General features: G+C 45.4%; 3 protein-coding genes and 1 pseudogene across 3 annotated transcripts; 3 read left to right on the top strand and 1 right to left on the bottom strand.

Moving 5' to 3' along the window:
- The first annotated feature begins 43,163 nt into the window (after positions 1-43,163).
- On the top strand, positions 43,164-44,293 carry LOC109765320 (uncharacterized; annotated as a pseudogene).
- A 4,207-nt stretch (positions 44,294-48,500) lies between these two features.
- On the top strand, positions 48,501-50,285 carry LOC109765324 (probable esterase PIR7A). Its single transcript, XM_020324122.4, has 3 exons — positions 48,501-49,009; positions 49,123-49,260; positions 49,360-50,285. The coding sequence occupies exons 1-3, from the start codon at positions 48,638-48,640 to the stop codon at positions 49,645-49,647; spliced, it is 798 nt and encodes a 265-aa protein (XP_020179711.1). The 5' UTR covers positions 48,501-48,637; the 3' UTR covers positions 49,648-50,285.
- Positions 49,650-52,291, top strand: LOC120976033 (chaperone protein ClpB1-like). Its single transcript, XM_073495617.1, has 3 exons — positions 49,650-49,701; positions 51,491-51,758; positions 51,851-52,291. Exons 1-3 carry the CDS (start codon positions 49,650-49,652, stop codon positions 52,134-52,136), a joined length of 606 nt encoding a protein of 201 aa, XP_073351718.1. The 3' UTR covers positions 52,137-52,291.
- An 11,619-nt stretch (positions 52,292-63,910) lies between these two features.
- LOC141020688 (F-box/LRR-repeat protein At2g42730-like) lies at positions 63,911-65,629 on the bottom strand. Its single transcript, XM_073495616.1, has one exon. It carries the CDS (start codon positions 65,627-65,629, stop codon positions 63,911-63,913), a length of 1,719 nt encoding a protein of 572 aa, XP_073351717.1.
- Positions 65,630-72,089: the final 6,460 nt, after the last annotated feature.

Raw genomic sequence — 72,089 nt, 5'->3', positions numbered from 1 at the left:
ATATTTCCATGTTGTTAAGCATGCTTGGTTTGGTTAACTGTCTGATCTTCTATTAGGTGTATGTTATATTGTGTAATGTGGTGCTCAGTTAACGTTTGGTTCATTTGTTGTGGTGTTTAGTTAACTGTTTTGTTTGGTTCAATTCTGCAATGCGATGTTCAATAGTTGTGGGTGCATTCTGTTATTGTATACCATGTGAGGAATAAATTGAATTTGGCTGTAGTAAATACATGACAAAAAATACAATTGCTATATTTCCAAGTTGTTAAGCATGCTTGGTTTGGTTAACTGTCTGATCTTCTATTAGGAGTATGTTATATTGTGCAATGTGGTGCTCAGTTAATGTTTGGTTCATTTGTTGTGGTGTTTAGCTAACTGCTTGGTTCAATTGTACACTGCGATGTCCAATTGTCGTAGGTAGAATTTTGTATTGTTGTGCATGTGAGGAATAAATCGAATTTGGCTGCACTTAATACATGAGAGACATATACAAGTGCTACATTTCCTAATTCTTAATCATGCTTGGTTTGGAAAAATGGGGTTTCCATGTGGCTTGAATTAATCTGATGAATCTGCAATGTGCTTATTTTTCATCAACATATTTTACTGATAGCATGCGAACCCTTACTTAACCTGATGACTAACTACCTTATATGTGTTGCAGGGAAACAATGGGAAGCACCGAGGTTTACAATCAAGGTTAGCACGTGCATGGTCCGTTGTCTAATAGCACATTATTGTGCAATTGCAGGAACCATTCTAATATTTAGGTTTTTAACAATTTGGTCTTGCACATGTAGGTCCTGCTGTCAGAGGTTTTGACCCACTGTTTGACCCTTTTTGCATATGGGGAAATGAGTTGTCCATGAATATCAATCAAGTCAAGAAACTCAGAAAGTTTGTTAGGATAAAGAAATTAGCGACAAAAAACAACAAGATCTTTGTCTGCACAATGAAGAAGACATCAGTTCACTACAGGATGGTACTAACTATTATACCTTGCCTTTTTTATTCCTTTGCCCCATTTCCAATGTAGAGAAGATATTTATGCACATCCTTGTTTTCAGGCCTTTCCAAAGCAGTTCACTGATGATTACCTCTCAAACCACCTGTATGGTCAGGAGGCGAGGAAGGTATTCATACAACACCCACGGTTCAATATTGAAGTGTTCCTGAAGAGGACGAAGGATGGATGGTCAATCATCCACAGGCACTGGCCTAAAGTTACAAAGACCTTCAACATCAATGAAGGCTCAATATTCGCCTTCTGCTTCAGCAGTTTTCCAGATGAGATACATCTGTCTATGTACCGTCTATGAATCTAATTTTGAAAGGTTATAGATGTTGCATGTGAAACTTGGTCCTGGTGTAGTTGTGTAATGGGTAGCTGAGTGCTGAAGCTATATGATGTTGTACTCTGATGTATTTCAATTATGAAAATGAAATATATTGTGTGCTTAATATGAAATGTCAATTAGATTAATAAATGGATTACGAATAATCGGATAATTAACCTGCTAATTGGGTTTTTTCTATTGCAAACAGTTATTGAGAAAACACCGTGTGCGATGCATTCAATAATGCACACAGTTCCTAGGAATAAACCGTGTTAGATTAGTGAACAATCACACACGACATCCTCTTGAAAACTGTTTGCGTTAGGCCACCTGGCGCAAAAGTTTACCACATAAAAACTGTGTGTGATGGACAGTCATTGACACATAGTTTCTTCTAGGCACCGTGTGTGATGAATTCAATAACGCAAACGATAAAATTGTTAATACCGTGTGAAATGTAAACGCTATCACAAACGATTTAACCGGGAAAATTGTGTGTGATGTACTTGCGAACAGAAATGTTTTCCTTGGAGCGACTGTGTGGGATGTATATACGAACGGAAACGTTTAGCGGTGGCTGGCTGTGTGTGATGTACTTACGACCGGAAATGATTTTTCCTATATAATTGTATTTTTATTTTAGCACTACTGTACGTATTTCTGTATTTGAGTGCTCGCCGGTCGCACACTGATAACCCACAAGTATAGGGGATCGCAACAATTTTCGAGGGTAGAGTATTCAACCCAAATTTATTGATTCGACACAAGGGGAGCCAAATAATATTCTCAAGTATTAGCAGTTGAATTGTCAATTCAACCACACCTGGATAACTTAATATCTGCAGCAAACTATTTAGTAGCAAAGTAGTATGAAAGTAATGGTAACAATGGCAAAAGTAACAATAGCAGTTTTGTAGTAATTGTAACAGTGGCAACGGAAAAGTAACTAAGCAAAGATCAATATGTGAAAAGCTCGTAGGCATTGGATCAGTGATGGATAATTATGTCGGATGCGATTCTTCATGCAACAGTTATAACATAGGGCGACACGGAACTAGCTCCAATTCATCAATGTAATGTAGGCATGTATTCCGAATATAGTCATACATGCTTATGGAAAATAACTTGCATGACATCTTTTGTCCTATCCTCCCGTGGCAGCGGGGTCCTATTGGAAACTAAGGGATATTAAGGCCTCCTTTTAATAGAGTACCGGACCAAAGCATTAACACTTAGTGAATACATGAACTCCTCAAACTACAGTCATCACCGGGAGTGGTCCCGATTATTGTCACTTCGGGGTTACCGGATCATAACACATAGAAGGTGACTATAGACTTGCAAGATAGGATCAAGAACTCACATATATTCATGAAAACATAATAGGTTCAGATCTGAAATCATGGCACTCGGGCCCTAGTGACAAGCATTAAGCATAGCAAAGTCATAGCAACATCAATCTCAGAACATAATGGATACTAGGGATCAAACCCTAACAAAACTAACTCGATTACATGATAAATCTCATCCAACCCATCACCGTCCAGCAAGCCTACGATGAAACTCACGCACGGCGGTGAGCATCATGGATTTGGTGATGGAGGAAGGTTGATGATGACGACGGCGACGGATTCCCCTCTCGGGAGCCCTCTCTGGAGCCCCGAACGGACTCCAGATCAGCCCTCCCGAGAGAGATTAGGGCTTGACGGTGGCTCCGTATCGTAAAACGCAATGACTCCTTCTCTCTGTTTTTTTCTCCCCGAACGTGAATATATAGAGTTGGAGTTGAGGTCGGTTGTGCCTCAGGGGGCCCATGAGATAGGGGGCGCGCCCAGGGGGGTAGGCGCGCCCCCACCCTCGTGGACAGGGTGTGGCCCCCTGGTCTTGATTCTTTCACCAGTATTTTTTATAAATTCCAAAAATATTCTCCGTGAAGTTTCTGGTCATTCCTAGAACTTTTATTTCTGCACAAAAATAACACCATCGCAATTCTGATGAAAACAACGTCAGTCCGGGTTAGTTCCATTCAAATCATGCATTAGAGTCCAAAACAAGGGCAAAAGTGTTTGGAAAGTAGATACGATGGAGACGTATCAACTCCCCCAAGGTTAAACCTTTGCTTGTCCTCAAGCAATTCAGTTGACAAACTAAAAGTGATAAAGAAAAACTTTTAGAAACTCGGTTTGCTCTTGTTGTTGTAAATATGTAAAGCCAGCATTCAAGTTTTCAGCAAAGATTATAAACCAACCATATTCACAATAACACTTAGGTCTCATGTTTACTCATATCAATGGCATAATCAACTAGCGAGCAATAATAATAAATCTCGGATGACAACACTTTCTCAAAACAATGATAATATGATATAACAAGATGGTATCTAGCTAGCCCTTTCTGAGACCGCAAAACATAAATGCAGAGCATCTCTGAAGATCAAGGACTGACTAAACATTGTAATTCGTGGTAAAAGAGATCCAGTCATAGTCATAATCAATATAAATTAATAGTAATGGATGCAAATGACAATGGTGCTCTCCAACTGGTGCTTTTTAATAAGAGGATGATGACTCAACATAAAAGTAAATAGATAGGCCCTTTGTAGAGGGAAGCAGGGATTTGTAGAGGTGCCAGAGCTCGGTTTTTGAAATAGAGATAAATAATATTTTGAGTGGCATACTTTCATTGTCAACAAAACAACCAAGAGATCTCGATATCTTCCATGCTACACACATTATAGGCGGTTCCCAAGCAGAATGGTAAAGTTTATACCCCCCCACCACCAACAAGCATCAATCCATGGCTTGCCCGAAACAACGGGTGCCTCCAACTAACAATAGTCCTGGGGGAGTTTTGTTTGCAATTATTTTGATTTGCTTTGAGCATGGGACTGGGCATCCTGGTGACCAGCCATTTTCTCGTGAGTGAGGAGCGGAGTCCACTCCTCTTGAGAATAACCCGCCTAGCATGGAAGATACAAACTGCCCTAGTTGATACATGAGCTATTCGAGCATACAAAACGGAATTTCATTTGAAGGTTTAGAGTTTGGCACATACAAATTTACTTGGAACGGCAGGTAGATACCGCATATAGGAAGGTATGGTGGACTCATATGGAATAACTTTGGGGTTTATGGAAGTGGATGCACAAGCAGTATTCCCGCTTAGTACAAGTGAAGGCTAGAAAGAGACTGGGAAGCGACCAACTAGAGAGCGACAACAGTCATGAACATGCATTAAAATTAATAAACATTGAGTGCAAGCATGAGTAGGATATAATCCACCATGAACATAAATGTCGTGGAGGCTATGTTGATTTTGTTTCAACTACATGCGTGAACATGTGCCAAGTCAAGCCACTCGAATCGTTCAAAGGAGGATACCACCCTATCATACCACATCACGACCATTTTAATAGCATGTTGGCACGCAAGGTAAACCATTATAAACTCCTAGCTAATTAAGCATGGCATAAGCAACTATAATCTCTAATTGTCATTGCAAACATGTTTCATTCATAATAGGCTGAATCAGGAATGATGAACTAATCATATTTACAAAAACTGGAGAGGTCGAGTTCATACCATATTCTCTCATCTCAATCAGTCCATCATATATCGTCATTATTGCCTTTCACTTGCACGACCGAACGGTGTGGATAATAATAATAATGCACGTGCATTTCACTAAGCTGGAATCTGCAAGCGTTTTAATCAAGCTTCAAAATATCGGATATCGAGTTTGTATCAGTTTGGCTTCGACATATCGGATGTCGGATATCGGGTGATATATCAGGCGATATGTAGATATATCGGAGAAAACATGTCTAGTTTTTTTTCATTATTCTTGTTCAAAACATTTATTTTTAGTAACATAAAATGTATGCTTTTAATGCTTTAACATAACACTTTTAGATTCCTAGTTTATTAATTTGTCAATTAAGAAGCTATTAAGGAAAGATTCGCAAAATCCTTACTCTATGATTAAAAACAATACGATATATATGCATTTGTATGAAACATTGTGCATGACTTTGATAATATATAATGAAGTTCTAAATCCATAATCTTATTTCACTACTTTCTAATACAGAATTGTTGTCATATACGTATCGTTATATATCAGTGGACATATCAGGCTAAATATCGGCCATAACGATCGATATTTCGGTCCATATCGGATGATATGTTTGAAAATGATATTTTCAAAATGATATGTTATGTTTATATCGGTAGAGCCTCAAAAGTGATATATCGGCCTATATATCCGTCATATCGGCCTAGATTTAAAAGCTTAATTTTAATACAAGGGAGAAGACAAGGTAATATGAGCTCTTGGTTAAATCAACAATAATGCATATAAGAGCCACTTCAACATTTTCATCATGGTTTTCTCCTCTCGACCCCCAAAGATAAGAAATAAAACTATTTACACGGGAAAGCTCCCAACAAGCAAAAGAAGAACGAGAAATCTTTTTGGGTTTTCTTTTAATTATTACTACTACCAGCATGGAAAGTAAACTAGCTAAAAGCTACAACTATTTTTTTTGTTTTTCTTAAGGTTTTTCAAACACACAAGAAGAAAGCAAGAAAAGAAAATAAACTAGCATGGATAGTACAATGAAAAAGTATGAGCACCGACAACTAGAATGAGTGTGTGAACATGAATGTAATGTCGGTGAGAAATACGTACTCCCCCAAGCTTAGGCTTTTGGCCTAAGTTGGTCTATGCCCACGGATCAAAGTGGTCCTCTCCAGTTTACTGAGGAGGATCCTCGGGGTGCCACTGGTTGGTGAGCTCCTCCGGATCCCACTGATAAACCGACTGCCGATAAGGGTCAGTAGATGACTCAGGTTCAGGCTCTGGGGATCGTGTTCGCTCCCAATATGCATAAATGTCATCGGGCAGGATGATGTACATGCCTGAATAAATATTAAACAAAGAAGGTGCAGGCAGGGTAATAATCTGACAAGTCTTTTCACTGAATACCAGGTTATAAATGAGTCTCTTCTCCTTATCATCGCAAATAAAATCATGTGCTACCATACTTTTATAGTCTAAGAAAATAGGGGGCAACAACTTTTCTTCTTTCTCATAGTGTCTAATAGGTATCTCAAAATATTTAGCAAGACGCGAAGCAAAGATACCTCCAAAAATGGGGCCCTTTGTACGGTTTAGACTCAACCGTTTAGCAACCATAGCACCTAAACTGAAAGTTATATCACAGAGTAAAGCATGGCGCAAAATGGCGAGGTCAGGAGCACTGAGGCCCCCACTGTTCCCGCGACCAATTAAACATCTACTAGCAAATATTGCATAGTAACGTAGAACAGGAAAATGTATGCTAGTAGTTCTTGCATCTGACACTTTTCTCGTTTCCCCTACAGAAATCATATCAATAAAACTTGCCACATCCCTTGTGGTTCCTCGACGCTGCCCTCAAAAGGCAACTTGCAAACTGCACAAAAATCATAAAGGGACATCTCCCTAAACTCATCATATAAATAAAAATCCACCGAAGGTGGTGATCTCCTAGCATGGAAATGAAAATTTTGCACAAAAATATTAGTGAGTAGGAGATACTGTTCGAGCTGGTCGTGGAGGAAGTTGGTGAGGCCTGCATTCTCAGCCAAGTAATAAAAATCATCATGAATCCCGGCTACTCTCAAGAACTCATCACAAGGACATTCACACGGCCGAACCTCCGCAGTGCGAGGGAGATTATATTTGGGCTTCTTATTCTTCTCACTTTGCTTATCCTTCGAGCTTCGGCTCGAAAAGCCCCTCAATAATCTCTTCATCATTTTCTGAAAATTTCTAAATTTTTTAGTAACTCAAAATAAAAGTGAACCAAACTCAACAAAATTTATAGCAACTACTCCCACAAGTGCCTAGAGACTATATCATGCATTAGAACTACTTGGGACCAAATAAATTTGACATGCAAGCTCAAGAACAGGGTCACCTAAGCAGCAAAAATTTGCAATGAATAAAGCACTAGAACAAAAACTAATTGGACCATTGGAGGAGTCACATACCGAAGAACAATCCCCCAAAGCAGTTTTGTGAGTGGAGCTTTGAGCAAGGAGATCGAAAATCACAGCAAAACGATCTAGAACACGGGTTTGAGCCGTGTGGTGATTTTTTCTGGAGGAAGACGAAGTGTGGGTGCAGGAATAAGTGGAGGGGGCCACGTGTGGCCCACGAGGTAGGGGGGCGCGCCCCAGGGTGGTGGGCGCGCCCTGGACCCTCGTGCTCAGGTGGTGGCTCCCCCTGGTGTGTTCTCAGTGCCAGATATTCTTAAATATTCTACAAAAAACCATATTTCATTTTCGGGACGTTTGGAGAACTTTTATTTTTGGGGTATTTTTTATTGCAAGGATAATTCAGAAAACAGACAAAAAAAACTATTTTTGCTTTATTTAATCTAAATAACAGAAAGTAAAAGGAGGGTACAGAGAGTTGTACTTTCTAACTTCATCCATCTCATGCTCATCAAAAGGAATCCACTAACAAGGTTGATCAAGTCTTGTTAACAAACTCATTCCGAATCGCATGAAACCGGAGAATTTTCGAATAGCACTAGGTTACCTCAACGGGGATATGCACGTCCAATAATAAGAATATCATATTTCTTCTTGACAGTAGGAAGAGGGAATTCAAAACCTCCAATAGTAATCGTTGGAAATTTTCCAATAGAATTGATACTGTGGACTTGAGGTTGTTTCCTCGGAAAGTGTACCGTATGCTCATTACCATTAACATGAAAAGTGACATTGCCTTTGTTGCAATCAATAACAGCCCCTGCAGTATTCAAAAAGGGTCTACCAAGGATAATCGACATACAATCGTCCTCGGGAATATCAAGAATAACAAAGTCCGTTAAAATAGTAACGTTTGCAACCACAACAGGCACATCCTCGCAAATACCGACATGTATAGAAGTTGATTTATCGGCCATTTGCAAAGATATTTCAGTAGGTGTCAACTTATTCAAATCAAGTCTACGATATAAAGAGAGAGGCATAACACTAACACCGGCTCCAAGATCACATAAAGCAGTTTTAACCTAGTTTCTTTTGATGGAGCATGGTATAGTTGGTACTCCTGGATCTCCAAGTTTCTTTGGTATTCCATCCTTAAAAGTATAATTAGCAAGCATGGTGGAAATTTCAGCTTCCGGTATCTTTCTTTTATTTGTAACAATGTCCTTCATGTACTTAGCATAAGGATTCACTTTAAGCATATCAGTCAAACTCATACGCAAAAAGATAGGTCTAATCATTTCAACAACGCGCTCAAAATCCTCATCATCCTTTTTCTTGGATGGTTTAGGAGGAAAAGGCATGGGTTTCTGAACCCATGGTTCTCTTTCTTTACCATGCTTCCTAGCAACGAAGTCTCTCTTATCATAACGTTGATTCTTTGATTGTGGGTTATCAAGATCAACAGCAGGTTCAATCTCTACATCATTGTTATTGCTAGGTTGAGCATCAACATGAACATCATCATTAATGTTATCACTAGGTTCATGTTCATCACCAGATTGTGTTTCAGCATCAGAAATAGAAATATCATTGGGATTCTCAGGTGTGTCAAAAACAGGTTCACTAGAAGCATCCAAAGTCCTATCATTTTCTTTTTCTTCCTCTTAGAAGGACTAGGTGCATCAACATTAGTTCTCTGAGAATCCTGCTCAATTCTCTTAGGGTGGCCCTCAGGATAGAAAGGTTCCTGAGTCATTTTACCTCCTCTAGTCATAACTCTAACATCATTATCATTTTTCTTATTATTTAATTCATTGAGCAAATCATTCTGAGCTTTAAGCACTTGTTCTACTTGAGTGGTAACCATAGAAGCATGTTTACTAATGAGTTTAAGTTCACCTATAACTGTAGACATATAATCACTCAAGCGTTCAATCATATAAGCATTACGTTTCAATTGTCTACCAACATAAGCGTTGAAGTTTTCTTGTTTAACCATAAAGTCATCGAACTCATCCAAGCATTGGCTAGCAAACTTAGTAGACGGGATTTCAGCTTTATCATATCTATAGAGAGAATTTACCTTTACTACCTGTGTTGGGTTACCAATACCATGTATTTCCTTAATAGGTGGTAAATTCTTAACATCTTCAGCTTTAATACCCTTTTCTTTCATAGATTTCTTTGCCTCTTGCATATCTTCAGGACTGAGAAATAGAATACCCCTTTTCTTCGGGGTTGGCTTAGGAGTTGGTTCAAGAAGTGTCCAATTATTTTCATTAGTCAACATATTATTCAATAGCAATTCAGCTTGATCAACAGTTCTTTCCCTGAAAACACAACCATCACAACTATCCATGTGGTCTCTGGAAGCATCGGTTAGTCCATTATAAAAGATATCAAGTATTTCATTTTTCTTGAGAGGATGATCAGGCAAAGCATTAAGTAATTGGAGAAGCCTCCCCTAAGCTTGTGGGAGACTCTCTTCTTCAATTTGCACAAAATTATATATTTCCCTTAAAGCAGCTTGTTTCTTATGAGCGGGGAAATATTTAGCAGAGAAGTAATAAATCATATCCTGGGGACTACGCACACAACCAGGATCAAGAGAATTAAACCATGTTTTAGCATCACCCTTTAATGAGAACGGAAATAACTTAAGGATATAGTAGTAATGAATTTTTTCCTCATGAGTGAATAGGGTGGCTATATCATTCAATTTAGTAAGATGTGCCACAACAGTTTCAGATTCATAGCCTTGAAAAGGACCAGATTCAACCAAAGTAATTATCTGAGGATCAACAGAGAAATCATAATCCTTATCAGTAACACAAATAGGTGAAGTAGCAAAAGCAGGGTCATATTTCATTCTAGCACTCAAAGACTTTTCTTTCAGCTTAGCTAATAATTTCTTAAGATCATATCTATCATTGCAAGCTGCTACCTCTTGAGCACTACGTTGGTTTTCCCTTGAAGAGGAAAGGGTGATGCAGCAAAGTAGTGTAAGTATTTCCCTCAGTTTTTGAGAACCAAGGTATCAATCCAGTAGGAGGCTACACACAAGTCCCTCGCACCTACACAAACAAATAAATCCTCGCAACCAACGCGATAAGGGGTTGTCAATCCCTACACGGTCACTTACGAGAGTGAGATCTGATAGATATGATAAGATAATATTTTTGGTATTTCTGTGATAAAGATGCAAAGTAAAATATAAGGCAACGGAAATAGCTAAGTGTTGGAAGATTAATATGATGGAAAATAGACCCGGGGGCCATAGGTTTCACTAGTGGCTTCTCTCGAGAGCATAAGTATTTACGGTGGGTGAACAAATTACTGTTGAGCAATTGACAGAATTGAGCATAGTTATGAGAATATCTAGGCATGATCATGTATATAGGCATCACGTCCGAGACAAGTAGACCGACTCCTGCCTGCATCTACTACTATTACTCCACACATCGACCGCTATCCAGCATGCATGTAGAGTATTAAGTTCATAAGAACAGAGTAACGCTTTAAGCAAGATGACATGATGTAGAGGGATAAACTCATGCAATATGATATAAACCCCATCTTGTTATCCTCGATGGCAACAATACAATACGTGCCTTGCTGCCCCTACTGTCACTGGGAAAGGACACCGCAAGATTGAACCCAAAGCTAAGCACTTCTCCCATTGCATGAAAGATCAATTTAGTAGGCCAAACCAAACTGATAATTCAAAGAGACTTGCAAAGATAACCAATCATACATAAAAGAATTAAGAAGATTCAAATATTGTTCATAGATAAACTTGATCATAAACCCACAATTCATCGGTCTCAACAAACACACCGCAAAAGAAGATTACATCGAATAGATCTCCACAAGAGAGGGGGAGAACATTGTATTGAGATCCAAAAAGAGAGAGGAAGCCATCTAGCTAATAACTATGGACCCGAAGGTCTGAGGTAAACTACTCACACTTCATCGGAGAGGCTATGGTGTTGATGTAGAAGCCCTCCGTGATCGATGCCCCCTCTGGCGGAGCTCCGGAACAGGCCCCAAGATGGGATCTCACGGGTACAGAAGGTTGCGGCGGTGGAATTAGGTTTTTGGCCCCGTATCTGGTAGTTTTGGGGTACGTAGGTATATATAGGAGGAAGGAGTACGTCGGTGGAGCAACATGGGGCCCACGAGAGTGGAGGGCGTGCCCAGGGGGTAGGCGCGCCCCCTACCTCGTGGCTTCCTGGTAGTTTTCTTGACGTAGGGTCCAAGTCCTCTGGACCACGTTCGTTTTAAAAATCACGTTCCTGAAGGTTTCATTCCGTTTGTACTCCGTTTGATATTCTTTTTCTGCGTAACTCTGAAATAGGCAAAAAATAACAATTCTGGGCTGGGCCTCCGGTTAATAGGTTAGTCCCAAAAATAATATAAAAGTGTATAATAAAGCCCAATAATGTCCAAAAAAGAAGATAATATAGCATGGAGCAATAAAAAAATTATAGATACGTTGGAGACGTATCAAGCATCCCCAAGCTTAATTCCTGCTCGTCCTCGAGTAGGTAAATCATAAAAACAAATTTTTTGATGTGGAATGCTACTTGGCATAATTTCAATGTAATTCTTCTTAATTGTGGTATGAATATTCAGATCCGAAAGATTCTAAGATAAAAGTTCAATATTGACATAAAAATAATAATACTTCAAGCATACTAACTAAGCAATTATGTCCTCTCAAAATAACATGGCCAAAGAAAGTTCATCCCTACAAAATCATATAGTTTAGTCATGCTCCATTTTCATCACACAAGAATGCTCTCATCATGCACAATCCCGATGACAAGCCAAGCAATTGTTTCATACTTTAGTAATCTCAAACTTTTTCAACCTTCATGCAATACATGAGCGTGAGCCATGGATATAGCACTATGGGTGGAATAGAATATGATGATGGGGGTTATGTGGAGAAGACAAAAAAGGAGAAAGTCTCACATCAATGAGGCTAATCAATGAGCTATGGAGATGCCCATCGATTGATGTTAATGCAAGGAGTAGGGATTGCCATGCAACGGATGCACTAGAGATATAAATATATGAAAGCTCAACAAAAGAAACTAAGTGGGTGTGTCGGTGTCAAAACCGGCGGATCTCGGGTAGGGGGTCCCGAACTGTGCGTCTAAGGCGGATGGTAACAAGAGGCGTGGGACACAATGTTTACCCAGGTTCGGGCCCTCTCGATGGAGGTAATACCCTACTTCCTGCTTGATTGATCTTGATGATATGAGTATTACAAGAGTTGATCTACCACGAGATCGTAGAGGCTAAACCCTAGAAGCTAGCCTATGGTATGATTGTTGTTGTCCTACGGACTAAACCCTCCGGTTTATATAGACACCGGAGGGGGCTAGGGTTACATAGAGTCGGTTACATGGGAGGAGATCTACATATCCGTATTGCCAAGCTTGCCTTCCACGCCAAGGAGAGTCCCATCCTGACATGGGACGAAGTCTTCATAGTCCAACAGTCCGGCCAAGGGATATAGTCCGGCTGTCTGAGGACCCCCTAATCCAGGACTCCCTCAGTAGCCCCTGAACCAGGCTTCAATGGCGATGAGTCCGGCGCGAAGATTGTCTTCGGCATTGCAAGGCGGGTTCTTCTCCAAATTCTGAATACCTGTTTGAATAGTGTCCGGCTTCCCATAAATGTTGCACTCCTTGGCTTCCGCGCCTAATAATGGATATCCTCCACGCATTGAGCGAATGCGAGAAGTCGGGGCAATTTTACATTTGCCACCCTAGCCATGTGGGAAAATCACCTATTAAAGAGACGGGGATTCTCAGATCGAGATCACACCATCCTCCCACAGCGAGTATCCATAGGAGCGCGCCCAGAAAAAAATCCATTCCAACATGGCCGACCATCGCAGCCCTCCTCTCGCTCCCGTAGCCCTAAGCCCGACAATTGGAAGAAGTGTTCCGTCCCGCACAATCAATTAGTAGAGTTACAGACCCAGGGATTTCTCCCTCCAGCGTATATGGTCCCCGTTCGAGCCGGGCTTGCCACCTACAATGGCGGGGAGCAAGCAGAGAGCTTTCCCGACCCATCCAAAAGGGAGCGGGTATGCCTTGTCCCTTACTTATTAAGAGGGCTTGGATTTCCAATTCATCCATTCCTCCGCGGGCTCCTGGAGTTCTACGGCCTCCAGCTGCACAATTTTACTCCCGCCTCCATATTACACATCGCTGGCTATGTCGCCTTTTGCGAGCTGTTTCTGGGTTGCGAAGCTCATTTCGAGCTATGGAAGAGGCTGTTCTGCCTCGTACCCCGTACATAAGAGGGGTCAATATACCAAGTGGGCGGAGCCGAAATATGGCGCATCGCCGGGATCGGATACCTGTCCGGTACTCCGAAGAAGACATCCGAGGACTGGCCTTCGGAGTGGTTTTATATGGAGGACGTTCCCCTTCCGGACCCTATCCGGATGGGCCTTCCTGAGTTCGACAATGCTCCCTTGAAGAAACGCCGCAGCTGGCGCCCTCGGAGCCCTCAGGAGGAAGATAACGGGGAAGTCCTTTACCTGATGAGTCGGATACGAACGCTGGCCCAGTCAGGATTGACAGTAATTGAAGTTATGTCAATATGTATAATGCGGGGGGTGCAGCCACTTCAATATCGCGGACACCCTATGTGGCACTTCAATGGAGAAGATGATGCCACCCGCTGCGGTCGTAAAGGTCCGGACTTCGTCGCTGCTCTAGCGAATATACTGTCCGGTTTATACAAAGGAGAGGAAGAGGAGTTCATCCGTATCAAGCCACGGGATGGGTTCTCCATGTACAACCCCCCAAGCTGGGTGAGCTGCTACTTTTTACTCCAGACCTTCCCACATTCTTTGTCATGAATATTTACCTTGCTATTTCATAGCAGGAGCTGCGAAAAGCCGTGAGGGAGGTCCACAGCCCGCCTCCACAACCAGAGGACCCTGACCGGGCCCTCGACCCTGGACTCAAAGAGGATCCAGACATATTTGTGGAGCTGATTGACAGGACGTTCTATCAATTGAGCTGCGATGATGCCATGGTGGCCATCATAGCCGATTATCCTGGACTACTCCCTGCGTCGCATGTAAGTAAAACTGGAGTCCCAACTTCCAAGAAGGATCCCCTTTTCTGCACTTCACCTATTGCACACATATGGTGTCTTACAGGGAAGGCCCTCGGGACGCCATGCCGAACCCGCAGTGACTCACCAACAAAGGGCACCGAAGCCGAGTAGGCTTAAAAGGAAGGCGGTCAGGACTGAGACGCCGTTGCAGAGGTATGAAACAAAACCCCGCTCCGTGGTTGTCGTCTTTTAAAATATAATAACGTCCATGTTTCCTAGTAGGAAAAACACTCACCGGACTATATCCGGAAGGGCTGCTGGTCACGCCTCCACCAGTCAGGCTCCAGAGCCGGACATAGAGGCGGACGCTAACATGAAGAGAACGCCGGATGTTCCTCCTACAGAGGATGCGGATAGGCTATCCACTACAAATTCCGAAGTGGAGAGCGCTATGAATCACAGGCGTCGCCGGGCCGTACTCCGTGACGCTTGTTTCTCCCAAGAGGCGTTCGATGCCTTCAACTCAGGAGACGCGTACATCCGAGCTACTCAAAATGGTCTTGCCAGAGCCACGGACCAGTATGTAAAGGATATACGGGTAAGAAAATCTGATAATTATATATATCAGTAGCCCCTGAGACTTGAAACAGTTGACACAACTGATTTAAGGATCATTATTTGTGCAGGTTCTTACAGAGAAGAATACCCAATTGTCTCAAGAGCTGGAAGAGTGCAAAGCCCAGCTACGGGCCGCAGTTGCCGCGCTGAAGGAGTCCGAGAAGGCCCCCTCTGGTAACACTTGTCTCTATTGCAAAGAATGACAGGTACCAGATAGTATGCGGCATGCATGCAAATCTAACAATAGGTTCTGCAGGTGACTCCGGAGTGAATCCGGAGGTCATGATAGGGAATGAGCCGCACTGCCCAACGACAGCTAAAGGCTGTGAGTGCGTGCTTAAAAAGGTTAGGCAGGAGAAAAACAATCTCCAAGATGCCAATATCCAGCTGGGCATGGAACTGAAAGATGTTCGGGCCCAGCTTGCTGACTCCGTAAAGGAGAATAAGAGGCTTCGACGCGGCATTTTCAGTAAGTGCTTGAATGAACTTTTAAAGAGTTTGGCGAAGAAACCGGCTAACAGAGTTATATCTGCAGGTATGCTGACGGGTCGTCCCGAGGAGGAGATGCCCGGGTCTGCGGGTGATCTTGTGCCGGAGCTCTCACAACTGCACGAACAAGTTCGGCAGGTGATGCAGGGCATTGCCCAAGCCTTGTGGCCATCCGTCTCCCTGCCAGGAGGCATGGGGGAGCTTGTAGAGAAGCTCAAGGGAGCGCGGCGGCGCTTCCGATTATGGAAGATATCAGCCTGCCGACAGGGTGCGAGGGAAGCCTGGGCCATGGTGAAGACGCGGTATACCAAGGCTGGCCCTAACCACATGGCCGAGGTCGGACCTGTGGGGCCTGATGGGAAAGAGATCCCCGTCAGTTTGGTGTATGACCAAGTTGAATTAGCCGCAAAGTATTCCCAATAGGATTGTAGGCTAGACAACCTGTTGGATGGTATAGAAGAAGAATTTAGTCAGTCTAAGTGACTGTGTACTTCAAGTGACATATATTGTCCCTAGCAGGATTGTAAATCATTTGTCATGGCGGACCTTTTCGCTTCGACCTCTGGACCCGATAGTCCGGAGTGTATCCGAATACCCGCTCAGTTATGTAAAAACCAGGGTACGCGTGGAAACCAGGCGTAGGGGTCATAAGTGCTTGAACAGACAAGTACCCAACTAGCTATGTTATATTACATGGATAGTAAGAAACATCTTCCAGGGAGAATAGTTCCGTTAAGGGTTCCTTTCCCTGGGTACGCATGCCCTAATGTGCATGTCCGAACTGCAAAAAGAGACGCAGGCTATAAACATCTGGGGGCATGTATGAAAATAAATAAAAGTCATCTTTTGTTCACCGACCGAGTATTCCCTTAAGAACGCTAACTTTCGGCTTCACCCAGTCTGAGGTACACATCCGGCTGACCCGGCAGTAACAATCGCAGAGGTGCTCCCCTTATGCCCTAGCCGAATTAACGGGAACGTAGGGCATAAACACAAGAGCCAGGCAACCCAGCTTGGCCAAAACTTAAGTCATATCGATGCATATAATGGCGAAAAAAGGTACATGTGGAAGAGTAACACATGTGTGGGGCATAGAGCCCGGAAAATAGTTATATTAGGCTTCTATATAAGAAGCCCCCAGGTATAATGAGCGCGGTTAGCGCGTCAAGATTGTGTAGTCAAGACACAATTTAGCCTTTTAAGGCCTTGAAGAAAAAGGAAAAAAGAAAGAGATAAAAGACAGATAACGGATATGTAAAAAATTGATGGAGGTAAGGAGACGAACATGGAGTCCGGCACTAGGCGTAGAACCTTCGGAGTCTAGCTGCGTTCCATGGGTTTGGCTTGAGTCGATTGTCCGATGCATCCCGCAGACGGGACGCTCCACCGGTCAGAACTTGTTCAATAATGAAGGGACCTTCCCATTTGGGCTTGAGCTTGTTCTTTTTCTTCTCCGGCAGGCGTAGAACGAGTTCGCCAACGTTATAGGTTTTGGCCCGTACTTCTCTGCTTTGATACCTTCGAGCCTGTTGCTGATAGAATGCGGAACGGGCTTTTGCCACGTCACGCTCCTCCTCTAGGGCGTCCAAACTGTCCTGCCGATCAAGCTCGGCTTCTTTCTCTTCATACATGCGCACTCGAGGTGAGTCATGAATTATGTCGCAGGGCAGTACCGCCTCTGCGCCATACACCATAAAAAAGGTGTGTATCCGGTAGTACGATTCGGCGTGGTCCGCGGCCCCCATAGTACTGAGTCGAGCTCCTCTACCCAGTGCGTGTTTGATTCCTTTAAGCACCGCACTAATCTGGGTTTAATGCCGCTCATGATAAGACCATTTGCTCGCTCGACTTGACCGTTAGTTTGCGGGTGATAGACAGAAGCATAATCGAGCTTGATGCCCATGTTGCTGCACCAAAGTTTTACCTCGTCGGCTGTAAAGTTTGAGCCGTTATCGGTGATGATGCTGTGGGGGACGCCATAACGGTGTACAACCCCAGATATGAAGTCTACCACTGGTCCGGATTCGTCCGTTTTAACTGGTTTGGCTTCTATCCATTTGGTGAATTTATCCACCATGACCAATAAGTATTTTTTCTTATGGCTTCCCCCTTTGAGGGGTCCGACCATATCAAGCCCCCAGACCGCAAAGGGCCAAGTAATGGGGATTCTTTGGAGAGCGGTAGGCGGCATATGGCTTTGGTTTGCAAAAAGCTGGCAACCGACGCAACGTTGGACAAGGTCCTGTGTGTCTGCTCGTGCCGTCGGCCAGTAGAAACCTGTACGGAAGGCCTTGCTTACAAGGGCCCGAGCTGCGGCGTGGTGGCCGCCAAGTCCAGCATGAATTTCTGCTAAAAGTTTCCGCCCTTCCTCTTCGGAGATGCACCTTTGAAGGACTCCGGTAGCGCTTTTCTTGTAAAGCTCTCCCTCGCGGACCTTGTAGGCTTTAGACCGCCGCACAATGCAACGTGCCTCGTTTGGGTCCTCAGGTAGTTCCTGCCTAGTTTGGTAGGCCAGGAAGGGTTCTGTCCACGGGGCGATGACAGCCATAATCACGTGGGTGGAAGGTGTTATTTCGGTGGCGGAGCCTCCGATTATGTCAGAGTGTTCGGTATCTGGTGTTGTGGCCAAGTCCGGACTGTTGTTGCCGGTCTCTCCTTCCCATACGACGGATGGCTTAAACAGTCTTTCTAAGAAGATATTGGGTGGGACAGGGTCGCGCTTAGCGCCGATGCGGGCAAGGATGTCCACCGCTTGATTGTTTTCTCGGACCACATGGTGGAATTCGAGCCCCTCGAACCGAGCTGACATTTTGAGGACGGCGTTGCGATAAGCCGCCATTTATGGATCTTTGGCGTTGAAATCTCCATTTATTTGAGATATCGCGAGGTTCGAGTCCCCACGCACCTCCAGGCGTTGAATGCCCATGGAGACTGCCATCCGGAGACCATGTAACAGGGCCTCATATTCTGCTGCGTTGTTGGAGTCTGTGTATAGTATTTGGACTACGTATTGGACTGTATCTCCGATGGGGGATGTTAGGACGACGCCAGCCCCCAGACCATCCAACATTTTAGAGCCGTCAAAGTGCATAATCCAATTGGAGTATGCACCGTACTCTTTAGGGAGTTCGGCTTCTATCCATTCGGCGACAAAGTCAGCCAGTACTTGTAACTTAATGGCTCGCCGTGGTTTGTATATTATGTCGAACGGGAGGAGCTCAATAGCCCATTTGGCAATCCGGCCGGTGGCATCGCGGTTGTTTATTATGTCGTTGAGTGGTACTTCAGAGGCCACCGTGATTGAACACTCTTGAAAGTAGTGTCGTAGTTTCTGGGATGCCGTGAAGACCGCGTATGCTATCTTTTGATAATGTGGGTACCATGATTTGCATGGAGTGAGGACAGTGGATACGCAGTATACCGGCTTTTGAAGTGGTAACTTATGTCCGTCCATCTCTCGTTCGACGACGAGCACTGCGCTTACAACTTGGTGAGTTGCCGCTATATATAACAGCATTGGTTCGCCGACATTTGGCGCGGCCAAGATTGGGTTGGTGGCCAGGATGGCTTTTATTTCTTCCAATCTGGCCGTGGCAGCATCCGTCCACTCGAAGTGTTCGGTGCGCTGAAGAAGGCGATAAAGGGGTAGTGCCATTTCTCCTAATCGGGAGATAAAGCGGCTTAAGGCAGCCACACATCCAGTTAGTTTCTGGATTTTCTGGAGGTCTGTTGGGATAGCCAATTGTGAAAAAGCTCGAATTTTAGCCGGGTTTGCTTCGATTCCTCTACTAGAGACGATGAAGCCTAGGAGTTTTCCGGCGGGCACGCCGAAGACGCATTTTTCCGGATTGAGCTTGATGTCGTATGTTCGGAGATTGTCGAACGTGAGCCTCAAGTCGTCTATTAAGGATTCGACGTGTTTGGTTTTAATGACCACATCGTCTACGTATGCCTCCACTGTTTTGCCGATCTGTGTCTCCAAGCATGTCTGAATCATGCATTGATAGGTTGCGCCGGCGTTTTTGAGCCCGAAAGGCATGGTGTTGAAACAGAAGGGGCCGTATGGAGTGATAAATGCCGTTGCGGCTTGATCGGACTCCGCCATCTTGATTTGATGGTATCCGGAGTATGCGTCGAGGAAACACAATGAGTCGTGTCCTGCAGTGGCGTCGATAATTTGATCGATGCGGGGGAGGGGGAAGGGATCCTTGGGGCAAGCCTTGTTAAGGTCCTTGAAATCGACACATAGGCGCCAGGATTTATCCTTCTTTGGTACCATCACCAGGTTTGCTAGCCAGTCTGGATGTTTTATTTCTCTAATGAATCCGGCCTCCAGTAACTTGGCTAGCTCCTCTCCCATGGCTTGTCGCTTAGGTTCAGAGAAACACCGAAGAGTCTGCTTGACCGGCTTGAACCCCTTTAGAATGTTAAGGCTATGCTCGGCCAGCCTGCGTGGGACTCCTGGCATGTCAGAAGGATGCCAGGCGAATATGGCCCAATTCTCGCGCAAGAACCCCCGTAGTGCGGCGTCTACTGTGGGGTTTAACTGTGCCCCGATGGATGCTGTTTTTGTAAGGTCCGTTGGGTGGACTTGGAATTTGACTATCTCATCCGCTGGTTTAAAAGAGGTGGACTTGGATCTTTTGTCGAGTATCACGTCGTCCCTGTCCACTGTGGAGCGCAGCGCAGTTAATTCCTCAGCCGCGAGGGCTTTTCGGCGCGGAGTGCTATGTCCGGATCACTAGCTAGAGTGATGATTCCATTGGGCCCGGGCATTTTGAGCTTCATGTACCCATAATGGGGTATGGCTTGGAAGATCGTGAATGCCTCCCGCCCTAGAAGGGCGTGGTATCCGCTGTTGAACGGGGCCACTTGGAATGTGATTTCTTCGGACCTATAATTCTCCGGCGTGCCGAATACCACATCTAGTGTGATTTTCCCAGCACATCGTGCCTCCCGACTAGGGATGATTCCTCTGAAGGTTGTGCTGCTTTGCTCAATGCGGTTTCTATCTATTTCCATTTTTTGAAGAGTCTCCTCATAGATGAGGTTTAATCCACTGCCGCCGTCCATGAGCACTTTAGTAAGCCAGAAGCCGTCCACAATTGGACTAAGAACCAAGGCGGCTGGTGCTCAGGCTGTTCGGAATTTAGGTTCGTCACTGGCATTGAAGGTGATAGCTGTATCGCTCCATGGATTTATTGCTGCCATGTGGCAGACTTCGGCAAGGCTGCGGAGTACTCGCTTACGCCTATTATTTGAGGCGAAGGTCTCGAAGACTGTCAATACTGTATTGTTGTTCTCCACGGGATGGTGCGCTGCGGTATTGTTAATGAGGAGATCCTCACCGCTCTTGGCCACCTGCCGGAGTACCCAACATGCTCTAAGGGTGTGTGTTGGTATGGTATCTGCTATACTGTGAATTTTGCATGGCCCATTAAGACATCCCTCCAATACGGTTCCACGCCCTGTAGTGGGTTTTTGCTTCTTTGTAATTGGGTCGGGCGACTTACGAGAGTGCACCCTTTTAGTTCGGACTGGGGGTTTTGTCAGAGCCGAAGGATCCCAAAATTTTGTTTGGGTTTTCCAGGCGCTTTCCATCGCACAGTACTTCCGTACTATGGCCACCAAGTCAGCGAAGTGTGCTATGTCACGGTGACTTATGGCGTTGAGGATTCCCTTGTCCATGCAATTATTGCAAAAGAATGAAATCGCGTCTTCCTCGAGACAGTCCTTAGCCTTGTTCATTACAAGGAGGAATCTGGCCCAATAGTGGTGTACTGTCTCCTGGGGCTCTTGTCTAATGTGGGAAATATCACTTATATCTGGGTGGGTGGGTAGATTTAGATCCGAACCCTGACCTGATCTGAGACCCAGGGGCGGAAGAGTTTTCGAGCTTGGAAGTTCGGGCTCCAGGATGTTGCCCAATAGGTTTGGCCCACTGCCTGATTCTAGGTTCAAGGTTTGGGCCATGTCCTCCCGTAGACGGGTAGCTGGCTCGGAGAGCTCGGGAATCCGGACATAGTTTGTCCTCAAGATAGAGGAAGAATCGCCGCATTGCTCCTCCACCACCGCTATCTGATGGGTGACTGGCGGAGAGTTAATCTCCCGTTGGCCGGGTTTAAGCCCAATCCGATCATAGTCCGTAGCGACTCCCAAAGCGGCGATGCGATCCAAGAGCTCGTTCAAAGAGGAGAGCTCCATCGGATCCATCTGCTCGGTGAATTCTGAGTCGACGTGGAGGCTGTTTTCGATAACCCGAGAAGTCATCGTCGGCGCAACGGCCGAATGGGCGGTCATGACGAAACCGCCTAGTCGGAGAGTTTGGCCTACAGCCAGGGCTCCCTCAGAGGTGATGTTGTCCTTGACAACGAGGCGAGCCATCCAGCCTTATGATGATGGCACGGTGGAACTCTCAATGAAAGCACTAATGTCGGTGTCAAAACCGGCGGATCTCGGGTAGGGGGTCCCGAACTGTGCGTCTAAGGCGGATGGTAACAGGAGGCGGGGGACACAATGTTTACCCAGGTTCGGGCCCTCTTGATGGAGGTAATACCCTACTTCCTGCTTGATTGATCTTGATGATATGAGTATTACAAGAGTTGATCTACCACGAGATCGTAGAGGCTAAACCCTAGAAGCTAGCCTATGGTATGATTGTTGTTGTCCTACGTACTAAACCCTCCGGTTTATATAGACACCGGAGGGGGCTAGGGTTACACAGAGTCAGTTACATGGGAGGAGATCTACATATCCGTATTGCCAAGCTTGCCTTCCACGCCAAGGAGAGTCCCATTCGGACACGGGACGAAGTCTTCAATCTTGTATCTTCATAGTCCAACAGTCCGGCCAAAGGATATAGTCCGGCTGTCCGAGGACCCCCTAATCCAGGACTCCCTCAGGGTGTGCATCCAACTTGGTTGCTCACGAAGACCTAGGGCATTTGAGGAGGCCCATTGTTGGAATATACAAGCCAAGTTCTATAATGAAAAATTCCCACTAGTATATGAAAGTGACAAAACAAGAGACTCTCTATTATGAAGATCATGGTGCTACTTTGAAGCATAAGTGTGGTAAAAGGATAGTAACATTGTCCCTTCTCTCTTTTTCTCTCATTTTTTTGGGCCTTCTCTTTTTTATGGCCTTTCTCTTTTTTATTCCTCACTTGGGACAATGCTCTAGAAAATGATGATCATCACACTTCTATTTATTTACAACTCAATGATTACAACTCGATACTAGAACAAAGTATGACTCTATATGAATGCCTCCGGCGGTGTACCGGGATATGCAATGAACCAAGAGTGACATGTATGAAAGAATTATGAACGGTGGCTTTGCCACAAATACTATGTCAACTACATGATCATGCAAAGCAATATGACAATGATGAATGTGTCATGATAAACGGAATGGTGGAAAGTTGCATGGCAATATATCTCGGAATGGCTATGGAAATGCCATAATAGGTAGGTATGGTGGCTGTTTTGAGGAAGATATAAGGAGGTTTATGTGTGAAAGAGCGTATCATATCACGGGGTTTGGATGCACCGGCGAAGTTTGCACCAACTCTCAATGTGAGAAAGGGCAATGCACGGTACCGAAGAGGCTAGCAATGGTGGAAAGGTGAGAGTGCGTATAATCCATGGACTCAACATTAGTCATAAAGAAATCACATACTTATTGCAAAAATCTACAAGTCATCAAAAACCAAGCACTACGCGCATGCTCCTAGGGGGATAGATTGGTAGGAAAAGACCATCGCTCGTCCCCGACCGCCACTCATAAGGAGGACAATCAAAGAACACCTCATGTTTCAAATTTGTTACATAACGTTTACCATACGTGCATCTACGAGACTTGCAAACTCCAACACAAGTATTTCTCAAATTCACAACTACTCAACTAGCACAACTTTAATATCACTACCTCCATGTCTCAAAACAATCATCAAGCATCAAACTTCTCTTAGTATTCAACACACTCATAAGAAAGTTTTTACTATTCTTGAATACCTAGCATATTAGGATTATTTAAGCAAATTACCATGCTATTTAAGACTCTCAAAATAATCTAAGTGAAGCATGAGATCAATAGTTTCTATAAAACAAATCCACCACCGTGCTCTAAAAGATATAAGTGAAGTACTAGAGCAAAAACTATATAACTCAAAAGATATAAGTGAAGCACATAGAGTATTCTAATAATTTCCGAATCATGTATGTATCTCTCAAAAGGTGTGTACAGAAAATATGATTGTGTTAAACTAAAAAGCGAAGACTCAAATAATATAAGACGCTCCAAGCAAAACACATATCATGTGGTGAATAAAAATATAGCTCCAAGTAAAGTTACCGATGGAAGTAGACGAAAGAGGGGATGCCTTCCGGGGCATCCCCAAGCTTTGGCTTTTAGGTGTCCTTAGATTATCTTGGGGGTGCCATGGGAATCCCCAATCTTAGGCTCTTGCCACTCCTTATTCCATAATCCATCAAATCTTTCACCCAAAACTTGAAAACTTCACAGCACAAAACTCAGCAGAAAATCTCATGAGCTCCGTTAGCGAAAGAAAACAAAAGACCACTTCAAGGTACTGTAATGAACTCATTCTTTATTTATATTGGTGTTAAACCTACTGTATTCCAACTTCTCTATGTTTTATAAACTATTTTACTAGCCATAGATTCATCAAAATAAGCAAACAACACACGAAAAACAGAATCTGTCAAAAACAGAACAGTCTGAAGTAATCTGTAACTAACGCAAACTTCTGGAACTCCAAAAAATCAGCCAAAATAGGACGACCTAGACAATTTGTTTATTTATCAGCAGCAATTGGAATCAATATTTTATCACGTTCTGGTGATTTTTAACAATTTTTTTCATGAACAGAAAGTTTCTGGAATTTTCTGCAAGATCAAATAACTATCATCCAAGAAGATCCTATAGGTTTAACTTGGCACAAACACTAATTAAAACATAAAACACATCTAACCAGAGGCTAGAACAAATATATATTCCTAAACAGAAGCAAAAAGCAAAAAACCTAAAAATAAAATTGGGTTGCCTCCCAACAAGCGCTATCGTTTAACGCCCCTAGCTAGGCATAGTAGCAAGGATAGATCTAGGTAGTGCCATAGTAATAGGATAGATCATTAAAACTCATTTCATATTCTCTACGTTCAGCAGCAAGTTTCCTTTGAGGCAAGGAAAAGTAATCAAAAGGGCTAAATTTAATGGGACAAAAGAACCCAAGATCAATTTTAGGAGGTATAGGTTCCTCCTTCGGCCCTTCATATTGCACAACCAATTCATCATTATAAGCATTCTTTTGACAGAACTTTGTGAGCCTATACTCGAGAGAATATCTTAGCTCATTATTTCGAATAGCCAAATCATCATTAAGTTCAGAAATTCTATCAACTAGAACATTGGTAGGAACCTTTTTTCTAAGGTTTTCATTGAAAGCAACATAGTCTAGAGATTGAAAACGCATTATTTCTTCTTGATCAAAGAGGATAGCCTCTATGGGAGGACGGCCAGCGTCCACCCTATAATGCACAAAGATTTCCTTGGCCTCTTTTATTATAAATCTGAACTCATGAGCCAAAAAGATAGTAGCGGCACGCTTAACAGAAGAATGCTCTATATTAGAAAATTCTAGGAAAATCCTTTGTATGCAAGGGTGCAAGTGCATAAATTGCCTTTCAAGTTCAACTATAAGCGTGGCAATAGCGTCAGCAAGACTACTAGTTCTATGAAGAATGGAACTGCCCATAGAAGGCAAAGCACCGGCACAAGTAAAGAAATCTTGAATAACCCCTTTCCCAATAATATTACCACTACCAATTCAAATTTTTTTTTCTATGCAAGGTAGGGGGTTCTTCAGCAGGAGCATCAGAATTTTCCATGATATTATTGTTGTCCATATTGACAATAATTTCTCCAATTTCAGACATAACGACAGAAAGAGCGAGGGGCAAAAGGGAAAGAAGAAGACGAACGGAAAAGAGAGGGCGAATAAAACGGCAAGAGTGAAGTGGGGGAGAGGAAAACGAGAGGCAAATGGCAAATAATGTAATGCGGGAGATAAGGGTTTGTGATGGGTACTTGGTATGTTGACTTTTGCGTAGACTCCCCGGCAACGGCGCCAGAAATGGCTCGTTGACGGGAAATCAAATCTTGACTTGACTTGGTGTGAGCCTCCCCGGCAACGGCGCCAGAAATCCTTCTTGCTACCTCTTGAGCACTGCGTTGGTTTTCCCTTGAAGAGGAAAGGGTGATGCAACAAAGTAGCGTAAGTATTTCCCTCAGTTTTTGAGAACCAAGGTATCAATCCAGTAGGAGTCTACACACGAGTCCCTCGCACCTACACAAACAAATAAATCCTCGCAACCAACGCGATAAGGGGTTGTCAATCCCTACACGGTCACTTATGAGAGTGAGATCTGATAGATATGATAAGAAAAATATTTTTGGTATTTTTATGATAAAGATGCAAAGTAAAATAAAAGGCAATAAAAATAACTAAGTGTTGGAAGATTAATATGATGGAGAATAGACCCGGGGGCCATAGGTTTCACTAGTGGCTTCTCTCAAGAGCATAAGTATTATGGTGGGTGAAATTACTGTTGAGCAATTGATAGAATTGAGCATAGTTATGAGAATATCTAGGTATGATCATGTATATATGCATCACGTCCGAGACAAGTAAACCGACTCCTGCCTGCATCTACTACTATTACTCCACACATCGACCGCTATCCAGCATGCATCTAGAGTATTAAGTTCATAAGAACAGAGTAACGCTTTAAGCAAGATGCCATGATGTAGAGGGATAAACTCATGCAATATGATATAAACCCCATCTTGTTATCCTCGATGGCAACAATACAATACGTGCCTTGCTGCCCCTACTGTCACTGGTCTAGTAGGCCAAACCAAACTGATAATTCGAAGAGACTTGCAAAGATAACCAATCATACATAAAAGAATTCAGAATATTCAAATATTGTTCATAGATAAACTTGATCATAAACCCACAATTCATCGGTCTCAACAAACACACCGCAAAAGAAGATTACATCGGATAGATCTCCACAAGAGAGGGGGAGAACATTGTATTGAGATCCAAAAAGAGAGAGGAGGCCATCTAGCTAACAACTATGGACCCGAAGGTCTGAGGTAAACTACTCACACTTCATCGGAGAGGCTATGGTGTTGATGTAGAAGCCCTCCGTGATCGATGCCCCCTCAGGCGGAGCTCCGGAACAGGCCCCAAGATGGGATCTCATGGGTACAGAAGGTTGCGGCGGTGGAATTAGGTTTTTGGCTCCGTATCTGGTAGTTTGGGGGTACGTTGGTATATATAGGAGGAATGAGTACGTCGGTGGAGCAACATGGGGCCCATGAGGGTGGAGGGCGCGCCCAGGGGGGTAGGCGCGCCCCCTACCTCGTGGCTTCCTGGTAGCTTTCTTGACGTAGGGTCCAAGTCCTCTGGATCACGTTCGTTCCGAAAATCACGTTCCCGAAGGTTTCATTCCGTTTGGACTCCGTTTGATATTCTTTTTCTGCGAAACTCTGGCATAAAACAGCAATTCTGGGCTGGGCCTCCAGTTAATAGGTTATTCCCAAAAATAATATAAAAGTGTATAATAAAGCCCAATTATGTCCAAAACAGAAGATAATATAGCATGGAGCAATCAAAAATTATAGATACGTTGGAGACGTATCACAAGCAAGAAAATCTCTAGCAGTTTCTTCATCCATAACATAACCCTCAGGCACAATAGGCAATTCATATCTAGGGGGAGAATCTTCATCATCACTTTCATCAATATTATCAGTTTCAATAATTGCATTCTCTCTAGCCCTAGCAAGTTGTTCATCAAGAAATTCACCTAGTGACACAGTATTATCAAGCATAGAAGTAGTTTCATCATAAGTATCATGCATAGCAGAAGTGGCATCATCAATAACATGCGACATATCAGAATTAATAGCAGAAGCAGGTTTAGGTGTCGCAAGTTCACTCAAAACAGAAGGAGAATCAAGTGTAGAGCTAGATGGCAGTTCCTTACCTCCCCTCGTAGTTGAGGGATAAATCTTGGTTTTTTCATCTTTCAAGTTCCTCATAGTGATCAGCAGATATAAATCCCAAGTGACTCAAAGAATAGAGCTATGCTCCCCGGCAACGACGCCAGGAAATATTCTTGATAACCCACAAGTATAGGGGACCGCAACAGTTTTCGAGGGTAGAGTATTCAACCCAAATTTATTGATTCGACACAAGGGGAGCCAAAGATATTCTCAAGTATTAGCAGTTGAGTTGTCAATTCAACCACACCTGAATAACTTAATATCTGCAGCAAAGTATTTAGTAGCAAAGTAGTATGGAAGTAACGGTAACGATGGCAAAAGTAACAGTAGCAGTTTTGTAGTAATTGTAACAGTGACAACGGAAAAGTAACTAAGCAAAGATCAATATGTGAAAAGCTCGTAGGCATTGGATCAGTGATGGATAATTATGTCGGATGCGATTCTTCATGCAACCGTTATAACATAGGGTGACACAGAACTAGCTCCAATTCAGCAATGTAATGTAGGCATGTATTCCGAATACAGTCATACGTGCTTATGGAAAAGAACTTGCATGGCATCTTTTGTCCTACCCTCCCATGGCAGCGGGGTCCTATTGGAAACTAAGGGATATTAAGGCCTCCTTTTAATAGAGTACCGGACCAAAGCATTAACACTTAGTGAATACATGAACTCCTCAAACTACGGTCATCACCGGGAGTGGTCCCGATTATTGTCACTTCGGGGTTACCGGATCATAACACATAGTAGGTGACTATTGACTTGCAAGATAGGATCAAGAACTCACATATATTCATGAAAACATAATAGGTTCAGATCTGAAATCATGGCACTCGGGCCCTAGTGACAAGCATTAAGCATAGCAAAGTCATAGCAACATCAATCTCAGATCATAATGGATACTAGGGATCAAACCCTAACAAAACTAACTCAATTACATGATAAATCTCATCCAACCCATCACCGTCCAGCAAGCCTACGATGAAATTACTCACGCACGGCGGTGAGCATCATGGAATTGGTGATGGAGGAAGGTTGATGATGACGACGGCGACATATTCCTCTCTCCGGAGCCCGAACGGACTCCAGATCAGCCCTCCCGAGAGAGTTTAGGGCTTGGCGGCGGCTCCATATCGTAAAACGCGATGAATCCTTCTCTCTGATTTTTTTCTCCCCGAACGTGAATATATAGTTGGAGTTGAGGTCGGTGGAGCCTCAGGGGGCCCACGAGACAGGGGGACGCGCCCAGGGGGGTAGGCGCGCCCCCACCCTCGTGGACAGGGTGTGGGCCCCTGGTCTTGATTCTTTCGCTAGTATTTTTTATAAATTCCAAAAATATTCTCCGTGAAGTTTCAGGTCATTCTGAGAACTTTTATTTCTGCACAAAAATAGCACCATGGCAATTCTGCTAAAAACAACGTCAGTCCGGGTTACTTCCATTCAAATCATGCAAGTTAGAGTCCAAAACAAGGGCAAAAGTGTTTGGAAAAGTAGATACTGTTGGAAATATGCCCTAGAGGCAATAATAAATGGTTATTATTATATTTCTTTGTTCATGGTAATTGTCTATTGTTCATGCTATAATTATATTGCAGAAATCGTAATACATGTGTGAATACATAGACCACAACGTGTCCCTAGCAAGCCTCTAGTTGACTAGCTCGTTGATCAACAGATAGTCACGGTTTCCTGACTATGGACATTGGATGTCATTGATAACGGGATCACATCATTAGGAGAATGATGTGATGGACAAGACCCAATCCTAAGCATAGCATAAAAGATCGTGTAGTTTCGTTTGCTAGAGCTTTTCCAATGTCAAGTATCTTTTCCTTAGACCATGAGATCGTGCAACTCCCGGATACCGTAGGAGTGCTTTGGGTGTGCCAAACGTCACAACGTAACTGGGTGACTATAAAGGCGCACTACGGGTATCTTCGAAAGTGTCTGTTGGGTTGGCACGGATCGAGACTGGGATTTGTCACTCCGTGTGACGGAGAGGTATCTCTGGGCCCACTCGGTAATGCATCATCATAATGAGCTCTATGTGACTAAGGCGTTGGTCACGGGATCATGCATTGCGGTACGAGTAAAGAGACTTGCCGGTAACGAGATTGAACAAGGTATTGGGATACCGACGATCGAATCTCGGGCAAGTAACATACCGATTGACAAAGGGAATTGCATACGGGATTGATTGAATCCTCGACATCATGGTTCATCCGATGAGATCATCGTGGAACATGTGGGAACCAACATGGGTATCCAGATCCTGCTGTTGGTTATTGACCGGAGAGGCGTCTCGGTCATGTCTGCATGTCTCCCGAACCCGTAGGGTCTACACACTTAAGGTTCGGTGACGCTAGGGTTGTAGAGATATGTGTATGCGGAAACCCGAAAGTTGTTCGGAGTCCCGGATGAGATCCCGGACGTCACGAGAGGTTCCGAATGGTCCGGAGGTGAAGAATTATATATAGGAAGTCAAGTTTCGGCCACCGGGAAAGTTTCGGGGGTTACCGGTATTGTATCGGGACCACCGGAAGGGTCCCGGGGGTCCACCGGGTGGGGCCACCTATCCCGGAGGGCCCCGTGGGCTGAAGTGGGAAGGGAACCAGCCCCTAGTGGGCTGGGCGCCCCCCATGGGCCTTCCCCATGCGCCTAGGGTTGCAAACCTTAGGGTGGGGGGCTTCCCACTTGCCTTGGGGGGCAAGGCACCCCCCTTGGCCGCCGCCCCCCACCCTAGATGGGTTTTGGCCGGCGCCCCCCTCCCAGGGGGGCCTATATAAAGGGGGGGGAGGGAGGGCAGCAACATCTCAGCCTTGGGCGCCTCCCTCCTCCCCTGCTACACCTCTCCCTCTCGCAGAAGCTCGGTGAAGCCCTGCCGAGACCCGCTACATCCACCACCACGCTGTCGTGCTGCTGGATCTCCATCAACCTTTCCTTCCCCCTTGCTGGATCAAGAAGGAGGAGACGTCGCTGCACCGTACGTGTGTTGAACGCGGAGGTGCCGTCCGTTCGGCACTCGGTCATCGGTGATTTGGATCACGGCGAGTACGACTCCGTCATCCACGTTCATTGGAACGCTTCCGCTCACGATCTACAAGGGTATGTAGATGCACTCCTTTCCCCTCGTTGCTAGTATACTCCATAGATGCATCTTGGTGAGCGTAGGAAAATTTTAAAATTATGCTACGATTCCCGACAGTGGCATCATGAGCCAGGCCTGTGCGTAGTTACTATGCACGAGTAGAACACAAAGCAGTTGTGGGCGTTGATGTTGCCAATTCTTCTTGCCGCTACTAGTCGTATCTTGCTTCGGCGGCATTGTAGGATGAAGCGGCCCGGACCGACCTTACACGTACGCTTACGTGAGACAGGTTCCACCGACTGACATGCACTAGTTGCATAAGGTGTCTAGCGGGTGTCTGTCTCTCCTACTTTAGTCGGAACGGATTCGATGAAAAGGGTCCTTATGAAGGGTAAATAGAAATTGGCAAATCACGTTGTGGTCATACGTAGGTAAGAAACGTTCTTGCTAGAAACCTACAAACCACGTAAAAAACTTGCAACAACAATTAGAGGACGTCTAACTTGTTTTTGCAGCATGTGTTATGTGATGTGATATGGCCAGAAGATGTGATGAATGATATATGTGATGTATGAGATTGATCATATTCTTGTAATAGGAATCACGACTTGCATGTCGATGAGTATGATAACCGGCAGGAGCCATAGGAGTTGTCTTTATTATTTTGTATGACCTGCGTGTCATTGAATAACGCCATGTAATTTACTTTACTTTGTTGCTAAACGCGTTAGCCATAGAAGTAGAAGTAATCATTGGCGTGACGACTTCATGAAGACACAATGATGGAGATCATGATGATGGAGATCATGGTGTCATGCCGGTGACGAAGATGATCATGGTGCCCCGAAGATGGAGATCAAAGGAGCCTAATGATATTGGCCATATCATGTCACTATTTGATTGCATGTGATGTTTATCATGTTTTTGCATCTTATTTGCTTAGAACGACGGTAGTAAGTAAGATGATCCCTTATAATAATTTCAAGAAAGTGTTCACCCTAACTGTGCACCGTTGCGAAGGTTCGTTGTTTCGAAGCACCACGTGATGATCGGGTGTGATAGATTCTAACGTTCGCATACAACGGGTGTTGACGAGCCTAGCATGTACAGACATGGCCTCGGAACACACGCAATACACTTAGGTTGACTTGACGAGCCTAGCATGTACAGACATGGCCTCGGAACACGGAGGACCGAAAGGTCGAGCATGAGTCGTATAGAAGATACGATCAACATGGAGATGTTCACCGATCTTGACTAGTCCGTCTCACGTGATGATCAGACACGGCCTAGTTAAATTCGGATCATGTATCACTTAGATGACTAGAGGGATGTCTATCTGAGTGGGAGTTCATTAAATAATTTGATTATATGAACTTAATTATCATGATCTTAGTTATCATGAACTTAGTCTAAAATCTTTACACTATGTCTTGTAGATCAAATGGCCAACGTTGTCCTCAATTTCAACGCGTTCCTAGAGAAAACCAAGCTGAAAGATGATGGCAGCAACTATACGGACTGGGTCCGGAACCTGAGGATCATCCTCATAGTAGCCCAGAAAGATTATGTCTTAGAAGCACCGCTAGGTGAAGCACCAATCCCTGAAAACCAAGACGTTATGAACGCTTGGCAGCAGCGTGCTGATGATTACTCCCTCGTTCAGTGCGGCATGCTTTACAGCTTAGAACCGGGTCTCCAAAAGCGTTTTGAGAAACATGGAGCATATGAGATGTTCGAGGAGCTGAAATTGGTTTTCCAAGCTCATGCCCGGGTCGAGAGATATGAAGTCTCCGACAAGTTCTTTAGCTGTAAAATGGAGGAAAATAGTTCTGTAAGTGAGCACATACTCAGAATGTCTGGGTTGCACAACCGCTTGACTCAGCTGGGAGTTAATCTCCCGGATGACGCGGTCATTGACAGAATCCTTCAGTCGCTTCCACCAAGCTACAAGAGCATTGTGATGAACTTCAATATGCAAGGGATGGAAAAGACCATTCCCGAGATATATTCAATGCTGAAATCAGCGGAGGTGGAGATCAGAAAAGAACATCAAGTGTTGATGGTGAATAAAACCACTAAGTTCAAGAAAGGCAAGGGTAAGAAGAACTTCAAGAAGGAAGGCAAGGGAGTTGCCGAGCCCGGTAAACCAGTTACTGGGAAGAAGTCAAAGAATGGACCCAAGCCTGAAACTGAGTGTTTTTATTGCAAGGGAAGTGGTCACTGGAAGCGGAACTGCCCCAAATACTTAGCGGAAAAGAAGGCCGGCAACACCAAAGGTATATGTGATATACATGTAATTGATGTGTACCTTACCAGTACTCGTAGTAGCTCCTGGGTATTTGATACCGGTGCGGTTGCTCATATTTGTAACTCAAAACAGGAACTACGGAATAAACGGAGACTGGCGAAGGACGAGGTGACGATGCGCGTCGGGAATGGTTCCAAGGTCGATGTGATCGCCGTCGGCACGCTACCTCTGCATCTACCCACAGGATTAGTTTTAAAACTCAATAATTGTTATTTAGTGCCAGCTTTGAGCATGAACATTGTATCTGGATCTCGTTTAATTCGAGATGGCTACTCATTTAAATCCGAGAATAATGGTTGTTCTATTTATTTGAGAGATATGTTTTATGGTCATGCCCCGCTGGTCAATGGTTTATTCTTGATGAATCTCGAACGTGATGTTACACATGTTCATAGTGTGAATACCAAAAGATGTAAAGTTGATAACGATAGTCCCACATACTTGTGGCACTGCCGCCTTGGTCACATTGGTGTCAAGCGCATGAAGAAGCTCCATGCAGATGGACTTTTGGAGTCTCTTGATTACGAATCATTTGACACGTGCGAACCATGCCTCATGGGTAAGATGACCAAGACTCCGTTCTCCGGAACAATGGAGCGAGCAACCAACTTATTGGAAATCATACATACCGATGTGTGCGGTCCAATGAGTGTTGAGGCTCGCGGAGGATATCGTTATGTTCTCACTCTCACTGATGACTTAAGTAGATATGGGTATGTCTACCTAATGAAACACAAGTCTGAAACCTTTGAAAAGTTCAAGGAATTTCAGAGTGAAGTTGAGAATCAACGTGACAGGAGAATACAATTCTTACGATCAGATCGTGGTGGAGAATATTTAAGTCACGAATTTGGTACACACTTAAGGAAATGTGGAATAGTTTCAGAACTCACGCCGCTTGGAACACCTCAGAGAAATGGTGTGTCCGAACGTCGTAATCGCACTCTATTGGATATGGTGCGACCTATGATGTCTCTTACCGATTTACCGCTCTCATTTTGGGGCTATGCTTTAGAGACTGCCGCATTCACTTTAAATAGGGCTCCGTCAAAATCCGTTGAGATGACACCGTATGAATTATGGTTTGGGAAGAAACCTAAGCTGTCGTTTCTAAAAGTTTGGGGATGCGATGCTTATGTCAAGAAACTTCAACCTGAAAAGCTCGAACCCAAGTCGGAAATATGCGTCTTCATAGGATACCCTAAGGAAACTATTGGGTATACCTTCTACCTCAGATCCGAAGGCAAGATCTTCGTTGCCAAGAACGGGTCCTTTCTGGAGAAGGACTTTCTCTCGAAAGAATTGAGTGGGAGGAAAGTGGAACTTGATGAGGTGATAGTCACCCCTTCCGAACCGGAAGTAGAGCAGCGCAGGAAAATGTTCCTGTGGTGCCTGCACCGACTGGGGAGGAAGTTAATGATGATGATCATGAAGCTTCAGATCAAGTTACTGAACTTCGTAGGTCCACAAGGACACGTTCCGCACCAGAGTGGTACGGCAACCCTGTCCTGGAAATCATGTTGTTAGACAACGGTGAACCTTCGAACTATGAAGAAGCGATGGCGGGCCCGGATTCCGACAAATGGCTAGAAGCCATGAAATCCGAGATAGGATCCATGTATGAAAACGAAGTATGGACTTTGACTGACTTGCCCGATGATCGGCGAGCCATAGAAAATAAATGGATCTTTAAGAAGAAGACGGACGCGGATGGTAATGTGACCATCTACAAAGCTCGACTTGTCGCTAAGGGTTATCGACAAGTTCAAGGGGTTGACTACGATGAGACTTTCTCACCCGTAGCAAAGCTGAAGTCCGTCCGAATCATGTTAGCAATTGCCGCATACTATGATTATGAGATATGGCAGATGGACGTCAAAACGGCGTTCCTTAACGGCTTCCTTAAGGAAGAGTTGTATATGATGCAGCCGGAAGGTTTTGTCGATCCTAAGAATGCTAACAAAGTATGCAAGCTCCAGCGCTCAATCTATGGGCTGGTGCAAGCATCTCGGAGTTGGAACATTCGCTTTGATGAGATGATCAAAGCGTTTGGGTTTACACAGACTTATGGAGAAGCCTGTGTTTACAAGAAAGTGAGTGGGAGCTCTGTAGCATTTCTCATATTATCTGTGGATGACATACTATTGATGGGAAATGATATAGAGTTCTTGGAAAGTATAAAGGCCTATTTGAATAAGTGTTTTTCAATGAAGGACCTTGGAGAAGCTGCTTATATATTAGGCATCAAGATCTATAGAGATAGATCAAGACGCCTCATTGGTCTTTCACAGAGTACATACCTTGACAAGATATTGAAGAAGTTCAATATGGATCAGTCCAAGAAGGGGTTCTTGCCTGTATTGCAAGGTGTGCAATTGAGCACAGCTCAATGTCCGACCACGGCAGAAGATATAGAAAAGATGAGTGTCATCCCCTATGCCTCGGCCATAGGGTCTATTATGTATGCCATGCTGTGTACCAGACCTGATGTAAACCTTGCCGTAAGTTTGGTAGGAAGGTACCAAAGTAATCCCGGCATGGAACACTGGACAGCGGTCAAGAATATCCTGAAGTACCTGAAAAGGACTAAGGATATGTTTCTCGTTTATGGAGGTGACGAAGAGCTCGTCGTAAAGGGTTACGTCGACGCTAGCTTCGACACATATCTGGATGACTCGAAGTCACAAACCGGATACGTGTATATTTTGAATGGAGGAGCAGTAAGCTGGTGCAGTTGCAAGCAAAGTGTCGTGGTGGGATCTACATGTGAAGCGGAGTACATGGCAGCCTCGGAGGCAGCACAGGAAGCAGTCTGGATGAAGGAGTTCATTACCGACCTAGGGGTGATTCCCAACGCGTCAGGCCCGATGACTCTCTTTTGTGACAACACTGGAGCTATTGCCCTTGCGAAGGAGCCTAGGTTTCATAGGAAGACCAGGCATATCAAGCGTCGCTTCAACTCCATTCGTGAAAGTGTTCAAAATGGAGACATAGATATTTGTAAAGTACATACGGACCTGAATGTAGCAGATCCGTTGACTAAACCTCTCCCTAGAGCAAAACATGATCAACACCAGAACTCAATGGGTGTTCGATTCATCACAATGTAACTAGATTATTGACTCTAGTGCAAGTGGGAGACTGTTGGAAATATGCCCTAGAGGCAATAATAAATGGTTATTATTATATTTCTTTGTTCATGGTAATTGTCTATTGTTCATGCTATAATTGTTTGTCCGGAAATCGTAATACATGTGTGAATACATAGACCACAACGTGTCCCTAGCAAGCCTCTAGTTGACTAGCTCGTTGATCAACAGATAGTCACGGTTTCCTGACTATGGACATTGGATGTCATTGATAATGGGATCACATCATTAGGAGAATGATGTGATGGACAAGACCCAATCCTAAGCATAGCATAAAAGATCGTGTAGTTTCGTTTGCTAGAGCTTTTCCAATGTCAAGTATCTTTTCCTTAGACCATGAGATCGTGCAACTCCCGGACACCGTAGGAGTGCTTTGGGTGTGCCAAACGTCACAACGTAACTGGGTGACTATAAAGGTGCACTACGGGTATCTCCGAAAGTGTCTGTTGGGTTGGCACGGATCGAGATTGGGATTTGTCACTCCGTGTGACGGAGAGGTATCTCTGGGCCCACTCGGTAATGCATCATCATAATGAGCTCTATGTGACTAAGGCGTTGGTCACGGGATCATGCATTGCGGTACGAGTAAAGAGACTTGCCGGTAACGAGATTGAACAAGGTATTGGGATACCGACGATCGAATCTCGGGCAAGTAACATACCGATTGACAAAGGGAATTGCATACGGGATTGATTGAATCCTCGACATCGTGGTTCATCCGATGAGATCATCGTGGAACATGTGGGAACCAACATGGGTATCCAGATCCCGCTGTTGGTTATTGACCGGAGAGGCGTCTCGGTCATGTCTGCATGTCTCCCGAACCCGTAGGGTCTACACACTTAAGGTTCGGTGACGCTAGGGTTGTAGAGATATGTGTATGCGGAAACCCGAAAGTTGTTCGGAGTCCCGGACGTCACGAGAGGTTCCGGAATGGTCCGGAGGTGAAGAATTATATATAGGAAGTCAAGTTTCGGCCACCGGGAAAGTTTTGGGGGTTACCGGTATTGTACCGGGACCACCGGAAGGGTCCCGGAGGTCCACCGGGTGGGGCCACCTATCCCGGAGGGCCCCGTGGGCTGAAGTGGGAAGGGAACCAGCCCCTAGTGGGCTGGGCGCCCCCCCATGGGCCTTCCCCATGCGCCTAGGGTTGCAAACCCTAGGGTGGGGGGCTTCCCACTTGCCTTGGGGGGCAAGGCACCCCCCTTGGCCGCCGCCCCCCACCCTAGATGGGTTTTGGCCAGCGCCCCCCTCCCAGGGGGGCCTATATAAAGGGGGGAGGGAGGGCAGCAACATCTCAGCCTTGGGCGCCTCCCTCCTCCCCTGCTACACCTCTCCCTCTCGCAGAAGCTCGGCGAAGCCCTACTTAGACCCGCTACATCCACCACCACGCCGTCGTGCTGCTGGATCTCCATCAACCTCTCCTTCCCCCTTGCTGGATCAAGAAGGAGGAGACGTCGCTGCACCGTACGTGTGTTGAACGCGGAGGTGCCGTCTGTTCGGCACTCGGTCATCGGTGATTTGGATCACGGCGAGTACGACTCCGTCATCCACGTTCATTGGAACGCTTCCGCTCGCGATCTACAAGGGTATGTAGATGCACTCCTTTCCCCTCGTTGCTAGTATACTCCATAGATGCATCTTGGTGAGCGTAGGAAAATTTTAAAATTATGCTACGATTCCCGACAGATACGATGGACACGTATCACACACGACCTCATTTTGCCGAGTGTGTGTGCCAAGAGGGCATATCCCCAACGGTTTCTGGGTCGTGTGGGAAGGACCCCCCTATCGCCCACACTCACTTGGCAATGGTTCCAAACACTACTAGGGAAAAGCCTATACACAGAATCTTACCAGCAACATGTTTTAAAATAAGGCGCTGCTGCTATATAGTAGCAGCGCAGTCCAGCAGAACTCGCCGCTGAAATAAAATTAGCAGTAGCGCGCCTCCTCAAAGTCGCGCTACTGCTATAATTCCCCCGACCCCGCCGCGAAGCTAGTTTTAGCAGCAGCGCATTAGCGCGAAGAGCGCTACTGCTACAGATCATAGCACTAGCGCATTCCAATAATACCCGCTACTGCTAAGTTTACAAAAAAAATTAGTCCCACCTCGCTCCGCGAAGAGGATTTCTACCACCTTAATTATGTTACTTCTCAAACTATCACAAGCACTTGGTCTTCACTGAACTCTATGTGTAAAATTTGTGGCCGCAATATGAGTCTTCCCCGGTTATTAAACCGGTGAGGACTCATATTGACAAATCAGATTGTACACAAAAAGATCATTGATGATCAATGTATTTTTGATGTCTATTTTTACATGCTGACACATAGTAGTAGCGCGTTCTTTGTGAAAGGCGCTACTGCTAGGTCGTTTAGCAGTAGCGCCTTTCTCTATAGTGCGCTACTGCTAAGCCATTCCATCTCCCACCCCCACTCTCCTCTATCCGATCCACTGACACTGACACTCACCCGATCTCCCCCTCAACCCCCCCCCCCCGCGTCGGTTCTCCCCTGTCGCCCCTCCTCCCTCTGCGCCGCCGTCACCTCCTCCTCGTCGCTGGACTCGGTACCGCCCTCCTCCTCCGTCCTCCCTCCACTCGCCGCTGGCCGGCCCCTCCTCGCTCCGCCTTCCTCCTCCGTCCTACTCTCTTATCCCTCCTCGAGTCGCCCTCCTTATCCCTCCTCCCTCCTCCATCCACAACCCCTCCTCCCTCCTCCCTGCTACATTTTGATTTAGTAGTCTAGTTCATATGCAACACTTTCATTTAGTTGATATGATTTAGTTGATTTAGTAGGCTAGTTGATTTAGAACATTTTGATTTAGTTGATTTAGTATGCTAGTTGATTTAGTAGGCTAGTTGATTTAGTTGATTTAGTAGGCTAGTTGATTTAGTTAATTTAGTATGCACCATTTTATTGTTATTTTTTCTGTAATTGGATAGCTAGATGCTTTTGTTTTTTCGTAATAAGTTATTTTTTGGCAAAATGTAGGTGCCAATTTAGTTAAATTTGCCACTTGTTTTTTTAATCAATTATCTTAGGCAATAGGGGCCAAATTAGATGAAATGTCTTGGTAGGTGGTACCCTGATTTGGTAGATATTTGTGAAAAGTTTTTTCGGCAATAGGTGCCACCGAAATGCTTTGGTAGGTGGTACCTTATCATCTAATATGTTACTAGATCTTAGGATTATAATTGTCCATTAAATTGCTTCTCGCGGAAGAACTAAAAATATCACATGCTACTGTTTTTCTTTCCTGTGAAGTGGATCGTTAATCCTTTGCTCATATTGCTTTAGGAAAATGGCGCCACCACCACCACCACCACCATGTCGACTGTGCAAGTCAAGGTGCGCCAGCAGCCTTGCAACTGGCAAGCTGTTCGACATCTACTTCCAGCCGAGTTTTCGTCATGCGGCGGTAAGAAATTAGATGAAATGTAACAACTATTTTATTTTTAGTGTTGGCATTACTGCATTGTGTCATTTTGCTTTTTTTACACAGATCGTCCCATGCAATGTGAGGTTGAAATTCAACAAGCTGACAGGAGACACTGTGACATTTGAGGCTCCTGGGGGCCATACACTATGGAGGTCGAGAAAGGACGCAATATGTCACAGATTGGAGGAGATGGATGGGCCCATTTCCTCGTCCGCATGCGTCTTACTGGTGGTGAGTTGATCAGCTTCTCCTTCAGAGCAGAAAGACCCAAGCTAGCTGTCATTTATATCAACCTGGTGGAAGATGATGATGACGAAGATGATGAAGATGACAAAGATGATGAAGATGACGAAGATGATGAAGATAATGAGGACCCACTCGATGAAGATGATGAGAACCCACTTCATGAAGCCATCGTAGCTCAAAGAATGAGGCTGAGCGAGGAGGAGGTGTGCAATCTATGGGACATAATTCCGCCACGTGATGACTTTGTCGGGGTGCCATTCGTGACCCGCCTGACAAGTACCATGGCCGATCGGCATGAAATGGTATGTTATACTGACTGTAGTAATTTGATGATGATGATGATGATATATATATATATATATATATATATATATATATATATATATATATATATATATATATATATATATATGCTTTGTTGTTATACTTACAAATGCAAATTATCCGATGATATGCTTAGTGTAGAGTCCAATGATATACTGTGTAGAATCTAGTCGACGATATGCTTTAGTGTAGAGTCTGATCACATGCTTATTAGTGTAAAATCCAAGGAACTATAAATAGTGTAGATAATCCAGATATACTTATTAGTAGAATTCATGCTTAATTAGTACAAAGGCGTAGTACTGTGTCTTTTGATAGTGTAGAAATCTATACTTAATAGAAATATATTTGCATGAGTATGTGCGAGGCTATTTATTAATTGATATATTTTTCTTATTCAGAAATTGCCAAAGAACCTATCTGTGAGTTGTGGTATCGAGCCTGATGAAGAAGGCTCAGGTGGACTATGCCTTACCGCAAGGGGCTCCGTCACCACCTGTACTTACCGCATGGACACAGACGGTCGCACACACTTAAACTCGGTTGGGTGGAAGAGATTCCTCGTTGGCAAGAATCTTCGTGTTGGACAGGCCGTCCTAATTACTATCAGGAACACCCACCGCCCAGGCTTCAAGATGATGATCGTCGTTGATATCATCTAGAACTACATATGTGTGTGTGGCTATATCATCTAGAACTACATATGATGATCGTCGTCGATGTCGTTGATATCATGTAGAACTACATATGGTGATCGTCGTCGATATCACCTAGTACTGCTTGAGGATGCATGTTGACTATATATGAAATTTTTATCTAGTAGTACTACCTAGTACCTATGATGCTTTATGAAATTGATATGTAGTAGTACCCAATGTTGGGGATATCGCTTATCGAGAACTTATCGGTTGACCCATGATAAGGGGTAAATCGGCCAGTTTATCGGCATATCAGCCGATTTATCGCCATATCGGCTGATTTATCGGCCGATTTATCCTATCGTTCAGACACTGGTAAGCGATAAATCGGCCGATTTTTATCAGAATATCGGAAGATATCTTGAACAATGGTAGTACCTAGTATCTGGAAATTGCAGTTTACTGAAACTGAAACGGGGTAGGAATTGGCGAAAATAATGAAAGATATAGCAGTAGCGCGGGGCTAGGAAATCGCTACAGCTAAGTAATAGTAGCGCGTTCCAGAAAAGCACTGCTGATATAGTCTATAGCAGTAGCGCGTGTACGGAACGCGCTACTACTAAACGTTAGCTGTAGCACCATACTAGTAGTGCGGCCACCCGCGCTGCTGATAGCATCAAAACCTGCACTACTACTAGGGTTTTCCCTAGTAGTGAAATGCCGTCGCGGAAAGGGGTTAAAAACCGTTTGTTTAGCACATCGCTGTACTAGTGTATGCATGAAGTATAAGATGCAAAACTCGGGTAAAATAAGTCAAACACGTGTTATTTAGGTATATTTTTGGGTATCTTATATTGCATTTTTCAATAGAAAGAAAAACTTAAAAAGAATAGCTACTTCTCCACCTGCAAAGATAGATATGGTTTATGAGGGTAAATCCATAGACTTGAACACAAATAAGACAAATCACAAAGTAAAAAAATGAATGATAGTTTCGGTAGAAAAATAAGTTAGGAGAGTATAGTATGGAAGAGTCTAAAACAAAATAGAAGTGTGTTTTAAGGTTCGTGCAAAATGTCCATAGGACTTAAGCCCAGCCATCGAATCTTATAGATAGTACACATGGTAGAATTTTGTGCAACAAAGAGGCACTAGTGGAAAAAGTGCTAGCCACAACTTTCGTTGGTGGCGCACCATTTTCCATCCACGCTAGCACTACTTATTTTAAATAATGTTGGCATGCACATAATTAGCACGTGAGCTTTACATGTTTAGTGCTGGCATATATTTTTATAGATAGGCCACAAATCGTTTGGCCCATATGTACTAAACGTTCGGAATATAGTGGTGGCGTCGGTTCTGTATGTACGCCATAGTTAATTTGTTAGTGTTGTCGTTTGTTTTCTATGCATGCCAGAAACTGTTTTTCAATATTATCAAGGGTTTTAAGTATTTAATGATTATAATAGCCGATCCTTAAAAAAATTGATTATACTAATCACAATTTTAGCGTTTTATCAAAATATGTACTCATCATTATTATTTTTATCAATCTAGAACTTTTATTTCTCTACTACCAGTTCAAATTTTGAGTCTTTATTTCGTCAAGTCTTTCATTAATCTTAGTCTTTTTCTTATTTGGCCTGTTATTAGCTATGGCGTTGCCCTTTTTTCCAATGCCAGCAATAACCTTTCTGAGTCAACTTAGTAAAACACCTAAGTCACCGCTCTCTCTCATTTCACACCCGGCCACGTCGACGCCCCGTTGCCGCCCCTCGTCGGCAGCAAGGTTAGATCCACTACTCCTCCCATCGTATCTCCTTCCTCTCCACTCTCCCACGTCCTCCGTTTGCGGACACGCCACACGGCTGGGATCCATTGGGATTCATGTAGTTGATTTAGGGGATTGCTTTCATTTGTGTAGAAATTTTAGTATATATCATGGATTGCTTTCTGTCATGTAGAATCCAAAGTTAGTTGCACTGATTGCTTTGTGTAGAAATTGTAGTGATAATCCGATTGCTATTGTGTATAATCCGATATTTATAATGTATTTTGATTAGAAATATTTTCAGTGTCTAGATTATTAGGAATAATAAAATGAACTCCTATAAATTACTAGTGTAGAATTTATTTACTTGTGTCTCCCTCTGTGGATTTTGTTTATTTGTGTATGCAATTACTAGTGTAGAATGATATATTTAGTTTTCAATATGTTTTGTGTAAAATAAACTCCAATTAATTATGTTTAGTATAAATTTTTACTAATGAACAAAGTGCTTATATACTTAGTTTCAATTATATTTTATGTAGAATGGCGCAGCCGCCACCATGTCCAATGTGCAAGTCAAGGTGCGCAACCGACCTTTTAAGTGGCACGCTGTTTGGCATCTACTTCCAGCCGTGCTTTGTTCCTAAAGCGGTAACGCATTACATGAACCTTCTAACAGTTTGTTCTTTTATTTTTTTTCTTGCTATTTCCTGTAATGCAATGTGTTTGTTTTTTGTTTTTTTTACACAGATCGTCCCTTCCAATGTGAGATTGGAGTTCAATGAGCTCATTACTGAAGACACTGTGATCTTCGACGCTCTAGGGGGGCCCTAAACTATGGAGGTCCACAAGGGACAAAAGATATCCCAGATTGGAGGAGATGAATGGAATCGTTTCATCGCCCACATGCATCTCACAGGGGGTGAACTTATCAGCTTCTTGTTCAGAAGACAAAACTCCAAGGCTGGTTGTTATCTACCTCAATTTGGAGGACGAAGATGATGAGGACCCACTTGATGAAGCCCTCTATGCCAAAGTAATCAGGCTAAGCGAGGACGAATCAGGCAACCTCTGGTACATACTTCATCCACGTGATGACTATATCGGGATGCCATTCGTGACCCGTCTAACAAGTACAAATGTTAACCGCCATGCATGTTATGTAATTATACTTAGTGTAGAAATTTGATAATATGTTATAGTAATGTGACTTGCTTGTAGTAATGTTGTGATATGCTTAGTGTGTAGTAATGTGATATGCTTAGTGTACTAATATTGTGATATGCTCAGTGTACTAATGTGCTGTGATATGCTTAATGTAAAAATTGAGGATATGCTTAGTGTGTACATAGTAATGTGATATGCTTAGTGTAGAACGCGATGATATACTTTATGTTTAGTAATGTGACATGCTAATTTATCAAAAAAATTCAGAAATTACCTAAGAGGCTAGGTGAGAGATGCGGCTTCGAGCCGGATGAAGCAGACATTGCTGGAATACACCTTACCGCAAGGGGCTCCATCAACAATTGTACTTACGCACTGGACACGGACCGTCGCACTGTCTTCAGCACCGCGGGGTGGAACAACTTTCTTGCTGGCAAGAATCTCCAGGTTGGACAAGCCATCTTAGTCACCATCAGGAATACCCGGTGCCATGACTTGCGGATGATGATTGTCATCGACCTCATTTAGAACTATGTGTGTGGCGGGGACGTAGATGCTAAATGAACTGCTTATGTATTAGCGCTATCTACTAGTGTTTCAGCTCATAATACTCTCTATTAACTGGTAATGTTTGTGAGATCTAGCTAGCAGCTACTACGTACTGTTTGTGAGATTGCCACTTCAATATTAACTCGTAATGTTCTATTATCTGGTACTAATCTACTGTGTAATGTTATATAGTATGTCCTTAGGTTTAATGTGAAATGCTTAATGATACATGGTGTCAATTTTGTTGTTGTTGTATGAAACGTTCATGGCGTGCAAATTACATCACGCACTGCTAGGTGACTGAATATAGTGGTGGCGTTGCAAACGTGACACGCCAACAAGACGTATAATACTGCTGGCGTAGCCACCAACGCCACCACTATTTCTTAACAATGACGCCATATTGGTGGCGTAGAGTTTCCACGCCAGCAAGGCTGATTTTGGCACGTCATAGCTAGGCTTTTTTGCACTAGTGAGGAGATCCGACGGCCAACAATACTCACATTTGCCACCTGTCAATCATCGGATCGGCTTCATCCAATGGTTGTTATTCTGAATTATTCATACATTATATAGTGGTATAGATATAGAAATAAATGTGCGAAAATGCTTAATCCACTTCGTTGGGGCGACATCAACAACATCATCGTCGCATTGGAGGCGGGTTCATAGAAACTTGTCATGTAGGCTATTGGTGATGCTCGTAGTTGGTATGCCGATCATAGGTTGGAAAACCGGACGTGGTTGGTTTGCTGACCATAGGTTAGAAAATCTGACCGAACCAACGGTCTGACAAAAGAAGAGGTTCTGATGCCTTGTCTGATCTGTTATGGCCAGCAGACCTTAGAAAGAAGTAGATTAAAGCTTTGCGGTTGGATATGAAATTTTTGGGCGAATACGAGAAAACCGGGGTGGTGCAACCAAAATTTTAGGCCGGCGATTTGTTGGTCTTGCAATCTACTAGGACGTCTATATAATGTTCTCACCTTTTCAAAATGCAATGGAACCGAAAAACCATCGATCATAGCTTCGCTCGTTCAGTCCTAAGTTTTTTTCTCTTTAAACATGGTGACAATGTCTACTTTTAAATAAGGAAAATGGTTTCCCATTTTATTGATATATGATAAGTAAAATGCAACACATAACATATAATAGTGCTAGAGCCGTTGTCCAACAAACATTACAGACAAATGCAGACCACACGAGTTCGACGACCATTCCCGTGGTTAGGCAATGGTAGCCAAGCCAAGATATGCCTCATCCGTAGGCAGACTAGTGACATCTATTAAGATAGGGATAATTGTATTCATGCCACTAGTTGTGTCCCACTCGACTGATTTGCCCCTAGTTTTTGAAAAACCTCGGTTTTGCCCAAGTCCGTTTGCTCCTCTTATGTTTTTGCCCTTCCGTCACGTTTTTGTCCAGTTAGTGCCGTTTGACCATGTGTTGACTGTCTTTGGACTTTTCTCTGGACCATTTTGCCCCTGCGTTCTCACTCTCTCAACAGAAACTTCCAGGTGCAAAATCTTATAATTAAGCAATTAATTAATTTCCTAATTATCTTATTTATTATAATCTTTAATGTTATTATTTCTTTTCTTTTTCTTTTAAAACAGGGGGTTGGGCCCACCTGTAAGTGGCATACCCAGCCACTATGTGGCTTGTGCCCACATACGGGCACCAGGGGGGCTCGGCCTCCGGCGGCCCGACGCGGCCTCCGGCGAGGCCATCAGCGGGCGCAGGCGAGGCAGGGAGGGCGCGCAGCGGGAGAGGCCGACACAATGCGACGGGAGAGTGGAGGGGCGAGCGGCCCAAGCGCGGCGCGGGGGAGGAGCCAGCGGCCCCGGGACGGCAGCGGGCGCGCGAGCTACGGCGGGCGCGGGGCGCGCGAGCTACGGCGACAGCCCGCAGGGGCGAGCGGAGGGGGGGGGGGGGGGCAACCGTTCCTTGTGGCCGGAGGCAGCCTCGGGGCTGGGCGGGCGCGCGCGACCGCTACGGCGGCCGGAGGCGGGATCTGGGCTGGGATCTGCGCGGGCGGGCGAGCTACGGCGGCGGCCCGTAGGGGCGAGCGGGGGAGGGGGCAAGGGAGAGCGCACACGGCGATGGGTGGCGAGCAGCGGCAAGACAGAGCGGGGCACGCGGGGCGTGTGCATGGCCACGGCGAGCTCCGGCCACAAGGAACGGCGGCAACATCGAGCGGCGGCGGATCAGAGTGAGAAAGCAGGGGCAAAATGGTCCAGAGAAAAGTCCAAAGACGGTCAACACATGGTCAAACGACACTAACTGGACGGAAACGTGACGGAAGGGCAAAAACATAAGAGGAGCAAACAGACTTGGGCAAAACCGAGGTTTTTCGAAAACTAGGGGCAAATCAGTCGAGTGGGACACAACTAGTGGCATGAATACAATTATCCCATTAAGATATTAAGCTCCTAGTTTGGAACCTTCTGGTGCGTCGAGAGCTATGGGGGACATTATTGGCTCCGCCTCTAAGGGTGTGTGTCGCCGGGCCGGCCGTTTTTTTGGTTTTGAGAAGGTATTGCACGTGGTTTATGTTAATTTTATTTTCTGTGCCTTTATCAATTTAATAATTTGTAACTTTTTTCAGCCTTTTTTTATGATTGTTTTTTTTCATAATTTTTAACTGACACCAAGGCCAAAACGTTTATGGACACCACAACCAGTGCGTTAGCCCCTATAGAATTAGAAGGTCAACCTGCATAATAGAAGGGCAGATCTAGGAGTCGCCCATGTCCAAACAACAACAGTATCTCGAGCATGGGAAAACACGCAAGCCACTCGTGTCGTGCCATCTAAAGTGAATTCACACTGACCACCAATGCCTTGAACTAGTTAAGTCAGCCTCTATCATCTTTGCCTTCCAAAACAGACACCCAAATAATACAATGGTCCTTCCCGAGGCCACTGGCAAAACCATGACTCGCCGGCGTACTACTATATCAAAGCATGGTTAACAATGCTCTGCCAGCTGCTGGCTATAGCAAATTGCCATGTCATCTATAGCCAATTGAATAACCAACACGTATAATAGTTACCTATAAGAAAGTACTTCATCCGTTTCTAAATATTTGTCTTTCTAGAGATTTCAATAACCGACTACATACGGAGTAAAATGAGTGAATCTACACTTTAAAATATGCTTATATACATCCGTATGTGGTAGTCTATTTGAACTCTCTGAAAAGACAAATATTTAGGAACGGAAGGAGTACTACTTTACGAACATATGACCCACCTTCCACTCTCTCAAACCTTCTTGGAGCTCGTGTTACAGCCGGATGTAAGTCTACAATCTGCTTCTCTTCTCTCTTCTCTTCTCTCTCTTCCAACTCAGCAACAATATAATATTTAAATCCTTATAGCCCGCTTATGTCAGCTTATTATATTTGCTCTCACAGTGCAATGTAAGCAACATGCATGCGACGCTAAGACGTATTTATCGCCCAATATGAAGGGGTAGAGTAGAGTTTTCACCATTAACCAAGCAGAGGAGCATAGGACTATAATAACACATTTAGAAAGGAGCACAACACACCTGCAGGCATCACCGGCGGCGAAATCGTCCAACACCAATTATGACTTTTACTTATCTCCCACACCCTCAACAAGGCAACATCGATGATGAAAAAATGAGTTGGGTTGGGGCATGGGATCGGTGGTTGATCTCCTATGTGCGCTCCCTGGGTGGCATGTTATGAGTGGCTCGAGGAGGAAGATGAATCCAGTGCCTTTGGATGTCGATCTAATGGTCAGAAAAGAAAGTGGCTAATTGAAATGTTTTTTCAGGCACCTGACAAATAACCACTCCATTTTTTCCCATTCCTTCGTTTCGAAAGAGACTCTTAATGGGTAAGGCAAATTGTTCTTTGCCATGGTTCCAAAATAAAATAAAATCAATCGATAAAGTCACACATTCATATTCGTTGCATTTGAGTTGTAAATACTTCAGATTCTGAAAACTACTTGGTTAAAGTTGCAAAATATTCTTGGGGCAAAAGATAGAAGAAGGCAAGAACCCCCGTATCAATGAAATGATACGCACCCTGAGTGTATTCCCGAAAAAGAAGGGAACAACATTATCATCAATGTGTCAACCTAATAACAAAATATTCTTAAAGGGATATGAACAAGATTGTAAGGTGGGCATGGGTGGGAATAAGAGCTGCGACTGATGTCGACTCCTCACCTGGAAAAGTGATAATTCACTCAGGTTGGCTACAGGAACATGCAGGCATGATTGGTATGTACTGGTGAGAAGATTCCCTCGCCGAAGATATCTGCAAGCTGCAAGCATGAGCTGAGGTGAGATCCGATGGAGGGGAGCGGCGGCGGCAAGCACTTCATCCTCGTCCACGGCCTCTGCCACGGCGCGTGGTGCTGGTACAAGCTGGCGCCGATGCTCCGCGCCGCGGGGCACCGGGTCACTGCGCTCGACATGGCCGCGTCCGGCGCGCACCCGGCGCGCATGGACGAGGTGCCGTCCTTCGAGGACTACTCGCAGCCGCTGCTCGACGCCCTGGCCGCGGCACCGCCCGGCGAGAGGCTGGTCCTGGTCGGGCACAGCCTCGGCGGGCTCAACCTCGCGCTCGCCATGGAGAGATTCCCGCGCAAGGTCGCCGCGGCCGTGTTCCTCGCCGCGTGCATGGCGTGCGCCGGCAGGCACATGGGCGTCACCATCGAGGAGGTAGGCAGACCCTCCCAGAATCAAGCTTAAGGCCCTGGATGAGCTCACATGGCCATTTTTCCAGAGCTCAGATGTGAACAATCATGGCTAATTTCTCGTGACTGTTGTGCTAGTTCTCCAGAAGAACCCGATCTGATTTTTTCATGGATAGCAAGAGCATGGTTCTGAACGCTGATCAAGGTGCTCGGCCTGCAGTCGCGCTTGGCCCCAAATTGTTGGCAGCGAAATTGTACGATCGAAGCTCAGTCGAGGTATACCAACATAACAAAGAAAATCTCATCTCTGCTTTTGATGTGAACTAACCAACAAACGTTTCTAGTAGTACTATCATACTCACAACATGGACGCAGGACCTGATGCTGGCTACGTTGCTGGTGAGACCAGGCTGCCAGTTCGTGGACGACCCGACGATGAGGGACGAGGCTCTGCTCACCGACGCCAACTACGGGTCGGTGAAGAAGGTGTACGTGGTGCTCAAGGACGATGCTTCCAACTCCGAGGAGATGCAGCGCTGGATGGTCGACCTGAGCCCTGGCACAGAAGCCGAGGAGCTCGCCGGAGCCGACCACATGGCCATGTGCTCAAAGCCCAGGGAACTCTGCGATGTTCTTCTCAGGATTGCCGACAAGTATGACTGAGAATGGTTGTGCACATCCAGCCGTACAACAAGCATGCCAGACCAAATTCCAAAGGTCCGTTAGAAAAAAGAATTCCAAAATCTAGTACACACTTCGATCCGAATTAACGGAGACGATCGGAGGGAGTAAAGAAATTCCTTTCGACTCATGTACAAATGCCAGAGTGAAGCATTAGAATAAGTACCTTCAGGGAGTTCACGCTTAAACTGTTTTTTTAGGGTTAAAGCAAAGCTTTATTATGAAGACATGTTGGGCATTTCGCCCATTACGATGACAGCAGCCTCGGCTGGTACATCATCCTCCCATAGGAGGGCTTCATCAACATTACATGCATAGCCAAGTCTAGCAATAGTGTGTGCAGCAGATTTTGCTTCTCTTCTACAGAATTGGACAGTGCAGCTAGAAAATCAAAGCTTCATCTGCATCTTCAAATCCTCCAGCGGCATAGCATACCTGGACTGGAGAAGTCCGGTTCACATCTATTCACAGCATGGGCTAGGAGCATGGAGTCAGTCTCAATGACGATTCTGATGGCCCCTAACTGAGCAGCTAAGTCAACCGCTTGACTCATAGCCTGAAGCTCAATCGTGAATGCATCAGGGACATGACACATGAGCCATCCGGCCAGCTTTGCAGGCCACCACATCCCCAACATGATCCCGAACCACCACACCCCAGGCTGCATAATCTTGTCCTGGAACAAATGCGCCGTCAGTGTTAAATTTGAACGTGCCGGATTGCGGCGCGCGCCATACTGCTGCTTCTTTCTGCACACTCTCCTTGTTCAGATACATAATCTCCATATATTCAGCATTGTCAACAGTGGCTTGGTATCCTATATTCTGCGCGCTTGCCGACTTGCGTCCCTGACGGACGTCGATTCCACCAATGCCACCATGCATAAAACAGCTCCAGCCTCTTTCTCCGTGGGATTAGCCATAGGATATCCATTTTTCCTGTACTGTTGTGCAACTCTGAACTGAACGTCTGACATCCTCGAGTCCCAGGAACTGCCATAGCTCCTTAACCTTGCTGCAATGTATAAACAGATGTGCACCATCTTCTCTCGCACTCGAGCATAGCAAGCATTGATCATCATCAACGGGGACCCCTCTCCTCACTAGATTCGCCCGATCCTGCGTTGGCATGGCATCTTCCAAATCCTCTTCCAAAAAGTGTTTTCACATGTGTTCAGATTACCTTGGGGATCAATACTTTGTCCTGAGTTGATTGCCGCCTCCATTGCATTAGTCACCACCTACAATTTATAGGCTTGTTTGACAGAATGCAGCCCTTTATCATCAAAGTGCCAAGATATGAAATCTTCTGCCCCATCTCGCAGTGGGATCTCCAGAATGAGTTTAGCGTCCTCAGGCCAAAACGTGTCATTGATTAACTAGCTATCCCACGATCCGATCATCCCGTTGCTATTTTTCCCTGACTTTTCCATATATAAATCATCATTAAACTATTTCTCATGCTTTTGCATATAACATCTAACATCATTCAAACCTTGTTGATTCAAACCCCAACCCCCCCCCCCCCCCCCCCCCCCCGCGGCGCAATTTTAAACATTTTCAACACTTCCCGCCCCTCGTGTATCTTTGGAACCGATGTATTTCCGCTTACTTAAATTAGAAAGGGGGTTTTCCCGGTAAAAAAAACCTGTCCAAAATTTAAACATAGTATAGGGTATAAATAAAAAGTACATGGATTGATTGCATATGGCGTCATATGTGCATTGCATCGAACAATTACACAAAAGTAAAGGAGAAGAACCCACCCGAAAAACTCAAAGAAACTGGAATAAAATAAAAGGAGAATAATAAGTTAATACACTTAGCTGATAGACTGCGTGAGCGAGTTATTGGCCAAGATGAAGCCATCAACTCAGTTGCGCAAGCCGTGTTACGTTCCAGAGTCGGCCTTGATCAATCTGGCCAACCCATAGGTTCTTTTCTATTTTTGGGTTCGACTGGTGTTGGAAAGACAGTGCTTGCAAAAGCCCTTGCCGAGCAACTATTTGACAGTGAAAAGATGTTGGTTCGCTTTGATATGTCCGAATATGTTGAGGCCCATTCTGTGTCGCGTCTCATTGGAGCACCGCCAAGGTTTCAAATATTATTCCTTTTGGACATCATAGTTCCATGCATAGTATTTTACCTATTATCCTGATGCATCTTTTAGTTATGATGTATTGCAGTTACGTTGGGCACGAAAATGGTGGGCAACTGACTGAGAAAGTGAGGAAACATCCATATAGTGTCATCCTTTTGGATGAGGTGGAGAAGGCACACCCTTCGGTGTTTAATGTTTTCCACCAGGTCCTTGATGATGGCATGTTGACCGATGGCTTAGGCCGGACAGTAGATTTCAAGAACACCATCATTATCATGACCTCAAATCTGGGAGCCGGGCACCTATCAACAGGAATGGCAAACAAAAAGGAAACGAAAGGCCTTCTCATGAAACAGGTTTGTGAATCCTAAATTACTCCAATATGTGTAATTGTTGCCGTAGTTACCTTACCATTGCTATATCTCATCAAAAAACATTCCTATATTCCTTTTAGGTTGAGAAATATTTCAAGCCCGAATTCCTCAACAGATTAAGTGAGATTGTGATATTCGAGCCCCTTCTGCAAGAGAAGTTGAAGGAGATCGTGAAAATTCAAATAAAAAAAGTCGTTGCTGGTGTCGCTTGTAAGGGTATCTCTTTATCTGCAACTGATGTCGCACTAGATGTCATCCTAGCGGAATCATACAATCCAGTAAGCAGAATCTCTATTTATCAAAATTACATGATAAGACTCATTTTTTTCTGGAATAGTCTACATACCATTGTTTGTCTCGGCAGATGTACGGCGCTAGGCCAATAAGAAGATGGGTGCAAAAGAATGTGATCACCAAGCTCTCGGAGCTCCTAGTCTATGAAGAAGCTGGTGAAGGCTCAGCGATCCATATTGATGCTATGGGCGACAAGGGTCTGAAGTATGAAGTGGTGAAGAAGGCGACGGTGGACCCGCAAGAAGATAAAGATGTAAACCATAGGCGGTGGCTAAAGAGACAAAGGGGTTTGCTTAGCAGTGGCATGAAGCCGAATAGGCTGTCTAAGAAAAGAGCTCAAGAAAAGAGCTAAGAAAAGAGGTCTCGCGAGTTCTTGCAACCATTAGTACAGTTAAACTACTAGGATTTTCGTGTTGAGTCAGTTTGAAGGACCAGCTGGTGATTTAAAATTGAACGATGCTACACTTATGGACTCAATTTATGGATTAAATTGTACGGACAGATGTGGGAGTATTTGGTTTGAAATTATGGGGGACACACCCCGAAATTTAAGGGGAGAGATTTGTGAGAAGATGACGTACTACGTGCGTAGGCTGTGATAATTACCAACAAACCAAGCAGCAAAAAATGCAGGCTCTGTCAATTTGATGAGGCAGATGGACGATGCAACGTCTGTCCGAACCTTCTTGTCTGCAGTGCACAACAGCGGGTGACTGAGTCTCTGAATCCAGAGACCTGGTGCCGGTACAATGTCGCTGCCGGCCATCTCACGCTCGACAATTCGACATGCATGGCTGCACAAGGCATTAGTCCGCGGCGCGTGCGTGTAAGCTTCGTTCGCGACATGCATTGCTGCTCCCTCCCCGATAGAATTCGACTCACTCCGCTAGTTTTGGTTCCTTCAATAGCGTTGGGCCACATCCTAGCTAGTTCTTGTAGATTGGGTTAGCAGCTGGGTGGTTTGGTTACTGATTAACTTCAGAGTGATTACTTCAGTTGACATATTGCGGCGCTGACGTGTTGAAGGAGCATAACTGAACATGCCTCCTAATTTGTTTGGCTAGAATTTTAAACAATGTTTACACCTTTTTTTTTCAACCGGGCTCACACACCTTTTATTTAATTTCTTAACGGAAATAACCAGTACAGAGTTCGACCTTAGAGAGGTAAAGCATAATGCAATTACCAATGGGGAGGGGAGGAGCGAGTTGGAGCATTAACAGAAACCTGCCGTTCATCCTGGCGGTGAATATTTGTACCATACCTGATGGGTGGAATGATACTGCAATTGTGATTATCCCAAAGGTCAATTCTTCAGAAAATGTAACACAGTTTAGACCAATCAGTTTGTGCAGTGTGGTGTACAAGGTTATTTTAAAAATGATCGCGGCCCATTTGAAGATAATCCTTCCAGATATTATTAGTGCGACTCAGAGTGTATTTGTACCCGGAAGAATGATTACAAATAACATCTTAGTGGCATACGAGTGTGTGACCGCGGGCGAGAGAGAGAGAGAGAGAGAGAGAGAGAGAGGTGGGACGGGCGGTCAAGGTGAAGGGTTTTCGATGGCTTGGATCCAAGCCTTTTGCTTGGGCATGACCCCTCTTCCTGTCTTTTTCTACTCACTGACACATGCATGCCTTCATGAACATATGCGCGCCTAAAACATCTTTTCTCTCTCCTCAAACTTCATTACTTTTATTAGATGGTTCATTTCTTTAAAATAAGATTTTTATTTTTGAAACATTATACATATTTGAAGTTTTGAACTCACGGCGCTATGATCTTTAGAACAAGATGAGTCTTGCATAAACTTTTAAACACATTTTTGGTAATTGAAATTGAAATATGATTTTATAGTAGCTTATCAGTGTTTTTAGTGAGGAACTTTTCTAGAAGCAAAAAATCCACATCCATTGTGATAAGTGATAACTCGTGTACAAGATCACAAATTCTCACAGGGAGGGCAAGAATACATCAGAGATGGTCTATCACCAAAAATTACTCACTAAATACTACGAAACCACATCGATCAATACACAAATTGCAATTGCGTACGCATGTGCATCTATCAGAGGAACAACTTGCTGGCTCTCTCATTGATCACCCAAGTTTCCATCTCGCGCACCAATTCCGTCTGAATCCACAACGGTCCCTCGGCCAACTCGCAAAAGAGCTTCTCAAGAAGCGGAGCGTTGCTGAGCAAGAACCTAGCCAGCATCCTCTGCGCTCTGCCGCCTTGGTAATGCACGAAGCTGATCCTCTTTGATTAATAAGCTAGTCTAGTAGAGGCATACTAGGGACTCTCTGTTTGTCTATGTATTACACATGTACTAAGTTTTCGGTTAATACAATTCTAGCATGAATAATAAACATTTATCATGATATAAGAAAATATAAATAACAACTTAATTATTGCCTCTATGGCATATTTCCTTCAATCCCCGGTGATCCAATCCTACCTAAGGCAGCGGTAGAGGCCATAGACGGTGATCTAAGGAGACTTCATGACGATGTGCTGCGGAGAGAGAAAAGCCTTATTGCCTCGAAAAATTCAGGATGCCTGCTCTATGTGGTTAATGTGCCGCAACAAAGGTTGTGCGTCGAGACATTCCCCGCGGAAAAGTTCTTCCTTCGATTCGATTACATCTTCGACATGTTTCACTTGAAAAAGCTGGATTTTACGTCTGTCTGCCTTTTTGCCTTGTACATGAACTACATCATCAGGATTGAGCAAATACCTTATGAAAGGATCGATATAGTTGACTAGAGGGGGGGGGGTTGAATAGGCAACTAACAATTTTTAGCTTTTCTTTACCAAATTAAACTTTGCATCAAAATAGGTTGTCTAGATATGCAACTATGTGAACAACCTATATGATGCAATGACAACAAGCACGCAAGCAAGTAAGATATATAACTCGAGTAAACTTGCGAAAGTAAAGGAATGAGATAACCAAGAGTGGAGCCGGTGAAGACGAGGATGTGTTACCGAAGTTCCTTCCTTTTGAAGGGAAGTACGTCTCCGTTGGAGCGGTGTGGAGGCACAATGCTCCCCAAGAAGCCACTAGGGCCACCGTATTCTCCTCACGCACTCACACAATGCGAGATGCCGTGATTCCACTATTGGTGCCCTTGAAGGCGGCGACCGTACCTTTACAAACAAGGTTGGGGCAATCTCCACAACTTAATTGGAGGATCCCAACGACACCACAAAGCTTCACCACAATGGACTATGGCTCCGCGGTGACCTCAACCGTCTAGGGTGCTCAAACACCCAAGAGTAACAAGATCCGCTAGGGATAAGTGGGGGGAATCAAATTTCTCTTGGTGGAAGTGTAGATCGTGGCCTTCTCAACCAATCCCGAGCAAATCAACAAGTTTGATTGGCTAGGGAGAGAGATCGGGCAAAACTGGAGCTTGGAGCAACAATGGAGCTTTTTTGGGAAAGAGGTGAGTCAACTTTGGGGAAGAAGACCCCTTTATATAGTGGGGGGAACAAACCAACCGTTACCCCACTTCTGCCCCGAAGAGAGCGGTACTACCGTTGTGCCAGCGGTACTACCGCTTGCCACTATAAGCGGTACTACCGCTCCTCATCGCGGTACTACCGCTTGGCCCACAGCGGTACTACCGCGGTGGGAGGGCGGTACTACCGCATAGGAGCGGTACTACGGCCCCCCACAGCCGCGGCCAGTACCGTAAAACCCGACACGAAAAAGGAGCCCTCGAATCGAGGCGGTACTAGCACGAGACCACCGCGGTACTACGGCTTGGGGCTACTAGCGGTACTACTACTCTGGAGCGGTACTACCGCTCCCAGAGCGGTACTACCGCTTGTGGCACCCAAGCGGTACTACCGCTCCGTCCCGCGGTTCTACCGCTGGGACCAGAGTGAGCACACAAATGGGGGCTACTAGCGGTACTACTGCTCTGGGCGGTACTACCGCTCCAGAACGGTACTACCGCTTGTAGCACCCAAGCGGTACTACCGCTCTGGCCCGCGGTACTACCGCTGGGACCAGAGAGGGCACATTGAGAAGAGAAACAAGCCCATCATTGAAACGGAAAGGCTCGGAGGGAGAGGCAAAGGAAGTGTACGTGATGATTCCGCCCTAGCCTTTCCAAAACGGACCCCCTCTTGATAGTACGGTGATCCCTAGGAAACTAGTCCACCAAACTAATCCGAAAGGACTACACCGTCTTCGCTTCAAGCTCCGAGGGGAGGGAATCATCTCGTGCCAAAAGGATGAATCTCTGAAAAACACTCAATGCACACGATTAGTCCGCAAAAGCATTGTCATCAATCACCAAAACATCTTAGGGATAAATATGCCCTTACAATCTCCCCCTTTTTGGTGAATTGATGACAATACAGGATTTGCACAACTGGGAAAAGACAAGGACATAAGCAAACCCCAAATCTCTAAAATATAGACGGGCTCCCCCGAGATGTGTGCCATCAAGATAAGTGCTTTGGACTGCACGACACACATACTAGGATCAACACTCCCCCTGTATTTTAGAGACCAACAACCTAAGCGAGATACAAGATAGCAGGATATATAACATAATGAAGCATATAACTCATGAGATATCAAATGACTAGAGACAAAGATAAAGATATGATAAGGATAGGGTAGCATATGGCTCACACCATATGACTCGAACTAAAGTCTCACTAAACACAAAACCAAGCAAAGCACAAGGTCCAAGCAAAGCACAAGGTAGCACACAACGAAAGCACAAAGGCAAAGACACACTCGCAATACAACGACGCAAATCCCTAAATTCTCTCCCCCTTTGGCATCGAGACACCAAGAGGGGCAAAGAGCTAACCTACGGCTCCAGGTGAGAGCATGCTGAGGATCTCGAACATCAGGACTCTGCGTGATCATCTGCACTACCGTCCTCGCCCGGAAACTGCTTGGCATCTGAATCAGTCCACGGACAGTGCTGCTGGATCCACTCCTCCTCCTCAGTAATCTGACCCTCAGAGCCGCTGGTGACGGTCGCACCCATCTGACGCATAAGCTCCTTATGACGTCCCCTTGCCTTCTTCTCAGCCACATGAGTCAAGTACTGACCGTGAGACTCCATGTAGAACAGCTTCTTCATCTTGCGTTTGAGCTTCTTTGCCCAAGAGGGCTCTGCCGCAGAAGGCTCTGTCCCAGGAGGCACATAATCCTCATCATCATCACCGGCATCAGCCTCGTCCTCGGTCTCCATGGTAGCAGCAGAAGATGGAGCTCCAGATCTACCCCAATTATCCTTCTTCCTCAGACGCTTGATCTCATGAGAGACCAACTCTCCAGTTTCCAGCTGCTCCTCAGGATAGGTATATCTCCAGGCCCTCTCAATAATCAACATAATGAACGGACCATAAATTGGGCACTTGTGCTCAGAAACAGCCGCCAGAAGCTCAGACCACATGACATGAGAGATGTCCATGGACTCGCCGGTGTTTGCTTCCTTCTCACGCTGGCAGAAGAGAAGCATATCCACAAGATAAGAGTGTACCATGTCCAGATTCCCAATACGAGGGAAGAGAGTCTCGCGGAAGATACGGTGAAGGATGTCCAGATAGGTAGACAACTCATAGGTTTCCTTCCTGGTCTCAGGGTTGACCTTCCGAGTACAGTAGGGCCAGAGGGCTTGCTTGTGAGTGGAGGTAACATTCTGGTGAGGACGAAAACCGACTGGAGTCTCGAGCCCTTGATCTTCCACCTCAAGCAGCCCCATGAAGGCCTGCCACTTGACAGCTAGCACCTTCCCATTAGTCATCCAAGTCAGAGTCCTGTCTGCATCAGTTCCTAGGTGAACAGTGGCAAAGAACTGTGCCAGCAAATCTGCATCAAAGTCCTTGTTGAACTGCATGATCTTGAGAATGTTCAACTGAGAGCACATCTGAAGGGCATCACCAAAGTACTCAGGGTCCTTCTCCATAACATCCGTGTTGATAGAATGAACATTGAAAAAGAGGTTCTTCTTAGCCTTGATCACATCAAAGTATGTGGCATACTAAAACCGGTTCCAGAACGGGCGATTGACAAGGTTGGGTTCTTGGTCTTCCTCATAGGGGTTGCGCCGACGCCTGTCCCAGAATTCCTTGCTAGACATCTCAGTCACTTTCTTGCCACTTGGCTTCGGTCGGCTGGCAATCTTCTTCTTGCGAGGAGGATTAGCACTCGAGGAAGCACCCCCTGCCAGCGGTGGAGCACTGGAAGAACCACCTGCAGTCTCAGATGAGCGGTACCGCTTTGACGTTGAACGTCCGGGGTTGACACGGCGGACTTGTTGCTCAGGATGTTCATCACCTGGAACCAAACACACGGACACAAGAAACAACCAGAAGAAACGATCAAAACCAAATAAACACAACACAAATGGATCAACGTGTGGGAGGAAACGATGGAACTGGGCATCCGGCAATAGTACCGTGCCTATACTGCGGCAGTACCGCACAAACGGTAGTACCGTGCCCTACAAGCGGTAGTACCGCTCTGGCGGTAGTACCGCGCAATATGGGCGGTAGTACCGCCCGAGACGGGGCACGGAGGATCCCTACTGCCGTGGTCAGATCCGGCACTACCGGGGATGTCAAATTCAAAAATAGACCTACCAAACATCAATCCAAAGAGTCTAGTTGCCTTCTCCAACCTACTCAAGCCTAGATTTGGCCAAAAATCTAGAGATGCAACTACTACTGCCCCTAAAACGCGAGATCTGAAAACTAGACAAGAAGAGAAAAGGAACGGGGGCAATACCGGCATCCATGGCAAGAGGACAAGGTGGGGATCGACTCCACCGAAGGGAATGGAGAGGTATGGTCCGGAGACGGAGGGCCGCCGGAGCCCTCCCGCGGCGAGATGGCGCTGGAGAGAGAGGAAGAGGAACCAGGGGACGAAGCAAATGGGTATGGGGTGGAGGAAACCACGCCTGCCCACGACTTAACCCCCTGGCCCCGCCCCTCAGCGGTAGTACCGTGGTGATGGGCGGTAGTACCGCTTAGCCACATAAGCGGTAGTACCGCTCCGTGGAGCGGTAGTACCGCTCCAGCGGTAGTACCGCGCCTTCACAATGGTAGTACTGCCCAGCGCAACTCAAACCAGACTCAACACATATGGTGCAAAACAAAAGACGGGAAACAACGGCAAGAAGACCAACAAGAGCACTAGCAAGAGAACAAGAATCACACGCCTCTATACGAGAGGGCGGTGGCCGAGGCCACCTATGTTTGAGTCACTTGGTATGGCACCGCGAAGAATTATCCTTGGGCCCATGACCAAAGCTCGTCTTTGAAGCACAAGTACCATAAAAAATGGCTAATGTGAAAGAGTGAGATCAGTTTATGCATTGTGGGGGGAGGGAAAGTTCATTGAGAGAACAACACTCCCCCTACGTCCATGCCTACACCTAGACAAGAATGCACAATGAATGTGAGGGGTGTGCAAAGGTTCAAACCACATTGCTCGAATCAATGATATTTAGCTCATGCCTTAACTCGCGAAATCTTGCTTCATCCAATGGCTTCGTGAAAATATCTGCAAGGTTATCATGAGTGTTGACATAGTTGAGCTCGATCTCCCCTCGCCTAATATGATCCCGGATGAAGTGATACCAAATCTCAATATGCTTTGTCTTGAAGTGTTGCACTGGGTTGAGAGAAATCTTGATAGCACTTTCATTGTCACACCAAAGAGGCACTTTGTCACAAATGACACCGTAATCCTTTAAAGTTTGCCTCATCCATAAGAGTTGTGCACAACAACTTCCGGCCTCATTCATCGCGGTACTACCGCTTGGCCCACAGCGGTACTACCGCGGTGGGAGGGCGGTACTACCGCATAGGAGCGGTACTACGGCCCCCCACAGCCGCGGCCAGTACCGTAAAACCCGACACGAAAAAGGAGCCCTTGAATCGAGGCGGTACTAGCACGAGACCACCGCGGTACTACGGCTTGGGGCTACTAGCGGTACTACTACTCTGGAGCGGTACTACCGCTTATGGCACCCAAGCGGTACTACCGCTCCGTCCCGCGGTTCTACCGCTGGGACCAGAGTGAGCACACAAATGGGGGCTACTGGCGGTACTACTGCTCTGGGCGGTACTACCGCTCCAGAACGGTACTACCGCTTGTAGCACCCAAGCGGTACTACCGCTCTGGCCCGCGGTACTACCACTGGGACCAGAGAGGGCACATCTAGAAGAGAAACAAGCCCATCATCGAAACGGAAAGGCTCGGAGGGAGGGGCAAAGGAAGTGTACGTGATGATTCCGCCCTAGCCTTTCCAAAACGGACCCCCTCTTGATAGTACGGTGATCCCTATGAAACTAGTCCACCAAACTAATCCGAAAGGACTACACCGTCTTCGCTTCAAGCTCCGAGGGGAGGGAATCGTCTCGTGCCAAAAGGATGAATATCTGAAAACACTCAATGCACACGATTAGTCCACAAAAGCATTGTCATCAATCACCAAAACATATTAGGGATAAATATGCCCTTACACCTTATATCTGTGTCGCTGACCCGTACTTTATGCATGAGGGCTTCTTGGCAGTCTGCCCAGAGCACCGTGAATACGCGAGGAACTACATCCGATTTCATGGTCGGCAATAAGGATAAGGAGACGATTCTCCTGCCTTATCATCCCATGGAAGTCATTCGCTGATATCCTTCCTTCGATTATAATCATTCATTTGCACGTGTGGAGGCTAATTTGAGGTGTACTTATTTTGTGCAGCGGCGGGAGCGCCATCCTCATCATCATTTATCCCCGATTCTCGCACGCTCTTTACTTGGACTCGTCGAAGAACATGAAGAAAAAGGATTACACCCACATCAAGTATGTTCTCGGCAGTGCTATCTTAAGCTACGGCCAATGGGTGGAGAGATCACCCTCAAGAAGAGAAGGAACCGCGAGCCCTGCTTCGGCCATAAGACCGACTTCGGCTGCATCCAGCAACCGGGAGGTACTCTCAGTGGTGGATTCTATGTCCTCCATCACATGCTGGAGTAAAGACGGGATTGCCAGAACCTTCGCATGTCACCTAGAACCGGCGATGCCGATATTCTGCAATGGGCAAAGAAACTAGGAAATATCCCGGATCATCGACTCCGAGCTGAGTTCTATCACATCCAACGTGAACTTGCTCAGATCATCATGAAGGAGGTCCTCGGAAAAAATAGGGATGTTCTATGAAGAAGGGCAAATGTCGCGGGAAGACGTCCGAACACGCATAGCCGCTCAGCGTCTCAATCTGAAGCCTTTCACTTCGCTCGGGGACTTCCTCCCTGATTTGGATGGATGGCACGGCATGTTGGAGTGATTGACGATGACAATGTATCCGTTTAGTCACTACTTTCTCTATGACGAAACTTTGAATTTATGCACGACAAAACTTTGTGATGTAATTAAACCGTCCTCCTCAACTAGCGTAGATCACTCTAGTTAGGGCAATTTGGGTATGATGAACTTTGTTATTCATGTTTACGATATGTTGCTTCTATTTCTGCTAACTCTGTCTCTTTCTGTTGCTCAACTATATATTATGTTGCGTATTATCGACTCATGTGATGATGCAGGTACATTAATCATCGATGGCAAAGAAGTGCTACGCCGTGTACGTAGGGAAGGTTCCAGGAGTATACGACGAGTGGCCTGAGTATCAGGCCCAGGTATACCGGTTTTCGAGCGACAACCAGAGAGGGTTCGATAGCAGAGCCGAAGCGGAAAATAGTTAGTTGAGGTTCACGCTAGCGCGAGAGAGGGATCGGAACCGGAGCCTCAAGAAGCACTACATTATGTATGATGAGACATGTCAGTTAACTTGTATCGCTACATCGTGATTATGATGAGACGACATGATTTGTGCTGGACGATATGATGAGAGTATTATGTGTATGATATTATGAGCATATTGCATATTTATGATATGATTAGAATACTGTATCAAACCTGTACAAAAAACATCACAAATACGTAGCAAAAAAATATATGTGAAAATATAGCAGTAGCGCTCTTTAGCAGGAAGCAGTAGCGCCGTACTCAAGCGCTACAGCTATTAGGACTACTAATTAGCAGTAGCGCTGGACTAGAAAACGCTACTGCCAAGCTACTTAGCAATAGTGCTGGTCAGGACAACGCTACTGCTAAGTAGGTATAGCAGTAGCACGGTACAAACAATGCTACTGCTACAAGCTAACTGTAGCGCCTTACTAGTAGCGCCGGAGCCCGCGCTACTGCTAGGCATTTGACCCGCGCCACTGCTAGGCTTTTCCCTAGTAGAGAATTCGACCCACTCCGCTAGTTTTGGTTCCTTCAATTGCGTTGAACCATCCTAGTTCTTGCAGATTGGGTTAGCAGCTGGGTGGTTTGGTTAGTGATTAACTTCAGAGTGATTACTTCAGCTGATTGCAGTGCTGACGTGTTGAAGGAGCAGAACTGAACATGCCTCGTAATTTGTTTAGCTAGAATTTTAAATAATGTTTACACCTTTTATTTCCAACCGGGCTCACACCCCTTTTCATTAATTTCTTAACAGAAATAACGAGTACAGAGTTTGACCTTATAGAGAGGTAAAGCATAATGCAACACTGGTCTAAAGGAAAGAGAAGGGGAGGAGCGAGTTGGAGCAATAATAGGAAACGTGCTGTTCATCACGGAGGTGAATACTTGTACCATACCTGATGGGTGGAATGATACTGCAATTGTGATGGTCCTAAAGGTCAATTCTTCAGAAAATGTATCACAATTTAGACCAATTAGTTTGTGCAATGTGGTATACAAGGTTATTTCAAAAATGGTCACGACCCGTTTGAAGATAATCCTTTCGGATATTATTAATGCGACTCAGAGTGCATTTGTATCCAGAAGAATGGTTACAGATAACATCTTAGTAGCATACAAGTGTGGGTCCCAGCGTCAGCAACCACGGGAGAGAGAGAGGTGGGACGGGCGGTCGAGGCGAAGGGTTTTCGGGCGCTTGGATCCAAGCCTTTTGCATGGGCATGGCCCCTCTTCCTGTCTTGACACATGCATGCCTTCATGAACACATGCATACCTACAACATCTTTTCTCTATCTCAAACTTCATTACTTTTATTTTTCTTTTGACAGTTTAGATGGTTCATATATTTATAATATGATTTTATTATTATTTTTGAAACATTTTATATATTTGAACTCACGCCGTTAAGATCTTTAGAACAAGATCAGTCTTGCATAAATTTTAAAAACATTTTTATTAATTGAAATTGAAACATGATTTTATAGTAGCTTATCAGTGTTTCTAGTGAGGAACTTTTCTAGAGGTAAAATCCAAATCCATCGTGATAACTCGTGTACAAGATCACAAATTCTCACCGGGAGGGCAAGATATACATCAGAGATGTTCTATCACCAAAAATTACTCACTAAATATTACGAAACCACATCGATCAATAGACAAATTCTATTGCATACGCGCGCATCTCTCATACGAACACCTTGCTGGCTCTCTCATTCATGACCCAAGTTTCCATCTCGCGCACCAGTTCCGTCTGGATCCACAACGGTCCCTCGGCCAACTCGCAAAAGAGTTTCTCAAGAAGCGGAGCGTTGCGGAGCAAAAACCTAGCCAGCATCCTCTGCGCTCTGCCACCTTGGTAATGCACCAGGCTGATCCTCCTTACCTTGCTTCCTAGGCACCGGGGGACCGGCACGGTCGCCAGGTCGAGGGTGTCGTACTGGTTGTAGTGGAGGTGGTGCGCGTCGAGGAGCTCCCCCTCCTTGTGCAGGGGGTATTCCTCCAACTCGGCTTCGTGAGGCCCTGCTTCAAAGAACATGGTCAGCACCTCCAGGTTTGGGACCCGTTGGAGGATCGTGATCGTCGTGGTAGCAACGGCGACGGGATCATTGCTGTCGTGCCGTACGCATCCGTCCAGCTGAAGGTGCGTGAGGCTTGGGAATGCCGGGAGATTGACGAAGCAGGAGCTCATGTGAGCGGCGCACAGGTGCAGCTGTTTCGTGGACACAAACAACTCTAGGAATGAACCGAGCTTGGCGAGCTGCTCTTGGGACATGGCGGTGTTCTGCGCCACGCAGACGGTGCAGACCTCGATTTTGCACGAAGTGACGGACGGGAAGCCGCCGCCAGCGTCACGGCCGGGCACGGTGAGGAATGAGTTGTCCGGGATGGTGCCGCGGTACTCGAAGCAGCGGAGCTCCGACGCGTGGACGGTCACGGCAGCCAGCTTGTGGCAGCACCGGAGGGCAAGCCTGCGGAGGCGCGTGTTGTCGAGGAGGGAGAGGGCGGTCATGGTGTTGGTGCCACAGGCCTCGAGCGTCAGGTCCGCAAGGTGTGGGCAGGCAGAGATGAGCCTCTGCAAGTGTTCCTCCTCGTCACCGACGTGGGTGAGGCGGAGCACCTCAAGTGACGGCAGGCTGACGGTCGCCGGCGGGCATAGTCTGCACGACCCGAGGCGGAGTGATCGTAACGCGGAACAGGAGAAGAGCTGGCTGGGGACGGTGTACACTGCAGGAGGCAGCTCCCACGGCCGAGGAACGCTCTCGTCGGAGCTGGAAGCGGCATCGTCATCTTCGTGGGCAAGGGGGACGTCCTCGTCTGAGCCAGCAGCGTGGTCCTCGTCTGAGCTGCCGGCATCTGGGCGGCTGCATAGGGGGACGTCCTCGTCTGAGCCAGCAGCGTGGTCCTCGTCTGAGCTGGCGGCGTCGTGGCTGGGGTCAGGTCGGCGGCAGACGGGGACGCGGCGGAGGCGGAGGTGGACCTGGAGCTCTGGGGCGGCATCCTTCAAGGCCCTGCTGACCCAGTGGTCCACCGTGGAGGCGTCACCCCCGTTGTAACTTTCCATGGCGACCCGGAGCGTGCGCAGTGGCACCGATGCGGCGTTGGGGAACGGAGGGCTGCTGCGGGCGGTGATGGCCATGGTGACGACGCGGGTGAAGTGCGGCGGCGGGTTGGGGTCGTAGTATCCACCGTCCGAGTCGTAGTCGGGGATGGGCTTTTCCGGCTCCTCCAGGGAGACGGTGTGGACGCTGGCGAAGATGTCGCGCCACCGCGACGAGAGGGCAGCGGCGCGCGCGGCCTCCTTGGTGTCGAGGAAAGAGAGGATGTGGCCCAGCACGCCGTCGCCGAGCTTGCTTAGGCGGTCATCGTCGTCGCGTCTCCGTTTTGCGATCCGCTGACGATCCATCGCGGCGTCGGCGATCTGCAGTTAGATGCGAGAGCTGTTTTCGCGTAGGGAATTATTAGTAGGGATAACAACCGACCTCTCGCTTTCCAGATCCAAATACGTCTACGATTCCTGTACCAACACGGATAGGCTAGGGCAAAAGAGGGCACCGTCCAACAAGTCGTCACGGGTTTCCGTCCTAGCGCAGTTTTTTTTACGTTGATAACCACCGCACGTGTGGTCTGGAGGCAGACCGCCCGAACGGAGACGTGCGGTGGGAAGCAACATCGACCGAACGATTTCCCCGAACCGAGACATGCGGTGGGAGGCAGCATCGACCTAACGATTTCGTTGGATCGACTCCAGCTGTACCCCTCCTACTGGGCCACAAGCGGTCAAAAGCCCATCAACAAATATATAAAAAAACTGTGAAAAAACTATTTAAAAACAAAAAAACTGTTGGTTAAAAGACACATAGTGCAATTTACCTATGTGAAATATAGGAAAAACAACAACGAAATAACAACATGTTGCCATTGTTTAAAAACAGAAATTTCACCAAAATGACAAAGAACACATGGCAATTTTTTTTCCGAATTTTTCATATTTACTAATATGTTTGCAATGTTTCAAAAAAATTGTTCGCGATACATAGAGCTTAGGTATTACTTATAAAAAACCAAATGGTTCAAAAAAGATCATTTTTGATGCAAAAATGGCACAAAAAGAAAAAAGTTCAACCAAAATTGTCGTGAGCAATGGAGGTAAAAATCGCCATGTATGTGAAAATATAAAATGTCATGGCAATAAATGTAAATTTGTATGGCAAATAGAAAGGTAAATTTTCCGTGGCCAATTTTTTTGAAAAGTAAGCAATTGACATGGCAAAAATAAAGTAAAATGCCATGGCAAATAAAAGTAAAAATGAACATTATAATTTTCTTGCAAAAAGTTATAAATAACTAAATGGAAAAAATTTATGTTACACCAAATGGCAAAATCTATTGCATCCACTATCGCATTTGGTACTAAACACACAATATTCATGGCAAAAAAACAACATATTTGCCATGATCCATTTAAAGTAAATTTCCCATGATTTGTAAAAATAGAATAGCCATGTAGTTTGGCATATCTATTCCGTTTGAAAATAAATGTGCCATGCTTCATGAAATAGAATTGCCATGGTCCATGGGAACAAATGCCATATAGTATGGCAAATTTATTCCCTTTGAAACAAATTTTCCATGCTTCGTAAAATAGAATTGCCATGGTCCATGGGAAAAAATGCCATGTAATATGGCAAATCTACCCCATTTAACTAAAAATGTCATGGTTCGTGTAAAAATAATTGCCATGGTCCGTGGGAACAAATGCCATGTAGTACGACAAAATATATCCCATTTAACTAAAGTTGCCGTGTTTTGACAAAAAAAACTTTCCATGGTGGAGGGTGGAAATTGCCATGTAGTATGGCAATTTTGTACTCAAACAAAAAAAACCATTTAAATAAATTTGCCATGATTCATTAAATAGAATTGCCATGGTCCGTGCGAAAAAAATTGCCATGTAGTATGGCAAATATATTGCACATGATGTGGCCAAAAAATATTGTACTTAGCACAAAAAAATCCATTCAATTTTTTCCATGCTTTGTAAAACTATAAACTACCGTTGCCACGAAACATGCACTAAGATTGCCATGGCCCAGTTGAAAAAGAAAATTTGCCATGTTAGAAAAAGAAAGAAAATTGCCATGGTCCATATAATTAATTTTTTTGCCATGCCCCATAAACTACATTTGCCATGATACATACACTAAGTTTGCCATGGTTCCATTCAAAAAAAGAAAAAATGTCATGTTGGAAAGAAGGACAAAAATTTGACATGGTGTCATTCAAAACAGAAAATTTGTACGATGCATAGACTAAAAAAATGCCAAGATCCATAAACTATAATTCCCATGATGCATGCACTAAAATTGCGATGGTCCCGTTCAAAAAGAAATTGCCATGTTGTAAAAAAGAGAAGAATTGTTGTGGCCCCGTTTACAAAGTTCAAAATCAAGTATGAACAAGAAAATTTGCCTTGGCAGATTCATATCAAGAATTGCCGTGTTTGTGTGTGTTGAATTTACCCCGTGTGAAAAAACACAAAAAGTTGGAATCAAGTATGAACGAGAAACTTGCCATGGCAGATTCGCATAAAGAATTGTCGTGTTTTTTTAATCAAATTTTACATGAAATTTGCCAAGAATATGAAGTAATAAAAAATTGATCAAATGTTGCCATGGCAAATGCATGTTTCATTTTGCCATGGTAGTTTCAATGAAAATGCCATCTTTTGCGTAATAAAATTGTCGTCTTTGTGAAAATAACACAAACAAAATGATCAAAAACAAATTTCCATGGCAAATGCAAAGTCAAAATGCCATGGCACATGGAGTAATAATGCCGTGGTACATGAAAAAAAGATAGATCTGCCATGTTATATGAATTAAATTTGCCACGATAGTAACATTGAAATTGCCATGTAGTTATTGAGTAGCATGCCAGGATAATGTATATACATATGGGTGAAATTAGGCTGATTTAACATGGGGGAGTTGCCATGTCTATATTTAGTACCATTACAGAATGATGGGTTGTGGTTGGCATGAAGATGACAAACATGGAAAAAAAAGAAAAACCAGTTCAGCCATGGCAATTGATGGGTTATGGATCTGATGAAGTTGCCAAGCATTTGGTACAGTAGCATACCAATTGCTTGGTACCTGTTAACAGACATAACAAACATGAAACATGGCAAATTTCAGGCTTTTATAGAGAGGGACTTGTCATGTATTTATTCAGAAATATGAAAAAAAGGATGTGTTGTGGTTCGAAAAACATGGCAAACAACGCAAGTTTTTACAGTTCCACACATAGGGCAGGTTGCCATCTATTTATTCAGTAGAATGGCAAAATGATGCGAGGGTAAATGTAAATGCATAAACTGCCGTATCGTATGACATACCAGAACATATGGCAATTTTCAGCGCCAAACAGTAGGATAGTTGCCATGTACACATTAACATCAGTATGAAATGGCAGATCACACAAAAACACATGTTTCAACTACAATTTTTTGTGAACATGCATACATATGAAAGATAATGAGTAGAGTTAGCCATTTTTATAATAAAATTTGCAATGGAAACAACCATTTTCACACCGGGACAGGAAACTAAAACATTCAGTAGGAAAATGGTGAGCAAAAACGGGAAACCAAAAACGCAGGAGGCAGGACCTGTGTTTGGGAAGTGACAAGCTAACGAGCAGATTTCAGGAAGGTAGATAGCAGGGGCCGGCCATACCGACAACGCTGCAACGGTGACACCCATGAGAAGAGGTTGGCGCTGGGAGGAGCTTCATGCGCGATGGGGACGAAATTCGCCGGAGAATGGACTTCCTCGAGCCGCCACCATGCTTGTACTTCTCTCCGCGCTCGAGGCTGCCACCGTCTTCCTGCGCTCGAGGCCGCCGCCATGACCCGCGCCCGAGGCCGCCGCTAGAGCACGAACGAGGCTGGCGACGGAGATCGAACCCTAGCAGCAGCGGCGCGCGCGCCCTTCCTCCTCCGCTGCGCCTTCCATCGCTGTCGGCTGGATCCACCTCCTATTTGCCACCGCTCGGGGCCTCCACCGACCACCGCTCGGGACCTCCGCTCGCCGCCGCCCGCCTCCGCTCGGGGCCTCCGCCCGCCACCGCCCGAGGCCTCTGCCCGCCACCGCCCGGGGCATCCGCCCGCCTCCGCTCGGGGTTGCCGTCCGCCGCCGCCCGGGCTATAGTGTGTGTGATGTGCGGGTAGGTGGGGAAGAACGTGAGGCAGAGTGGGGGAAGAAGAAAGCGAGATTGGGAGTGAGGGGGTGCGACACAGTTTGTCGAGGCCCGGACGAGGCTGTGGGATGACATGGCGACGTACAGTGCTCCAAGAATCGTGCAAAATGATCCAACAATAGATGACACGTGTGGGCGGGATGCTACACACCACACGTGTGGGCGTAAGTATTTTCGTTTTTTTATATAGAATAGCACTACATCACCGTGTCAAGTTCAAATTCTGATTTTTGATTGCTGATTTTTTGTGGGGAGATGATGAGGATCATAAAAGGATGCACTGGTACACCTGGTGGAAGATGTGCTATCCAAAAATTGAAGGGGGTATGGGCTTCAGAGAACTTTATTCTTTCAATTTGGCTATGCTTGCAAAGCAATGTTGGAGACTCATCATCAATCCAGATTCCCTATGTGCACAAGTGTTGAAGGCAAAATATTTCCCCAATACTAGCTTACTTCAAGCTGCACTAAAAAATGGAGCATCTTATACATGGCAAAGCATCATGAAGGAGCTAGAGACATTCAAACTAGGATATATTTGAAGGATTGGCACAAGGTAGAATGTTAACATATAGAGGGGTCCTTGGATACCAGCTAGTCCGAATAGGAGGGTGATCTCAAACCGTGGACAATATGTTAGAATAAATCCGAGGTATACTGTCGATCATTCGAGGACCAAGCAATCGGACGATCACAACACCGAGATTTGTTAACGAGGTTCACCGATATGGCTACATCCCCGGGGCCTGACTACGGGCGCTCCTCCCCGTGACACCGTCACAATATCGCACACCCGGCCACCCGGGCGCCGGCACATGCCGCCGGCTCCCCCTTGCGCGCCTGTGCTATTATGTTGGCATATGTTATATCGTGTGTCTACCCTCGCTATATAAGAGAGGCCTAGGATACAAGTGTTTTACTAGGACACGACTCCACATCCTATCTACACACCGTACGACTCCAAGTCCAACTGTAACCTAATTTGTACAATAATATTCGACACAACTCTAACAAACTCCACCTTGGCGAATATTCTCCACCACCTTGAATTCGTCCGTGCGTCGAACCTCCATGTACATTAGACTTGAGATACGCCATGAGCACCGCTGCTACTCCCAGACTCCATATGACTCCACCTGCAACTTGTAGTCCCTTCTTTTCTTGACCACTGTCAACACTCGAGCAAAATTAAGTTCCTCTTTACTCTAGTGTATGCTCCCATCTTCCAGAGCTTCGTTCAACGCATCACACACTGATCACTGACCTACGTGAAAATGAACAACTCACATATTGGGTGTCACACATAAGAGTTACCTGAACTCAACATCACCGCTCCTTTCTTGACCGCCTGTCTGAAACTTGAAGGAATCTCACCACTGCCTGTAGTCATCCCGAGTCAAATTCACAGTTGTCTTACCACATGTATGACCACCAGAGCCCTGGCCCGTCTCCATGCCCGTGCGTACCGCATGCCTCGCCGCTATTACCGCGTCGAGCCTCCGCTGTCCCGATCGAGTCTCAAGGGCCGCGAACCCACACCACTCAACCCCCACTACAGAGTACCACTGATCAACACCGACCGATGACGAGTTTCACGCTTTCATCAGACCACTGGGCTCCAGTCCGAACTGCATGTCACTCGCTTTTCCCGCTGAATAGGCTTCGACCCCGTCGACTTACGCCGTAGCCCCTCAATCCAGCTCCACCTTCAACATGACTCCATGGTAGATGATCAATCCACCCCTGCGCCTCATCGACTTCAAGCTCCGTGTATACACCACCTTGAATCAATCCCGCGCCACAGTCTTGTCGAAGCCGCACAAGCCCTCGGGCCTGCGCCACGTGTTTCCACGCCCTAGAAAGTCGGTCACCATCAGCATCACGCTCCTATGTCGTAGTCACCGATCCCGCATCGTTTTCTATACCAACCGACTTGCGTCGATCCGTCAGACTGCCCAGTCCGACCCAGCCGAATATAGCTGACTGCAACCATGCTCCACCGTGCGTCGTGTCCGCCCGCACATCTGTGCATGTCTTAACGCCATGTGTATGCATGATTCTGTATGACGCACTTATCCGCGCACCTCCGCAGCCTATCCACGTGTTCCAAGCCATCACAGCAAACCGACCCAGAAAAAATTTCCATGCAAACTGCACAAATCTTTTTTTTTCCTGTCACTCTTTTCCTGTTGCTTCTCCGTGCATCTTATAGCAGAAAACCGATCGTACTTGATCCAACCAAAACTGCTCTTTGTACACACACGTGAACCTGGCCGCTCCTTTTTTTCAACAAACAAATCCCGTAGTGATCGTACGTATGCATCTGTCCTTCTCACAGCAAATTCAGCCAAGCTCGCCCTGCGCTTCCTTGAAGCGCGCCTTGGGCCACCTTCGCCCGACCTAGGCTTCCAGCGCCGGTGCACGCGCGTCTCTCGAATCGGACTGCAAAGTCCACATCGATGTACGTCGTCGCCATGTGCACCCGATGCCTTGCCCAAATCGGTGAAGTCTCCTGCTGGGATGCCTGCGCCGCAGTACGCTCGCCCGATCAAGCCGATCGCCGCACGTCTCTGCAGCCGCAACGCACACGCAAGCCTTTCGCT

This window comes from Aegilops tauschii, chromosome 3, assembly GCF_002575655.3.
Source record: "Aegilops tauschii subsp. strangulata cultivar AL8/78 chromosome 3, Aet v6.0, whole genome shotgun sequence".
Lineage (NCBI taxonomy): Eukaryota > Viridiplantae > Streptophyta > Magnoliopsida > Poales > Poaceae > Aegilops > Aegilops tauschii.
This window is presented reverse-complemented; position numbering and strand designations above follow the sequence as displayed.

Excerpts from the sequence above, each read along its gene's own strand:
- LOC109765324 (XM_020324122.4), top strand. The coding sequence starts at position 48,638 with ATGGAGGGGAGCGGCGGCGGCAAGCACTTCATCCTCGTCCACGGCCTC. Across the intron at positions 49,010-49,122 it reads TGGGCGTCACCATCGAGGAG|TTCTCCAGAAGAACCCGATC; the intron begins GTAGGCAGACCC and ends CTGTTGTGCTAG. Across the intron at positions 49,261-49,359 it reads ACGATCGAAGCTCAGTCGAG|GACCTGATGCTGGCTACGTT; the intron begins GTATACCAACAT and ends ACATGGACGCAG.
- LOC120976033 (XM_073495617.1), top strand. The coding sequence starts at position 49,650 with ATGGTTGTGCACATCCAGCCGTACAACAAGCATGCCAGACCAAATTCC. Across the intron at positions 49,702-51,490 it reads TGCCAGACCAAATTCCAAAG|CTGATAGACTGCGTGAGCGA; the intron begins GTCCGTTAGAAA and ends TAATACACTTAG. Across the intron at positions 51,759-51,850 it reads CTCATTGGAGCACCGCCAAG|TTACGTTGGGCACGAAAATG; the intron begins GTTTCAAATATT and ends GATGTATTGCAG.
- LOC141020688 (XM_073495616.1), bottom strand. The coding sequence starts at position 65,629 with ATGGATCGTCAGCGGATCGCAAAACGGAGACGCGACGACGATGACCGC.